Below are 56,589 nucleotides of genomic sequence, written 5' to 3'. Positions count from 1 at the left end.
AATCTCCGTAATGACAAGCAAAATACTTAGACTCAAATTAAACCCTTTTTATTTGTAACTTATAATGGGTGAGGATCATGGTACTTTATTAGTCTTGTGTAGATGCCAGTAAAGAACAATTTTGAAACCTTTAGATGTATAAATCCTCACTCAGCATATGGTAAACTTTAGGGGACCAACCTTTGGTAGACCCTTGTTGACTTTTTTGTAGAAATAATCCAAATTAGGACACATAAAAACAATATACTTAGATAATAAAAGAAAATCATTCTTTCAAAAAAAAAAAAAAACTTTCTTTTGACATGTAATTCATTCATTTGGTGGTTATCCAAAATTTTCATTTTCAGGAAATGTTATAAAATAAAATGAATAGTTTTTTTCAGTATTATCCAATAAAAAAAAATAAAAAATTTTAAACAAAAAAAAAGGTTTTTCTTAAATTCTTTGTTTATTGGCTAAATAAAAATTAATGAAAAAGAGAAAAAATTTTGAATCCTAATTATTCTGTGTGATAAAAAAAATCTTATGCACATCTCATTAGATAATAGATGCATTTCATTTTATTACATATTTAAGGTAGTGTCAATTTAATTAGTTCAACATAGCACAAACATTGCATTTCATGTAAATATATCTCATATACATCATAGGCAGTGCATTTCATGCAAGTATGTTGCATTAGTCATAAGTATACATTTCATTACTCATGTAAATATATCATTGCATTCTATACATATGGATCCATGAATAGTAAGGTTTTATAGAACATGCATTGCACTTTGTATCCCACCATTCTTGTAATAGGGCATTACATTTTCTTGCATACACATTCATAAGTGATAAAATTTTTATCATTTGGGCCCTTGTTTATATGAAAATCCATAGTCTTAGGCATATTTGCATTTCATGACATTTTTACATCCTCATCATATTCATGTATTCATAGACATGCTTTATGTGCCATATAAGTTAGAGATTGTTTTGTAGCATTTATTCAATAAGGGTAATAATATAAATTTTTTGGTTTAAGTCCTAGAATAAAATGTCTGTCTTGGTGAGAATCAAAATGACAAAAATGAGAGATCAATTGAAAATAAGGATTAGTGCGTTGAAATTAAATCAAGAGGAATTTGGACACGAGCTTCGGAGAATAAAATAACAGATTGCTCAATTGATATAAATGGTTAAAAGTGGTGGTGGGGTTAAGTTTGTTACTTTTCAAGTATCGTTGTCACCTCCAATTCAATTAGATCAAGATCAACTGGTTCTTGTTAGGTTCAACACTTTTTTCAAGCATACTAAAGCATTAGGTGATTCGAACAGTGATCAAAGTTTAGGTAAGCTCAAGAAAATAATGGATTAATTGGCCACACAAATAAATGAACTCAAAAGTTTGATTTTCAAGACGGAGTCACCGGGGCTTCAAACAACCCTTACCAACTATCTTAAGTCCAAACTCGTACTTAAATCCTTCTCATGACTGGATTCACCCTTCTTTCCAAGCACCCAAGATTAAGCTCCCAAATTTCATACAACCTCTGAAAATTTTACACCTAAATTCATATCCATCACCTCATATTTCACAATCACTTATTCAGCTTGTTATCCCACCATTTCCTTCATAACCCAATTTTTGACCCACAGTTTTCCAATTCACTCCAACACCAACTATACCACCATTTTTCTAGCAAAGCAACCCAATTATAGAACAAAAAAACTCCCATACCACTAAGACCAAAAAAAGAACTCCAATTGACCAATACCCATATCCTACACAGATTTATACCCATTACTTTTAGAAAAACTCCTCAGCACCTCGATCTCCATTGAATCCTTAAACCATTGTATCTCAAATGGTACGACCTCAATGCCCGATGTGAATATTATTTTAGTGTTGTAGGCCATTCTTTGGAAGACTGCATATCCTTAAAATATAGGGTACAAGAATTGGTAAAAGTCAAATATTTGAATTTTGATAATGAAATGAAGCCAGTTGTTTATAAAATCATTTATTAATCCATGTTGAGATAGCAAGCAGTGCTGTAGGCAATAGCAAAATTGGCCATAATAATGAATAAAAAGTAAAAGTTTTAATGTAAAGGGTTGTCCCCACCAACAATCATAGTCAATTTTTTTTAGATTTCTTAGACAAGGTAAAAAGGAGTATGAGCGAGTCCGACACTTTATGGCCCTAGTACTAAAATGGTTCGTAATGTATAAACTTAAAATTTTTTAAAATGAATGAAAACTTCTCTAGACTTGTTTTTTATAAATTGATGTCTCTATTTACATTTTATTTTTTTAATAATGGTATGCCTAAAAAAGTTCGTAAAAAAAATTATGGTTGTAAATATACATTCACCAAATTTTTAAGGTGAAAAAAAATCTTTAAATAAGTCGATATGAATATAGGATGAAACTTAAGCTCCTTCTTAACAATAAAAGTAAATTTTGACTTGCATATCATCCATCATTTATTTGAATTCATTATTTTTCATGCCAACTAAGGACAAGAAATGAGGATTGTGAGTATACTTTCATCAAACCATCAAAGTAAAAAGATATTTTTAAAAGTTTTACCTAAATGTTAGAAAAATTTTAAATTATCTCTTAAGGTAAATAATAAAATTCATGTCAAGCATTTCTGACTTTTGGTAATTAATAAAAGGCTCAAGGATAATGTATCATAAGAAACAAGATTAGTTAATTCTATGCATTACAACACTCAAGCCTAAAAATACAAGTTGGATAGACAGAATAAAAATGCCCAAAGAAAGATTACGGAAATAGTTATGGGAATGCAAAAGAATATGGACAGATAATTGGTATAATTAAAAAAGATATTAGCAGGTTTGACAAAAGAAAAAAAAATTGTTGAAACACATAAGGCAAGGAAAGAAACAGTTGTTGAAGAACTGTCGTATCTACCTGGCTTCACATGTCCATATGTTCAAAACCTTTATATGCCACAAGCACTCCCAATAACCTATTAACTTTATACTAACACTTTTATCAAGTTACCCCCAGTTTAGATAAATCTCAATCCTAGGCTTACTTCTTATGCCCCATTGTTATGCTTAATTCGGATGATCCTAAAAAATGAGAGAAACTAAAAAAGTTGTTAGATTTATCAGGAGATACAGTAACGAAAGATAAATATGACTTGTTGGAAAAGAGATTGAAGGCAATTAAAGGCCATAATATATATGGGAGTGTTAATGCTAGCGAACTTAGTCTATTGCATGATTTGTCATTTTGTCAAAATTTAAAGCCCTAAATTTTGAAAAGGATGATGGAATGAAATGCATTTCAACACAAAATCACCATATACTACTGAAAGATGATAGGCTATACTCATAATGATAAATTGTTAATCCATTGCTTTCATGATAATCTCATTAGGTCTGCAACAAAGTGGTATGCCTAGCTAGATTAAAATAAGATTTGTTCATGAAATTATTTGACTAGAGCCTTCTAGCATAATACAAGTATGTTGAAAATATGGTGTCAAATAGGTTATCCTTGCAGAACATAGAGAAAAAGGTCAATCAAAATTTTTAAAGAATAGAGACATAAATAGAGAGACATTACAGCCCAAGTACAATCACCATTGTCAAAAGAAGAAATCACCATTCTATTTATCAATTTCCTGAATACTTCCTGTTATGAAAGAATGATTAAAAATATCTCTAAAAACTATATTGACATGGTGATTTCTGAGAAAATGATAGAAAATGTAACTAAAAATGACATGATTAAGTTGAAAGATGCAATTGATGTTGGAAAGGAAAATATATTAGAAAAAAAATGAAAGGGAAGTGTAAGCAATTACACTTGAGAGGCATCTACCCATGAACTTCATCGTGTACAATCTTTATCCTTTTAATCAACCCCACTTCTTTATCATAGACAGTATCTCTCAAAACCTATAGCTTTGTTAACCAAGCCAATATTTGAGCTTTTCAATAGATTCTCATCCTCAAATAACCATTCACGATCTAGTCCCTATACATGAGCCTACCACCCAACCAATAAAGAATAAAAAAAAAACCAAAAAATAACTAAGAAAAACTTCTAATCCCTATTTCTTACCTTTTGTCATTGCTAATAGAAGGTTAGTGCCTTACTCTTATGCTTTCGAAAACAACACCAAATCCATCAACAATAAGCTATGATCTTAATGATAAGTGTGATTATCATATGAGGTAATTGACCACTTAATTGAAAAATACAGACAACTAAAGAAAAATATTGAGAATCTCTTCAAGAACGGTACTTTAACTCGAAAATTGATGGAATAATGGAAGTTGACCTTACCCGATTGCAAAATGTAAGGAGTTGAAATGTGAAAAAAGTTCAAGTTTTGAAATATCAAGATATGATGATTTTTCTTTTGAACCTTTGACCTTTTGTGTATGACATACGTATAGTGTCCATAGTAGTTATTTAAATTAATCTTGCTAGAATTAATTTTAGAAGAAATGAATGCTTTGGATTTTTCTATGAAATTTTGTTTTTATGCATTTCTTTGAATATAATTCCCACATAATTAATTTTCAAAATCATGAATGAAAAGTGCTTTGCAAAAAAAAAAAAAAAAGAAAAAAAAAGAAAGGGAAGAAAAAGAAAGAGAAAAAAAAGTTCTCTTTTGTAATAAAAGATGAAATGAGCCTTGAAAGAATTAACGATTACTATTAGAAATAAACTCATCAAATACTTTCACACTTTTTCAAATACTTTCGTGTCCCAAATCAATCAAAAGATTTTACTTATCAATCATAACCCTTAAGAAGATGTGGGCTTGAATTTGTACTTGATAATATTGTGACACAATGGGGTGATAATATTTTTTTAGGCAATGAATAGCGAGATAGTTAATTTCAAAACAAAAAAAAAATCTTTTTTAGGATTTCTAGAAAACCAAGTAAACAAGCTATTTTTTTTTTTAGAATTTGGATGTGGTAATATGTCATGTCAAGATTATGCTGTATCTTTAAAATTTCCAAGGTTGAAGCCATCCAAGCTTGTTTAAATGACTATAAACATAATAGCCTCCTAATTTTTTACTTAAAAAATTATCCTTATCTGGTATCTTAGGGCATATAAATCAAAAAGAAAGATGTCACTGCCCTTAAGACAACTTAAATTGTGATAAACCCATCCTTTGTTGTAAAGTGACAATAATCCTTGATACCTTAAACTAGTTCATTTCGTATGTTTTTTTTTTTTTTTTTACATTAACTTACATTATGAGTGGTTGTTAAAATAAGATATTTTTCTCGAATAGTGCTTAGGGGCATGTAAAAAAAATTAAAAAAGAAAAAAAGCAAGAAAAGAAAAATGAAAAGAAAAAAAAATCCTTGATTGCGATATCATAGAAATATTTCAATAAATTTGTAAAAAGATTATGAAAAATCAAAGAGTTCAAAGAAAGTTCTAAACAAATAAGAGAAAACCCCAAACAAAAAAAACCTTTTTTAAACTTTGGTTTTTTTAAAAAAATCACTTTTTAAAATTAAGCAACTTTGTTTGAGACGACAAATGGTTATTTCTTATTATCTTTTCACAAATGTAGAAATATATCCTTTGCTACCTTTTTTGAGCTTGATAATATTTCTTTCATAATAAACCCTGATCAAGGATCATCATTTACATTAGGAGTAAAAAAAATGTATCTAAAGGTTAAGTATGGCAAAATCCAAGGAAATGACCTTATATATTGATGGCAAATATCTAATAAAAGTTTTTTAAAGTTTTGAATCCACTCGAAGGAAAAAAAAATGAAAAGAGAAAAAATGAAAAGGGAAAGAAAATAAAAAGAAAAAAATGAGAAAATAAAAAAAAAAACAAAGAGAACAAAAATGAAAAAAAAATAAAAAAGAAGGAGAATAAAGAAAAAAGGAAGAAAGAAAGAAAAAAGAATAAAATGAAAGGAGAAAAATGAAAAAGGGGGAAAGAATAAGAGAAAAGAAAAATGAAAGAAAGAAAAAAATGAATGATTGAGTGAAAAGCAAAAGGATAATGCCCCAAAATGAATTCATCAAAGAATAATCCTTAGTTTAAATTTTCCTTAAACAATTATTTTGGGCTTATATATCCATTTTTTTTAAAGACCTTGAGCCTTAACCTACGTTACGTCCCAATAAAAGTTCATATTAAATTAAACATGGTTGCTTAAAATTAAGGAGCTTCTCTTCATGGGATGACCATAAAACCTAAGAATCTTGTTTGTCTCTGTTATTACCTAATTATCCGTTTAGACCATTACCTCGTTTTGAATGCATTTGAATTTTTTAGTGCATGATATAATAACAAAAAAAAAAAAGAGAGAAAGAAAAGAAAATATAAATATGGCTCTAGACTGAAAACTTTGCAAAAAAGTAGTTTAGAGTAAACTTGAAAGGTCTTTAAGCCACTTTGGATGTTAACCAAATGCAACCCATATCCTTCAAAAAATTTAAAGATATTGATCTTGAAAATTTGAGATTTCTTTCCTTTCATTAAATGATCTTTCAAAAATTTTGAGCTCCTCACAATTAGTCTTATCATCTATCGAAATGCTACAACATGTTGGATTTTCAAGAGATTCATGTTTTAGATAAATTTATCTTTCATTTGTGAGCCTACGTGAAAAAGTATACACTCATTTTTACTTCTTTAAGGTGCTAAAACCTTTTTGATTGAACTGAAATCTCCATGTGAAAAGATTTTTCAATCCATTTGAAAAAAAAATTGTCATCTCTTTCATTTTTAATAAGCAACGCCAACTTCCAAAAAACTCCCAAAATCATAGTTGTTTGGATATTTCATCCTTTTTAACTAAAAATTTTAATTGTGTGTCAAATTATGTTAAACATTTTTGAAAAATTTTTTAATAACCAATCACATTCTTTGTGAAAATTAAGAAAATCATGTTTGAGAAAATTATTGAAATGTAAGAATTTTTAGACCAGTTTGTATTCAGGAAAGAAAAGGTTTTTTTCATATAACAATTGATGTTGTCGAAAAAGAAAAAAGAGAAGAAAGAAAGAAAAATGTTTTTCTAATGGTGGTGTGTCTTCTTGTTAAGTCCAAACACATATGACATGTTAAGTGTTCATGATTGTATGAAAGCTTGTTGAAAATGAAAGAAAAATCAAGAAAAACATGTTGGAAAAAATAAAAAAGGCAAAAATTGGTAAAGAGACCACAAAAAAGATAGGTGGAGGAACAAAGAAAAAGACATGAGAAAATGAAAAAAGTGACCTTTTTAAAAGAAAATTAAAGTGCTAAGAAGAAATCAATAGAAATGGAATCTTAAAAATGAAAAAATTTTGGAATTTGCATCTTTATGTAGACACTTGCATTATGAAAAAAGAATGTGCATTTCCATCATGGCAAGAAGTTTAGCATCTGCATCTTCATATTTATATTATAAAAAAGATCTTTACACATGCTTCATTGCAATAAATCTGTATAATTAAGACAGATATTTGTATTTGTACAGAACATTTGTATCAAGGAAAGGACATTTGCATTTGTATCTGAAGTGAGACATTTGCATTTATATCTAAAATGAGACATTTGCATGTTCGCATAGAGCATTCATCTTCATATTTGCATGAAATAAAGTTTGTATTCACATGATCATAGTTTTTTTCATCATGATTATGTTTGCCAAATTTTGGATAATAAAGCAAGAAAGAGAAGAATTATTTTTTAAAAAATTAAAACACTCAAAAAATGGTGTGGAACACTTCCAAAAGACAAATTTGAAATATGTGGCATTTTTAGATCTAAAAAATAAGATGTGTTGAAACAAAGAATGAAAAACTTTTGAAACGAAAAGTAGAAATTTTGTCGTGAAAAAATCTCAAACTCTAAAGGAAAATGGGTATATGATTTTCAAGAGCTCCAGCAAAATTTTAAATTTTTGAATGATTTCCAAAGACCTTCGAGCAAAACCTCATATTTTTTACATGATTTCCAAGACCTTCTGGCAAAACCTTAAATATTTGAATGATCTCTAAGACCTTCAAGCAAAATTTTAAATTTTTGAATGATTTTCAAAGACCTCCAGGCAAAACTTTAGATTTTTTACATGATTTCCAAGACTTCAGGGTAAAATCTTAAATTTTTGAATGACATCAAAGATCTCCGGGGAAAATTTTAAATTTTTGAAAGATTTTCAAAGACATTCGGGCAAAACCTTAAATTTTTTACATGATTTCCAATACCTTCGAGCAAATATTTGAATTATTCATAAGACTTTCGAGCCATTGTTTAAATTTTAAAGTTTCAATTCCTCTTATTATAGGAGCTATCGTAAATGACAAGATTTATAAAACTTCTAGACAAATATTTAAACAATTCGTAAAACCTTCTGGCAGAATGTTTAAATTTTAAAGTTTCAATGCCTCTGATTAAAGAAGCTTTCGTAAATGGTAAGATTTATAAGATCTCCAGGAAAAGATTCAAATGATTTGTAAATCTTCCTAGCAGAATGTTGTAAATTTTTAAAATTTTAAAACCTTTGATTAAAAGAGCTTTCATATATGTCAAGATTTCCAAAACCTCTATGCATAATCTTTAAGACCTCCAAACATAATTTCTAAGACCTCTAAGCAAAACATTTTAATTGTTTAAAGCTTCAAAGTCTCTGATTAGAAGAACTTTCATACATGTTGAATTTGTAAAACCTTCGAGCATAATCTCTAAGTCCTTTGGATAGGATTCGTAAGTTTTCTAAGCTGAATTTATTTTAGTTTTGAGATTTATAAAACTTCTGGGCATGATCTCTTGTTTTATTTACAAAAGTTGTTAAGTTTTTTTATTTAAGAGAGTTTTCAAGTGGTCAAATTTATTAATTAAAAAAATTAAAAAAATCAAGATAAAAAAAATCAAAAAAATAAAAATAAAAAACTAAAAATAAAGAAAAAAACTTTTGAAAAATTTTGAATTGTTACACAGACAAATTTTTGTTTGTGTTTTCACCATATTCTCGATTCTCAGTAATGTGCAAAGAGGGATAACTATAGGCAACTAATTTTGTTCAAATCAATTTGGTTTTTGTTTGATTTTACGTTTGATTCAAATAATTTGATTTGGATTAATTTAAGCAATCTAATTGGATTAACTCATTTAAGGCTTATCTCGAATTAATTGCTTTTTGATAATTTTGCATAAGAATAAATCTGTATCCAATTCAGTTCAATTATGGATCAAAATTCAGTTATTTGGGCTTAAAGGCCCAATAAAAGTCCAGATTTATTTGAGCCCAAATTAAGTTTTAAAACCCATTTTCATTTGGAATTTATCAAATTAAGTTTTAAGTCTAGATTGTGGTAGTGACTCCTTTTTATTTTTTAAATTCATCTAACAATTTCAAAAACTGTTATGAATCATGTAATCTTATATTCAAATTGGATTCTTCTACCTTCTATCAATTGATTTTAAATTGTAGTGCTAATGAGAAATCAACTGAAATATAGTTAGCCCAATTTCAAGCCACAAAACTAGACTCATGTTTAAACTTGTTTGTCATTGATTTCTCTAAAATTATAGTTTGAATAACACAAAATTTTTGTGTTTAAAGTTTGCTACACACACCGCCATTGTTTATTTCTCTCACTTCCAATTCCAACCATTTGACACAAACAAATCCTATATATAATTTGATTGCATATTCCTATTTATGTATTAATGTTGATTGTGTTATAAATCGCTTTAAACTCAGTTGTATGGTTGGTCTGGAGAAATAACTTATTTAGAACATGCCCTTGTCTGAACTTCAAATGGATGGGACAATTTTGCTGCCTATGTTCACTATCCTCCTTTTGCATTTATAATTTTAGATTCTCAGTTGCAATTTTTCCATTTTTTAAGATGTAGATTATTCTTTTTATTAGAAACTCGAAAGAATATTAAAATTTATTTTAGGAATTGAAAAAGTTTTGATACCAATGGTTAGAGAAAAAAATTTGTTTTCTCTCAATAATAATATCATGATTGTGATATGTCTGCTCTTTCAAGATTTTAACATGACAAACATAAATATAATTAGATTTTTTTAATATACTATATGTGATATTAAATTATATAATAAAATGTACTAATTTATTATCTTATAAATTATTTTCTTTTTTATGTTCAAATTTGTAATCTCCAAATGAAAATCATAGTTTTAACTTTTTATTGAAAACAACTTATTTTATATTATCGAGGCAAGATTTTTATCAGCTTTAATTTTTTTTTTTTTTGTTATCTTTATTAGTATAGGCCTATTATTATATGCTATCGAGTGTTGGACCATTAAAAAATTGTGTGAGAAGAAAATAAATGTATTTAAGATAAAAATATTTAGATGAATATGTAATAAAATTAAAAATGAAGAGATTCAAAAATAAATTTAAAAATATATAGTCCAAATTGAAAAGCAAATAAAAGAGGATCATTTAAGTAAATTTAAATATGTGAAATATAAATCTATCTTAATACTAATTAGAAAAATAAATTTTTAAATTTGAAAAAGTTGAAAACTTATAAAGTTAGATTACAAAAGCCATTAATAAAAAAACTAGAAAATGATAAAAAATAAATAAAACATTATTTTTTATAAAAATGAATGACTGAAAAAGCTTTTCTCTTTTTCTAATCCTCTCAATATCTCCAATCTTAGATAAAAAGTGAAATTGGACATGCATGAGAAAGCTTTGTGATAATACATGGATATCTTGGTATGATTGACTTAGTTTTAAATAGTATTAAAATAATTGAGTAAATTAGACTTTAGATTGAACTAGCTATAACTATATTATTTTTGTTTATGGATTTAATAATTTGGTAATATGATCTGAGGTGAGGTCATGTAGGCTGGCTGGCTGCGGCCTTGCACTCAAAAATCAAATGATTTTTACTCGCATGCTTCACCTTGTTTTTCAAAGTCAGCCAGTATCTCAACCTCAGCGTGCCCGTATAATCTCATCGCTAGCTAACTGGCTGGCATTCTACTTTTTGAGGAGATTTCTTTTTTTTTTTTCTTAGGTTACATCATTTGGTTTAGTTTATTTTTCTTTATTTTTTTTAAAAGAAAGAGAATTTATTATGTACAAAAACACATGTATACCATAAGTTTTACTAGTTCAATAAAAAATAGTAAAAATTATTCCATTTGCAAGAAACATTAACTGAGCATTCAGTTAGTGGCGGATCCTAATGTACGTTTGATGAGCCCTAGCTCCTAGTCCCCCAAAATTTTTAAACTCTTTATTATATTTGTAAATTTTGTTAAATAAATTCAAATTGGTCCTCTCAATAACAACTATTTCTCCTACATTTTCCACTGTTTGATGTATAATGAAAAAAAAATGTTGGTGAAAGAAAAAAGTTATTTAAGAAAGAGCCTCTTAAGTAATTAAAGAACACGAGGAAACGTTTTAATCAGATTCATTTGGTTTCTTAAAGGGTGTATATGAGTATATTTTATTTATCAAAATATTATTATCCAAAACCTAAGTCAGAAAATGTCATTTTGCGGAAATTAGTACTTTTTTCCACACTATTGAAGTTTTTTTTTTTTCAAACAAAAAACCCTAAAATAAATTGATGTCTTACCAACTGAATTTTTGCTTCCTTTCTTTTTTCATAAAAGAGGGTTTTCATCTTGAATTTCCAATGTTAGATTATGCAATGGACCACATTTGATTTTGACCTAACAAGCACATTCAATAATTTTTATAAACCCAAATATCATTATGTATAAAAAAGAGATTTCTAATAGGGCCAAGCTAGCTTATCTAATAACCAGACGAAAGCCAAACCAGAAAACATATTATTATTTACATTGACACGTGATCTTTTTAGCATTTGCAAAAAAAAAGTCAAGCAATGGACCAACCGGAAAGCAAATCATAGTTTTATAACTTCATTTCTAGGATGCAATGGATTGGAAAAAAAGGCAAAGGGCGATGGGTTTGGTTTGTGGTCTAGAGCCAATAAGGCAATAAAGCACGTCATCCGCCAATTCAGCCCCCCTTTACTTTGGGATATGGGTGTGGGAGGAGTAGTACCATTTTGGGGGACCAGAGATTTTCCCTTTTATTTATTTATTTATTTATTTTTCTAACTTGATGGCTATTCCTCTTTCTTTTCATAAAAGAAGAGTGAACCGTTCATGGTGGTGTTGGTCTCAATCAATAGGGTTGGAAAGACAAAAGTGGAATTCGCTACGAAGCCATTATGGATGTATATTGAACTTCCATCAATTCACATTTCCCATGCTTCTTCCTCAGTAGAATTTTCTCCTTTTTTTTTGTAATTTTCATAATAATATCGATAATATATAAAATTTTTAATATATATACATGAGATAACAAAATGAACTCGAAATAATTGATACGGTTGTGATTTTAAAATAGTTTAAAAAGGAAATTAAATTTAGATAAAGCTTAAAAATACTTTTGATTATATTAAAAAATTTTAAAATAATAAATTTATTGAAAAAACTCAAATGTTAAATTATCTAAATTTAAGATAGCTTGAATTTAAAATAATCCGAATTTGAAATTTATTGACTCAAACATATAATAACTCAAAATTTATCCCAAAATTTAAAATTAGTTAATTTTTATTTAAAAATTTAATTATCAATTTTATTTTAATTTGAATTTGAGATAATTCAATCTAATTCAAAAATAATTAAAACCAAAATGACCCAATTTAAACCTATTTATTTGCCACCTCTAAATATAAATATAGCAATATATATATATATAATATAAGAGAAACTATATGATATTAAAGACAAATGAAAATTTCAGCATCGAATCTTTAACATTCTTTGTAATAATAACTAAACTAAAATTGTATTGTTAGATTTGGAAAAAAAAAAAAAGAAGAAAGAAAGTGCATTGTTAGATAAATTAAATGCTAATTAATATTGTTGGACTTTATTATTAGTATTTAAAATATGAAATCCATCCTTTGAAAACGAAAAGCGTTTAAATAAGGAAAATATTGATAAAAAAATTTATCAAAAATTCAGAATCATTAAAATTCGTATAGTTGATATTTTTATTCTGTTTCTTTTATTTTCATTCATTTATCAAAGGAATTTGACTTGTTTTATGTGTTTTCAAATAGAGGAAGAATTTCTTGAATTTTGGACAAGGAATATATACGGGCATTCTCATCGTTACGTCAATGTCCAAAGATGATAAAGAAGCCAAACAATTGCAAAAATTTTTTTTTTTTAACGAATGTCTCCAGGGTCAGGAAAATCCAAGTAGGGTTCGCAGCCCGATTTGGTTTCGAAGAATTTCGTTCTGATTCGATATTATATGATTAATTTTTTTTTAAAATTAAATTTTAAATCGAATTAGATATTGTTAAAAAAAAAAGATCGGATCATATTTGAATTTTAAGTAAATTCGACTTGATCTAATATTATATAAAAATTATAATTTTTTAATTTTTATTTATATATAATTATATTTTTATATTTTAAAAAAATATTTTATATTTTAAAAAATAATATTTTATTAATTTCAGGTCGGATCGAGGGTTGTATACGATTTATACAATATCAGATCAAATTAGATTCAGATATAAAAAATAAAAAAAAAATCGAATCTAATTGGATTTGAGTTTTTTGACTATAAAAATTGGGTTGGGTTTGGGGTAAGCAAAAATTCGCTTTGACCCGATTCGTTGTCAACCTTAATTACAAGATGATAAAATTATTTTTTATTTACTTTTTAATTTAATGACCAAATTATTATTATTATTTTGTATTTGAGATTATTAATAATTAAATTAAATTATTTAAATTAAATTTTTAATATTTTATTAATAAATAATGTAATTATTAATAATTTTTTTGTTTATGATTTTAGAGAATATAATTTTTGAATTAATTTTTTAAACTAAAGATATTTACATAATACATTTATCATTGAATTAAGAAAAATTATAATCAAATTCAATTCTTGATTTGAAAAAAACTATTAAAAAACTTATCTAGATCAAACTAGCTCAGGTAATAAGAGACAAAGTAAAGGATAAAAAATTTGAAGAATAGAATTAAAAAAAAAACTAAAGCTAAAATAAATATCATCAAACCTTCAAAGCTTTTACAACCTTCATATCAATTTCCATCAAAATATTTTCATTAAAGTTTTCAATAGGTAACTCAAGTAGACGAATCCAAATAGTAATGGAACCTAAGAAAATCTTAAAAGGTAAAAAAAAAAAATTTTTGACTTTCATAAATTAATAGTTAAATAATGATTCATAATTTTTCTTGAAATATTTCTCAAAATCTCAATAAAATTAAATTTTTATTTAAAATTCATTGCATAATAACTTCAACTGTGATAGATCATATCAACCTCTATTTAGAAAAACTACAACTTGAGCACTAAAAGTTGTAAAATTCAGAATTTTATCCAAAAATTTAATAATAAAAATAAACATATAAAAATCACGTAATTTATTAATAAAATATTAAAATTTTAATTTAATAATTTTAAATATAAAAAAGCAAACATATGAGGGCACCTCAATTCCAGGCCAAAAGCAACTTTGTCTATGCTAATAATTAGCAAATTTAGAATTTTTGCAAAACGTTGTGGAAATTTTTAATTTTATTGATAGCGCGTGAAAATTAACAGGAGTACTAGAAAAGAGAAAAAAAGAAAACGCAAAAGAAAATGAATAAATCATTTTTTATCGTATTGACTATTCAAAGCAAATTAAAAAAAAAAAAAAAAAAAAACTCGCAAAGGGAAAACTCAACTCGGCCGAGTCAAACAAATTCAATCAAATTTGACTAATATTTTAGTGTTCAGTTTCTGTAACATCATTTCACTGTCTTTTCTTTCTTTTTACAACTTTCTCAGTCACCAAAGAGAGGAACCCAAAAATTAAAATAAATTATAAAATTTTTATTACAAAGCAAATACTTCTATCAAAGCAGTAACAAGTTCAGATTAAAAATATTTTTGGTATTTAGCATTATCCTATTTGTTTTTTCTCTTTAACCCTTTTCTCCTTTTTTTTTTTTTTTTTTTTTCCTCTCTTATTTCTTTTTTTTCCCTTCTCTCTTCTGCAACACCTAATCTGATCATATATTACATTTTCCCAACTATCCCCCTTTTTTTTCCTTTCACTTTCCTCCCAGTTTTTCTCTCTTCCCAAACACCTCCCTGCTTTCACTTCCAACCTCGTTCTCAATTGATTCTTTTCCTCTCACTCTTTATTCGGCTACTTTCGCTATGTAAAGCTTTATTTTTTCCGTATCTGTTTTAGATTACAATTTCAAAAGAGGTGTGGAAAAGTGAAGTGAGATTGGAGTTAGTGAAATTCTCGTAATGTTAGAATCCCAGTTTCTCGGAAATTGGGTGGAATTTGAGGGGTTGAAGCTAGGGTTCAGCTGTGGAGAGAAGGAAAAAGTAAAGGGTTATTTGGATGGAAGGGTTTGGATTTGAAAACGGATGAGTTTATTTCAAACATTTCTTAAGTGGGTCAGTTTTTTTTTTTTTTTTTGGATCCCTTAATATTTTGTAGGATTTAGGGGGTCGTTCTTTTGGTTTAGTAAAGTGTAGTTTCGGTTATGTCTAGAACGGATAGGTTGGCTTCCGATCTTAGCAGAACCGGCCCCGTCGAAAGAGACATCGAGCAGGTTTTTTTTTTTTTTTTTTTACCGATTTTCTTTGTTCTTTAATTAGTGAGTTTGATTTCTTTGTTTGGTGGATTATTATTATTATTATTTTTAGTTTTTTCTTCTGATTTTTGTTTGAAATTGCTGATTCGAATTTTGGTGCCTTATATTTGGCGAGGTTTTTAGGAGCAATTGAGCTGTTTAATGATTTTTGAGTGATGTGTATGAGTAAATTATGCTTAGTTGTAGGATCAAATAGAAAAAATAGTGGCATTCTAGTTGTAACTTGAGTAGCGTCAAGCTCCCTTAGTAATACTCAGCTTATTTTAACTGTAATTTGCTCTTGCAAAGCTTTTAGTATTGGACTTTTGGAGTTTGAGTAAAGAGGGGAAGCCATCTGATCTTAGTATTGCATTGATTGAATGATCTTAGAATTTGCTATTTCAAGTCACCTAAAGCCAATCTTGTGACAAGTGAATGGAAATACCAGGCACCATATGCTCTGGGAGTGGTAAAATTGTAGGCATTTTATAATGCTGCTACTTAACTTGCTGCACTCAAATTAACGGCCCAGATATGCTACTTGAGTAACGACACTTCTTGGCTGATTAGCATTTCTGTTGCACTATTCATAAGTGATGAAGCGGGGAGTGATAGATACATTGAGCAGCCTCTATCCTTACCATTTTAAATACTTAACCTATTAATGACGCTATGTATGACACATATTGTTACATGCGGCTGCATTTAAGATATGCTAACAACTCATGACATGTCTTTTTATTTAACAAGTCAATGACAGATACAGTGATATGTCACGTGCTACTGCAGATGAAAGAGTGTGTGGCAGACCAGAAATAATTTTGTCTACTATGAGTAATTCAAATACTTCTTATTCTTGGGTAGATTTAACTACAAAGTATGCTAAGTAATTTGATATCTAACACTAGATCAATAAATGGGTACTGTCATATTTTCTATGGCACATCCATATCCGCAAACCTTCCTTAATGGGAATCCTTCATTTGTCTTTGAATCCTTGGAGTTCCTGATTTAAGCCCTCTGAAGTGTAGGCTGGAGGCAAATGTAAATGTATATGTGTCTGGTTCAAGATAAGTTGGAAACTAGATAGCTTAGATGTTGAGAGTTAGTGTGTTGGTGCTTCAGTCAAGGTGGGATGTAATCTGAAGTTATTTTTTGTCTAGGGGAACTGCCCCTGCTCTTGCTGGGAATCTTGTTAGTGGCTTCTATCATGCATTGATTGTTTTAGTTTATTATTACAACCTTTTCCTTTTCTGAAATCTCTAAAAATTCTTCCCATAATTCCTTTTGCCCTTCTGTTATAATGAGTATTTTTTCTGAATAATTTGATGAATGCCGTGGATATTTTTCCTAATTTGTCATTCTGCTACTTGTAAATTCATCTTGGAGCTATAATTATGTTTCCCACCTACAAATTTGCTAAATATGCCCAAGTGAGGTTATTGGATACTCTTTATAACAGGCCATTACTGCTCTGAAGAAGGGGGCATGCCTGCTGAAGTATGGAAGAAGAGGGAAACCAAAATTTTGTCCCTTCCGCCTTTCAAATGTAAGTTTTCCCATTTTCCAGTCACATGCTTGAACTTTTTAACATGTTTCCTTAAAAGTATGTATCTGTTCTAGTGCATAATTTTCTTCATTATCAATCAGCCTCAATAGAAAATGAGTAATGTTATACACATGATGTTCAAGCCATGGACAAGCTTGTGAAAACTAGTTTTTAGCCATCCAAAATAATTTTATTTGAATAGAAATGAGTCTTATTCTGCATGATAACCCTTTACTTTGTCTAAAACTATTTGGTGCTGTTCCTTTGTCTTTGGCACTTTAGCTCAAATACCTGTATTAGATAGAGGGAGTCAGGCTCAAAACAGCTGGTAAGAAGACTATTCTTATTTCCAACTGCCAACTTGGGAATTCCAAACTATTTGTACTTGAACAAGAAGTAACCATTTCTGCATGATAACACATTACATTTGTTTTGCTCTAATTATTTAATTATATTTTTTGTACTAAAAGTCCTAAATTGTTGGTTGTTATTCTGCTTACAGGATGAGTCTGTTTTAATATGGTTCTCAGGGAAGGAGGAGAAACATCTTAAACTAAGTCATGTGTCCAGAATCATATCTGGGCAGCGCACTGTAAGTGGTTTTCTATAGAGATGGTGTATTATCTGTGCCTACTTTGGCATGATTGAGAGATGGTTTCATGCCTGTTACATGTGATTAAAACATAAAGGGAACTCTCTTTTTTTTTCTGATATTTTAAATTATTTTCTTTATCTTTTCTATGGCTCTACTATGTGTATCAAATTATTTTTAGTATTCATCATTCATGTATTATACATTGACATTTATTTCCTTAAAGAAACTTGAAAAACAATTGTCTAAATTTTATACAAGCTGATGTGGAATTGACTACATTTGCATGAAATCTACAATCTTCTATTCTGGGTTGAAATTAAGCAATATTGCGGCTGAAGTGGGGTCCTGGGAGGCAACCGTTAGTGCATTTTATTCACGTGGTCATTTTACAGGCTCAACTCGAACGTACATATGTTTGGTGAGCAGAGGGTTTTCTCACTGCACGCAAGATTAATCCTTGTTCACCAATTTTAGGCAAAGTTGCAAGTTTAGTTGGTTAATATAAATTTGTTCTTTTTACTCCAATTTTTTGCTATCTCATTGCATTACAACTGCACTTGGTTCACTATAGCAGCATTACAATGATCCTTAACTTCAAATTATGATGATAAGGATGTGCATCTTCCTTTTTTTTTTTTTTTTTTTTTTAATGCTTGATCATTGCATTGCCCATCAATCATGTTACTTCTGCACTTGGGTCAGCATATTGGAATGCAGACAATTCCAACCTTGAAATTGGGTGCTATAGTGGGGTCATGTGTTTTTATTGGTCTCTTTTGTGTCTATTATTTTGACCGCATTGGCTTCTGTTTATTTTTTTGTGGTAGTCTAATGTCCATCATTCATGTCTTGTCTTGGTGACGCTGTGATGACTTTATATTCATTTAAATTTTTTTTTTCTGCTAGTACTGATTAAAAATGGTCTATGATCTCCCAGCCTATCTTTCAAAGGTATCCTCGGCCTGAGAAAGAGTATCAGTCATTTTCACTTAGATATAATGACAGATCGTTGGATTTGGTAAGAATGTGCCTCTTTGTGACCTTGGCTTCTCGTTTATCTGATTATTGTTGCATACTTGCATGCCTCCTCCTGTGCCATATACAAAGGGCTAAATTTTTTTTTTTTTAATTCTCTGAATAAAATCATTTACTAGATCTGCAAAGATAAAGAGGAAGCTGAAGTCTGGTTTAGTGGTTTAAAAGCATTAATCTCTCGTAGCCACCAAAGAAAATGGAGAACAGAATCAAGAAGTGATGGCATTCCTTCTGAAGCAAATAGTCCGAGAACATACACACGAAGAAGTTCACCTTTGAATTCTCCATTTGGTAGTAATGATAGCTTGCAGAAGGTATGGTTTCAATTTTTATCTACAGAATCTGCTGTCTAACACTGCTAGATTGTAAATTTAATATGCTTTTTGTCTACTTAAATTCAGGATGGTGGGGACCACCTTCGCCTTCATAGTCCGTATGAAAGTCCTCCAAAGAATGGTCTGGATAAGGCATTTTCAGATGTAATGTTATATGCTGTTCCCCCCAAGGGTTTCTTCCTTCCAGATTCTGCTAGTGCTTCGGTTCATTCTTTGTCTTCAGGAGGATCGGATACTGTACATGGTCACATGAAAACAATGGCAATGGATGCTTTTAGGGTTAGTCTTTCAAGTGCAGTTAGTTCATCAAGCCAAGGGTCTGGTCATGATGATGGTGATGCCTTGGGTGATGTTTTCATTTGGGGTGAAGGCACTGGGGATGGTGTTTTGGGTGGTGGACTTCCTAAAGTTGGCAGTTGTGGTATAAAAATGGATTCTTTACTGCCCAAAGCTTTAGAATCTGCTGTTGTACTTGATGTCCAGAATGTTGCATGTGGTGGTCGACATGCTGCCTTGGTAACCAAGCAGGGGGAGGTTTTCTCCTGGGGAGAGGAATCTGGAGGCCGGCTTGGGCATGGTGTAGACTCTGATGTTTTGCATCCAAAGCTTATTGATGCCCTCAGTAATACTAACATTGAGCTTGTAGCGTGTGGTGAGTACCATACTTGTGCTGTAACACTTTCTGGTGATTTATACACGTGGGGTAATGGCACATATAATTTTGGTCTTCTTGGTCATGGAAATGAAGTAAGTCACTGGGTGCCAAAACGAGTGAATGGGCCCTTGGAGGGCATACATGTGTCATCAATCTCTTGTGGTCCCTGGCATACAGCTGTAGTAACCTCTGCAGGTCAATTGTTTACCTTTGGTGATGGCACATTTGGTGTCTTGGGTCATGGAGATCGGAATAGTGTCTCAATACCAAGGGAAGTGGAATCCCTAAAGGGTCTCCGCACTGTGCGAGCAGCTTGTGGAGTGTGGCACACTGCTGCAGTTGTTGAAGTCATGGTTGGAAATTCAAGTTCTAGCAACTGTTCCTCAGGGAAACTGTTTACGTGGGGAGATGGGGATAAAGGCAGGCTTGGGCATGGGGATAAGGAAGTAAAACTTGTTCCTACTTGTGTTGCTCTTGTTGAACCAAACTTTTGTCAAGTTGCTTGTGGACACAGTCTGACAGTTGCCCTTACAACATCAGGGCATGTCTACACTATGGGAAGTCCTGTTTATGGCCAGCTAGGAAACCCACAAGCTGATGGAAAAGTTCCTACTCGTGTCGAAGGAAAGCTTTCTAAGAGTTTTGTTGAGGAGATTTCTTGTGGTGCTTATCATGTTGCAGCTTTGACTTCCAGAACTGAAGTTTATACTTGGGGGAAGGGAGCAAACGGTCGATTAGGTCATGGGGATGCTGATGATAGGAACTCCCCAACTTTGGTAGAAGCTCTGAAAGACAAGCAAGTCAAAAGTATTGCTTGTGGCACTAACTTCACTGCAGCAATCTGTCTCCATAAATGGGTTTCGGGCGTTGATCAGTCCATGTGTTCTGGCTGTCGCCTCCCGTTTAATTTCAAAAGAAAACGTCACAATTGTTATAATTGTGGACTGGCCTTTTGTCATGCATGCAGCAGTAAGAAGTGTCTTAAGGCTTCCATGGCTCCAAATCCCAACAAACCTTATCGTGTATGTGATAATTGTTTCAATAAACTGAGGAAAGCTATTGAAACTGAGGCATCATCTCAATCTTCTGTAAGTAGAAGAGGAAGCATAAACCATGGTACTAGTGAATTTGTTGATAAAGATGATAAGTTGGATTCCAGATCTCGTGCACAACTTGCTAGATTTTCATCAATGGAATCGTTGAAGCAAGGTGAAAGCCGATCAAAGAGAAACAAGAAGCTAGAATTTAATAGTAGTCGAGTCTCTCCAGTTCCAAATGGAGGCTCCCAATGGGGAGCACTTAATATTTCTAAATCTTTTAATCCAGTATTTGGATCATCTAAGAAGTTTTTCTCAGCTTCTGTTCCTGGATCAAGAATTGTTTCTCGTGCAACGTCACCAATATCAAGACGGCCTAGCCCTCCTCGTTCAACAACACCAACCCCAACTCTTGGAGGCCTCACCTCCCCTAAAATAGTGGTGGATGATGCTAAGAGGACCAATGATAGCCTTAGTCAAGAGGTTGTGAGACTAAGAGCACAGGTATTTTGTCTCTTCTACTTCTCAAGACTGTTGTGGAGATTTGTTTATTTATTTTGACTAAGGTTCCCTTTGATTGTTGTTCTTGCTCCTTGTATTTTCCTATTTATATCCTGCTTCCTAAGAATTGCTAAAATCATCATTGATTAAAAATGAACAAGTAATTAAAATGCAGCAGCAATTCTAACATAATTATTCCAAATAAAATAAGAAATTTAGATCAAAATTTTGTTATCCAAAATAGTTAACAGTTTTAATTTGTAATTCTTCAAGAAAAATTTTCTTTTATATTCAGACATTCTTTTTTTAGCAAAAAGCAATTAGCAAAATTACAGACAATAAAATACCTAAATAAATTGCATTGTCTTTTTGTTTTACATGTTAATGTGTCTGTAGCTAAGATGAAGGAAGCTTTTCTCAAAATTTGAATGCATCCTATTTTGTTAAGTGTAACCATGAGAGTGGTTAGATCTTGAAAACCCATTTCTCTTGGTCTTTTTCTTGGTGTGACTGATATGCTTGTTTGATATTATTGTTAATTCATGATGCCTAGATAACAAATGAGCATGCATTATAGATTTCTGTCTGAAGTGAGTGTGATGAATGCATTAAAACTGGTGCGCTTGCAAAGTGATGTAATAAATTCTGAGTTCTTTCAAATCAATGGTCAAAATATGGCTTCCTATTTTACAGTAAATTCTTCCAGTAGTAAGATTTCTCTCAGCCAATATGTTAATAGATGAGGAAGGAGAAAAATCAAAGAGCTAAAAATGGGCTGGCAAAGTAGATGCTAAGCTTTGATTTCAGCAGGATATTTTTCAGTTTTAGGAGATTTACTCTTGTACCCTTTTTTCATCAAGCTTGTTTAACTTTCTTGATAGGTTATTCAGTGTTTATTCAGTATGCCTTACCAATCTTTATCTCTCAGGTGGAGAATCTTACACGTAAAGCACAGCTTCAAGAAGTTGAGCTGGAAAGAACAACCAAACAGCTGAAGGAGGCAATAGCAATTGCAGAGGAGGAGACTGCAAAATGCAAAGCAGCAAAGGAAGTCATCAAGTCACTTACTGCCCAAGTAAGATAGATTAATGTTTGTTTACGGTCCATGGATATCTATTTTAATAAAACTTTAGTTTTAAATCTCTACCTTGCAATTTGTTTATGAGTGATCGATGCTTTTAACTATAACTTTTTGTCTTTTGTTTGTTGTCTTAGCTATATTAAATCATTTTTCTGGTTTTTTATATTCTGGTTTCCTCTTATTTATTCTAAAGCTCTTTGCTTACTTTAGGTAACAAACTGAGCATGTGACAAGATCATAAGAATGCTCAAGCTCAATTATACTCCACTTTTTGTGGATGCTTTTTCCTTCTTTTCTGGTTAAACAGATAGCTGGCCTGTTCTGCCCTTTAAAATCAATGCAAAATTAACTGAATATTTAGTTTCTGAATCCCTTCTTGTTCCTCTCATCATGTCTGTCAGTTGTTTTTCTTTTAAGAAGTTGGAATCACACAGGTTTTCACTGGATAGCATGTGGAAGCTATCCATACCTCAAAATTAATGCTAAACTACTATTCAGTGCTCATATAGATTCTAGATGTATTTTTCTTCTAATTGCATATTAAATGCTTTTGTAACAAGAGTATTATCCATGATGCATAATGTTACGAGTGCATTATATTTTTCTTTCTGCTTATTATTTAGATAATTGCTCAATTTACCACAAAAGCCAGTTTAATAGTTAGTTGGACTTCCAACACTTTCATCGTCTTTCTACTGATGTAGATGGTATTTGATATGCTGAACAGTTAAAGGATATGGCTGAAAGACTGCCTGTGGGGGCTGCAAGGAACATCAAATCACCTTCATTTTCTTCGTTTGGCTCCAGCCCTGCTTCCAATGATGTCTCTAGTGTTTCAATTGAAAGATTGAATGGTCAAATAGCGTGCCAAGAACCAGATTCAAATTTATCAAGCAGCCAGTTGCTTTCTAATGGGTCCAACACTGCTAGTAATCGTAGTTTGGGCCATAACAAACAAGGCCATATTGAAACAGGAACTAAAAGTGGAGGCAGAACAAAAGAAGGTGAATCTCGAAATGAGAATGAATGGGTTGAGCAAGATGAACCTGGTGTGTATATAACACTTACCTCACTACCAGGAGGTGCCAAGGATCTCAAGCGAGTTCGCTTCAGGTATGTTATGCTTTACTCTCGATGACAATTTTAAATTATTAGACAATCTATCTGGAATAATGAGGAATTGAGAGGGATTTGGTGGAGTGGACATTTCTGTTTGTAATAAGCAAAATCAGTAAGATGACAATAATATGGGAATAAAGAAAGTGTAGATAAACAGCTCAACTAAGCCTGATGTTAGCTTGGGTTTGGCATTGGCTTTGACAGAAAGCTAAATGAACATAAGCTTTGAATTGCACTCCTAAATGCATCCCAAACTGCTAAGTTTGTAACCAGTGTTTTTGTCTCTGCACTAAGTGCATGGGAACGAAATTAGGTGAAGAATCATGTTCACTCTATTTTGAATATGATTTTAGTTCAAACTGTATCGCTCCCACTCCCACTTCCACAACCACACACAAACACACACAAACACAAACACATACTTGATGTCCTTGATGTAACCATGTTCTTTAGACTTTAGATCACCCTTGATTGGTGTCACTATCCTATATTATATCTTAATTGACTCTTAGAAATGGTTATAATGAAGAGAAATTAAATGGTTTTTGAAAATTTGAATGCAGTCGGAAGCGGTTTAGTGAGAAACAGGCTGAAGAATGGTGGGCAGAGAACAGGGCAAGAGTGTATGAGCAATACAATGTCCGCATGATTGACAAGTCTAATGTTGGTGTTGGGAGTGAGGACATAGCTCATTAACACAGTGAAATAACCATGTGTACATGTAATATTGTCGTTTCAAGATTTTGATCCCAATTATTGGGATCTCAATTATGTTCATCAAGAGTTGAGGGAAGCAGAAATGGTATTAAGTGAGATAACTAGAGAGGTTGGATTGGGTTTTCTTTTATTTTTGCCCCCTTTGATATTTTTTTTCCACTTGATTCTACTTCATTTTTTCCCTATATGTACCTTGTGTGGGAGGGTGGGGGATTGAGGGGTGACAAATGTAAATTCATAGTAGGTTGCTGGCTCACGATGAAAGTAGCTGCCATGTAAATTCATAAGCAAATGAAATCTGCAGGAACCATTTTTCTTTTGATTTATATAATTTCAGTTTAGGCTTGTTAAAAGCTGATGCCATGTGCATTTATGGGCTAGTGTTTTCAGATTTGTATTCTCCCGTTCTGTCTCATCGTTAAATTTGTACTCCAAACTTCATCTCTCCTTTTTTCTTCTCTAACGTTCACGTATATTTTTATTTAGATCAGAAATTTGTGTATATATCTACTTATTTTGTATTTAATATATAAAAATAATGTTATAATTTGTATTCACACATTAAATATAATATTTCTTTTTATCAAATTTATATACAATTTTAATAAAAAATAAAAATGTCGATAATTCCATGAAAATATTTTTCAGAAGCAAACAACGGATTAGAAATAAAAATCGAAGGCACTAAAACAAGGGATAGAAAATACAAATGTGGATCGCCTCCATGTTGAAGTTTATCTGACCTGCAAGTACCTCCTGTCAAAATCAAGCACATTGTCATTGAAATTGCATAGAGAAGGTGTGAACCAAAAAAAACTAATAATAATATAGGGTCAAATTGAGCTAAAAATTTTAAGCCATCGCCGGAATCTTTTTTCCCTGTGGCAGCCACTGGTGATTCAGATTTTATGTTGCCTTGTCATAAGTTCCTTTGAATAGATGCAGTTTTCTACATTGTGACATATCAGAAGTTAAAATAGAGACCGAGTATTCGTTGAGCAAAACCAAGAAACAACCATCTAATCTCTTTACCCGAACCATATGTTCACTACTAAAAACCCCTCTACTCAACCATTGCATTTTCTGGCAAAAAGAAAAAAAAAAAAAAACAAAAACCATGGTTATGAAAATATGTTACTCCTTCTGTCTTTGTCTCCTAATAATTTACACAAACTTTAAAAAGATATATTTTAATATTTTTTTATTCAAAACCTAAAGACTTAAGTTCAGTTTTACCCTTTTCATTAGCATTTGACGTCAATTACTTTTAAACAAATTTTATATTTTGCAAAATATTTGGCACTGACATCATTGGTGCGTTATAGTTGTTTTATTAGACTTTGTGTAATGATATTAATTGATAATAAAAAAAGTGAGGATAAATTTAAAATTTTAAATATAATTATTATTTAATTTGAATAAAGGATTGAGATTTAAAAAAAAAAAAAAAGATAGAATAAATATAAATTTATGAAAATGTAATCTTGAATAATTTAATTATATTTGATAAAATTTGATTTGATGTAAATAATAATTTATTTTAAATTCAATTTGATTTAATTTAAAAATCTATAATTTAAACTCAATGTAATTCAAATTCAAATCACTTAACTCTAAAATGATTCAAATCAATGGAACTTAAAACAAAGGAAATTCGAGTAGACTCTAATTAAAAAGCCGACTCAAACCCAATCCCACGTGCTCAGCCACCTCTAATGATGTCATGTCCTTCGCTCAGCCTATTATTTGTTTATATATTATATAAATAGTCGATTGAGTATTTTTAAAATATTTTGAGGACGTTGTCTCTCTCTTCTTTTCTATTTGATTATCGCAACGAAACGCTGTCGTGTGCTTAACCCTTTTCTTTCAGAAAAACTCTTTCTCCGTCAAGCAGCGTCTCCCTTGTTCCACTCTCTCGCTCTCCTGTAAAGAAAGCAAAAATCTTTCCAAGTATTGTTTTATTTTATCAAAAATTCGTTTTTGTGGTGTAGTTTTAAGCAGCGGCGGAAGTCCACTTCGCGAGTTAACATTGTATCCTGTGATAGTCCATAAGGTAATGAAAACTACTCTTTATGGCTTCGAAACTCATTCGAATCGCATCCTACGAAGCTGAAAATCAGCTAGAACTCTCTCTAAGACAAGCTTTTGACCTTCTCGAATCGAATCTAAGACCCCCTTTTCCGTTAACTATCCCAAACCCCCAAGAATACACTCTGCTTAATCAAGCTATTCTTTATGGTGTTTTAATCGAACCCCATTTCGCCAAAATCCATATCAAGCACTTACATGCTATTGTCATTGATGGGTACAAGCTGTTTTCAAATTTACTTGTTGGAATTGTTAACGAATTGTATGGAAAGCTTGTTGATTCAGTTAAAGATCAGTTAATTTGGGTTACTAAAGAAATGATTGATGTTTCCGCTGTAGGGATTGATAGTTTGTTAGTGTGTTTATTGAGGCAAATTGTTGGTGGTGATTTTAGTGATGGGAATCTTTGGTTATGTTTCGAGTTAGTGAGTCTTTGTTTAAGTAAATGGGATTGTTTGTTACAAGAAGAGCCTATAGTTTTGACTAGTGCATTGTATACATTTCTTCGGTTATTAGCTGATCATTGTAGGGTGTTGAGTAATCCGAAGCTAGAGATGTTGAGGCAATTGGAGATTGAGTTTTGTGTCAAAATGTTGAGGGAGCAGTTTTGTCTTTGTTTGAAGATAGGGAGGGACCTTGTTCGATTATTACAAGATTTGGTTCATATACCTGAGTTTAAATCAATATGGAAGGATTTGGTTTTGAATCCAACTGAGTTTAGAACTTCTGAGTATTCGGATATTTCACAGTTGTATTGCATAAGGACTTCGAGTCGTTACTTTTTACTCCGGATCACTCCTGAAATGGAAACACAATTGCGGTTTTTACTCTCACATGTGATGCTTGGGAGCCAGAAGCGATATCAGACATGGTTTGCAAAGAAATTTCTTTTAGGGCCAGAGAGAGAGAGTCTTGTTGTTGATATTGTCCGGTTCATTTGCTGTGCACACCACCCGCCTAATGAAATTATTCAGTCAAATGTTATTCCCAGATGGGCTGTTATTGGTTGGCTACTAAAATGTTGTAGGAAGAATTATATTGAAGCTAATGGGAAGCTAGCATTGTTTTATGATTGGCTCTTTTTCAATGAAAAAATGGACAATGTTATGAATATTGAACCTGCAGTGCTATTGATGGTATGCTCCTTGCCTAAATATATTGACTTCACTCACTCCCTTCTTGAGTTTCTGCTTCTTCTTGTGGACAACTATGATTTGGACCACAAAAACATTATAGTTAGGGGTGTATCATCAGCTTTTAATACACTTGTTCTGAAAGGAGTGGTACATTCGTTGGATGTTTTGATCCATTGTGATGCACTTTCTTCTTCTATAAGAGAAAGCCTTCAGAATTTATTGTTGAGTTCTCAAGCTAAAGTTCCTAGTGATTTGCTTCTAGTTGATCTTCCTGATCACTCTACACCATCCTTGAGTTTGCCTGATGTGTCATGTCTGGGAACCCCTACCCCATCCCTGAAGGAGCAATTTACTTGTGAAAGGAAAGATGGATTAAGCACCAGAGCTGCGGTTGCTTCTGTTCCAGCTTTAGATAATTCAGTTACTACATCTACTTTGCATGTTGTTGCTAATGACAATGAAGTAGATGCTACTGAGAGATTAGATGAAAGGCTTCAAACTTTGGAGGGAATTCTTTTGTCATTTGTGAATCAATGTAATCAGAGATCAACTGGTAATTTGATATGCCGTGAGGATCTATCATCTAAGATAGCAAAGGAATTTGAGTCAAATGGATACCAACTCTTTACTTCTCTTGGCAGTCTTTGTGATATTGCTGACTGTGATGATGAAATTGGTTCTGCCACAGCATTAATTATTCGTACTTTCATCTTTTCTCAGAATAAAAGGGTAGAGGAAATGCTTGTGCTCTGGGCAAGGAATGCTCTTCCAGTTGGTGCACGTTTATTATCTTATGCATCGAGACTAGCATATGAGGCAAATGCAACAGGTTGTTTGGGAAATGCAGTTTCTGTGGATAAAGTAAGTGAGTCAGGGATGCCATTGTTGGCATATCATTTTGATGGATATTTTAATTTTCTTAACAGAAGAAAAGGAGATTCCTCTGATGGCTTCCTTTCTTCTTCTGAAATGGGTGAGAAGTCCATTGCTGATTTGGTCAGTAGTGCTTTTACTGCTTACAAGTGTTTTCTTTTGTCCTCGAGAACCATCTTAGACAAAGAAACAGATACCATTCCATCAAAGCTCCTCTCTTCTGACTTAAAGGAATGTTCTGATTGGAAAAGGATAAAAGCAAAATATTTATTGTCCAGCGTCTTTTGTTATCTTTCAGATTTAGCCATTGGTGAGGAAGACATTATCAGATTGCTCATAGAAAAATTAGATTATGCAGATCTTACGGAAATGCAGTTTGAAATTGGCTTGAAGAAGTTCTCTTTATTTGGAGGCAATCCTAAGCCTGTTTTCCATTTAATTAAGAACTCTCTCAATTGGAACTGTCTTGAGCAGCATAAATTCTGGGGCTTGGTTAGATCAGAGCTTTCGGTTTCTGAGGTTCGGGTTGAGAAGATCATTTTAGAATTTTTCTGCTCCAGTGAAATAGATGCAAACCTTTGTGCTATAGCAGTCGGAGGCCTTCTGACTCTCTGCAGTTCTTGTGCACCTAAACCAGAACTTGTCGGTGCCATCATGTCTTTGCCTAATAATTTGTTCCAGGACTTTGCTGCAGCTGCTTTGGCTACATGGGCTGTGTCTAACACCTCAATGCTATTTGACAGCTTAACTGTGTTTGCAGAGAAACTTAGAAATAAAAGCACAGATTCCACTTTCTTGAATTCAACTGAGATTATGATCAACCAATCTGCCATTTTATGGCTGTTGAACTACTTTAATGCACAAGGGATGAATGGGTCCAACATGTTGAGCAACTTTTGCCCCAACATTTAAGGAAGTCAAGAGGGTGGGTTTGAGCCAGGAATGCACCTTGTCCCTGCCTCCAGTTTCTAAATTAGAGGTGGCAATCAGTCTGGTCAGGGTGGGTTCTGATAAGGTCATTTTGGATTCTAGCTGCTTCTGGGTACGGGTCTTTTTGAGTTTGGGTCAGTTTGGGTTCAGGCTACTCAAGTTATTTTTTAAGATTTTAAGAGATAATCATTTAGCATGCTTTTTGAGACTGGTTCGAGTTCGGGTTCGGGTCCTTTCAGATTTGGGTTTTTTCAGGTTCTGGCTGTTTTGTTTTCTCATTTTCTCGGGTTTGGGTCTTTGACTTTTTTGATCAAACCAATGCCGAACGAGTTCAGACTTTTTGGGCAGGTTTTTGGATTCGGGTTATGCCACCTGTACCCAAAATATTGGCAATATTTTGGACTGAAAAGCCATCATGATGGAAGCAGAATATGTAAGCCATATAGGTTGCGGCCTATCTGGAAGGTAAATCCTATAATGTGAAATTAATGCCAGCTTCATTGGTGATTCTGTGTGTGTGTTTTGTGGAAAATTTGTATTTTGTTTGCGATTGGGAAGAAGATGAAAAAAAATTGATTGCTAATCAAGCTCCTCTAGCTTATAACTTGTTAGTCTTTTTCCCTTGTACTAGTATACATCTCCCTTGATCAATGCCCAAAACATGTCTTATACTATTTTTGATATCTATAATAAGCCACTGTAAATGAGACTTGTGAATAGCACTCATGCAAGACAATGTTGCCTTGTCTAGGTGCTTTAGACTTTGGAGGAATGCTTCAATAAATGTTCATACAAAGATTAATGTAAAACTGGTACTTTATAGACTCTTGTAGATTAAACCTTTGGTTAATCCTTGTCCAGAATTTTTGACGAGGTTGCAATTTTATATTGTTCTTTTTACTCCAATATTTTGCTAGCTTATTGCATTACAATTACATTTGGATAACTAGAAAAGCACCTTAATTTAAAACCATGTTCTTTTTTCTTTTTTTATTCCAGTTTTCTTTCTGTTGGATCATTTCATTGCCAATCTGAAATTGTGATGCCATAGTGGTCATGTGTTTTTCAGGTCTCTTTCGTGTGTATTTTTATGAACATAGTAGCTTCGTTTTATCTGTTGTGGTGATCTAGTCTCTGTCATTCATGTCATGTTTTGGTGATGCTGTGACGACTTTATACTCAAAAAATATTTATATTTTTCTGCTAGTACTGATTAAAATTGGCCTATATTATCTTCCAGCCTATCTGCCACAGATATCCTCTGCCCGAGGAAAAGTATCAGTCCTCATCACTTATAGATAATGACAGATCACTGGATTTGGTAAGAATATGCTTCGTTGTTACCATGGCTTCTAGTTTACCTGATTATTGTTGCAACCTCTGTTGCATATACAAACAGCTAAAGTTTAGTTTAGTTTTTTTTTTTTTTTTTTTTAATTTTCTTAATAAAATCATTCAGGTCATCCTTGATTGGTGTAGCTAACTAATATTACCTCTTATTGACTCTTAGAGATGAACTTTGAAGAGAAATTAAATGGTTTTCGAAACTATGAATGCAGTTGAAGCAGTTTAGTGAGAAACAAGCTGAACAATGGTGGGCAGAGAACACTCAGAGCGAGAGTATATGAGCAATACTTTGTTTTTATGATTGTCGAGTCTAGTGTTGGTGTTGGGACTGAGAACTTGGCTCATTAACACAATGAAATAACCACTTGGCTCTGGTCTTTTCACGATTTTGATCCCAATTATTGGGATCCCAATTGATCACTTATATTCATCAAAAGATGAGGGAAGCAGAAATTGTACTAGTGAGACAACTTTGATAGGTTTAATAGGATTTTCTTTTTGGCTAAAATATTAAATGAATCTATGAACTTTTTCATTTCTTTTAATAAGCTATTATATTTTTATTCTATTCAAATAAGTTTTTAACTTTTAATTTCGTGTTGGATGGTTTTCTTGGCTCTGGTCTTGTTGAAATGTATGGAAAATGCGGGTTGTATAGAGATAGCTTGGGAAGTCTTTGAGCAAATACCAGAAAAGAGTGTGGTTACAGTTCGTCATGCAATAGCCAATTATCCTTTGAACTCCTTAAGAGGATGTATATGGAAGGGATTAAACCTTCTGTCTGCTTTAAGCAGCATATTAGTGGCTTGTTCAAGATCTGCCCAACGTCAGTATGGAAAATTTATACATGGTTATATGATGAGAAAACATGATAGAAAATGATATCTTTGTTAACAACTCCCTTATTGATCTATACTACAAATGTGGAAATGTTCATTCAGCTGAAATATCTTTAGGATGATGCCAAAGACAGATGTAGTCTCTTGGACTGCTGTGATTTCTGGTTACGTCTCCGATGGAAAATGTTTCGATGCACTTGGCATCTATGAAAACATGATAAAAGCTGGTGTAAATCCAGATGCAGTAACATTTACTTGTGTATTACCAGCTTGTTGGCAGTTGGCAGCCTTAGAAAAAGGGAAGGAGATTCATAATTCTACAACTGAGAGCAAGTTGGAAAGAAATGAAGTAAAGGGGGCTCTCCTAGACATGTACGCAAAATGTGGTGCTGTGGATGAGGCATTTAGAAATTTCTCAGTTACCGGAAAGGGATTTTGTGTCTTGGACTTCTATGACCACTGCTTATGGATCTCATGGTCAAGCTCTATATGCTTTGAAGCTTTTGGTAAAATGCAGCAATCAAATGCAAAACCAGATGGAGTTACTTTTCTTGCAGTTTTATCTGGTTATAGTCATGGAGGACCGGATGACGAAGGTTGCTATTATTTCAAACAAATGACCAGCAAGCAAAGTATTAAGCCTCAACTTGAACCATATTTGTGCTTGATCGATCTTCTGGAACGTGCTTGACGATTACATGAAGCATATGAGATTCTCCAAAGCACCCCGGAAACTAGAGAGGATGTTGGGTTGCTAAGCACACTATTTTCTGCATGCCGTTTACACAGGCGCTTAAAGATGAGGGAGAAACTTGCAGAACTGCTTATTGAGAAAGATCCTGCTGATTCATCATCCTAAATTATTTTGTATGCTTCTGCCAAGAAATGGAACAAGGTAAGCAAAGTGTGATTAAAGATGAAAGAAGTAGGTTTGAAAAAGAAACCTGATTATAGTTGCATTGAGGTTGACAAGAGGATCCATTCTTTCTCTGTACCAGACAATTCACACCCATAAGCAAAGATCATGTATGATTGTCTATCAAGTCTTAACAATTACATGGTGAAGGATGATATGATGGCAGCTCTCGAATCAACATAGTCGACTAAGGTATTATTTGATAAAACTAAATTAGAATTATGAAAAAAAAAAAAAATCAGGGGCTGTTAACATTATATCTCACTAATTATCATTTTTATTATATTTAATTAAATATAAGAAAACATGTAATGGCTATATAAGTATTACTACTTTGTATTATTTATGATAACAAAATAAGATATAATCTGATTAAAAAAAATTATATATAACAGGTACCATAGAATGGTAATATTACTTTCTATTTGTTTGTAACAAAAAACTAAAATATGATTCCATAAATTAATTTGATAAAGGTGACTTTCTTTAATTAAAAATTATTTAAATCATAATTTTTATACAAAATAAATTTTAATAATTAATTTATAAAATTTAAAAATAAATAAAATTTTTTTTATGATGAAATTATAAAAGGAACACGAAAGTGATTTTTTTAAAAATTCCTAAAAGAGAAAACTTTCTAAATTAATTCTACCAAGTAGGAAAATTTTTTGAAAAATTTCCAATAAAAAAGAATGATCATTTACTTGCTAACAAAATAAGTAATTTTAAAGCAACTTTATGAAAATATTAACATAAAATTGTAATGCAACTTTTAGATTATCTAAAATAACAAAATATATAATTGGATAACTAAAAATTATGAGTAATGGTACAATGTCATTTCTTTTAAATATTTTAATCATAATAATCATAATTTCATAAGCATAATGCAATTATAATAAACACAAATTGTAGTATCTCTGCATTACACATAATGATAAATTAGGTTTTTTTAATCATCTATGTAACTTAATTACCAAGAAGAATTTATTATTATTATTATTACAAATTTGATGCTGATAAATTCAAGAATCTAAACATTCAGTTCAGACATTTCAACCTTCTCAAATTGTTTTATTTTTAAGAATCAAAAAAATTTTTGCAAAAATAATAAATGCCAAAAAGAACAAAAGGCCTTTGAAACATATAGTATCTTACTATTTTTTTCAATTAAATCATTTAAACATTAAATATATTTAATAATTTTTGTGCCAAAAAAATATATTTAATAATTTATATTATATTAAATGTTCTAATTTTTTAAAGTAAAAAATTATTTAAATAAAATCTTAATGCATTATTTTATATTTGACAATTAACGTGCGAGATCGTATTATTAATTTTTGTTTTCCAATTAATTAATTGGAGTAGACAATTTCAATATTATTTAATCACCAGACACGGTCTTATCCACACACTCTTATCTTTTCTGCAACCAATTGAAGTGTTGGAAGACGAAGAAGCAAAGAAACTCAACAATGGTTGACCTCCTAAACGTTGAAAATCCCCTTCTTTCCTTCCTTGTCTGCTGCTTGTTCTTCTTCTTCTTGTTCTCCAATTTTTATCGTCAACAACAAGCTCCAACCAAAACCCCATCTCCACAATCCTACCCTATCATTGGAAACCTCATTGGCTTCCTCCGCAACCGCCACCGCTTCCATGATTGGGTCTCCGACATGCTCTCTCAAACCCCTTCATCAACTCTCCAAGTCAACTCCTTCCTTAACCTCTCACATGGCGTTTGCACAGCCAATCCCATCAACCTCCAGCACCTCCTCCACTCCAACTTCCCTAACTACATCAAAGGCTCTCGCTACCATGATGTCCTCCATGATCTCCTTGGCTACGGCATCTTCAGTGTCGACGCCCATCTCTGGACCTTGCAACGTAAGATCTCTAGCCACGAATTCAACACCAAATCGCTTAAACACTTTATCTCCGATGTGGTAACTTCACAACTCTCGGACACCCTCGTACCTTGTCTCTCAAATGCTTGTAAGGACAACCAAATCATTGATCTTCAAGAAACTCTCCAAAAATTTACTTTCAGTAACATTTGTAAGGTTGCATTTGGGGTGGACATTACATCCATGGAAAATTCAGGATTTGTTAAAGCTTTTGATGATGCTGTTGAAATCTGTTCATCAAGATTCTTGTCTCCAGTTCCCACCATTTGGAAAATAAAAAGATTACTCAATCTTGGGTCAGAGAAAAGATTCAAACAAGCAATCAAGGTAGTCAACGACTTTGCATTGGAAATCATCAAATCTAAAGAAAAGCAAGAACTGCAGAATTATAAAGAAAACACAGGGAGAAACCAAGATTTGCTGTCGAGATTTACGTCAGAAACAAGATTGGAAATGGAGTTTGAAGATGAAGAAAAGAGAAGGAAGTTCCTGAGAGACATAGTCATAAGCTTCATTCTTGCGGGTAAAGACTCAACATCAACAGCATTGACTTGGTTTTTCTGGTTGATCAACGGCCATCCACGTTGCGTGCGTTTGATTCTTGATGAAGTGGTAGCACTGGAGGGTTTTAACTATGATGAGTTCAAGAAATTGAATTATTTGCACGCAGCTTTATCAGAGTCACTGCGGTTGTTCCCGCCTGTGCCTATCAACTCAAGATTAACGGTGGATGATGATGTTTGGCCTGATGGGACCTACGTGGGGAAAGGTTGGTTTGCTGATTATTCTGCTTACGCGATGGGAAGGATGGAGAAAGTATGGGGTCCTGACTGTAGAGAATTTAAGCCTGAGAGATGGTTGGATGATGATGGAGTTTATAAGCCGTCCGATCAGTTTAAATTTCCAGTGTTTCATTGTGGGCCCAGGATGTGTTTGGGGAAAGATATGGCTTATGTACAGATGAAGACGATTGTGGTCGCTATGATGCGTGAGTTTGAGATCATAGCCGTTGACGGTGGTGCAAGTGCGGAGAAGATGATGGACCCACCTTACACGTTATCACTTCTTTTGAAGATGAGAGGTGGTTTCCATGTTAGGTTGCAGAAAAGGAGGGATTGGCAAATGACATTGAAGCAAACTAGTCCTAGGAAAACAGGCAAAATCAATGGTGTTTGTTGATTGTTGAACTTATTTATAACACTATAAATAAAGGCCTAATTTAGCTTTCATGTCGCCGTCGGCAAAAGCTCGATAAGTTTGAAAAGTACTGTAAAAATTTATTGTGATAAAAAATGGTTTTTTTTTTTTTTTAGTCTTTAGTATAAGATGTTGGAAAAAAATAAATAATTGAATGAATATTTAAAATTCTGTCTTCAAATTATAAATTCTAAACAACAATAGCATCTTCTCTTCCAATAAGCTTTTGCGATTGATTTATTTTTACCAATAGAAAAATTCACAAATTATAATATTTGTCAAAATTGTTTTTGCATTCAAAATTGCATTTTAAAACCCGAAGGTAATTAATGCTAAACGAGATCAAAGTGAACTTTTCTAAATCTTACTAATTGTCAAAAGCTCGTGCTCATGTAAGCCAAACCCTAGACCTAAAACAAGGGTTGACTCATTGTTAGATATATCTAAATTTGATAATTTTAAATATGATATAAAATAATATAAAAAATATAAAATTGATAAGATTTAAAATTATAAAAATATCATATATGGATTTAGTAAATATTAAAATATGTGTTTTATATTTCAGGTACCAACATGAATTATGATATAATAATTTTCATATTTTACACGTATTAAATGTTAGACCTAAAGTGACAAATATAACAACATAAAAATAATATATCACAATAAACTTACAGTAACAGACAACAATCAATAATCCAAAATACATGAAAAATAAAACACATCAAAATTTACGTAAAAAACTCAGTGTAGAGAAAAAAATTATGAACTATCAGAAAAATCTTTACTATCAAATAATGGATAAACAAAGTTCTGTTCTAACTAAAGTTAGAGCTAATCAACAATTAGAAAGATAATTGGAGAAATCTTACCAAATAAGTAACTCAACAAATATATCATGAATTTGTTCATAAAGAGTTTTAAACTCGATCTTCACCGTTCAGAATATAAAACACTGAATCATAAATTTATTGACAAATTTCAGCTTTATTGGATCATGGATAGACTTCTGTTCAACCAACTCTCCCTTCTCCCTTTTCTCTCTATCTTTTCTGGCTTTTTTTTTTTTTCAGCGCCACACCACCTTTCACACCTAACAACCCTCACATTTTTTTAATATGTAAGGTTTTTATTTCTTGGTAAAAAACAAAAGGCTTTAAACCTTTTAATTGATGGATACAATGGGGCTGGACCCCATATATTCCTAATAATCTCCCCATCTAGCCTCATTAAAAAGAGATTTATCATCATAGTAATTTCATTTGGAACTTACTTTGGCTAAGTAACCCATCTGGCTAAGTTATTACAAAGCTCAAACTTTTCTCTGGAAAATATTTTAGTCAACATATCCGCTGCATTCTCATTAAAATGGCATTTCTTCATTTGCATTTGCTATTCTTTAATCATCGAACGTAACCAGTGATATCTAACATTAAAGTGCTTTGTTCTAGCATGATACATGGTATTCTTACTCAAATCTAAAGTACTCTGACTATCACAAAATATCACATACTTTTTCTGATGCAACCCCACTTCAAGAAGAAAATATTCATCCAAAGCATTTCTTTACCTACTTTGATTGTTGGAATATACTTAGCCTCTGTAGTTGACAAGGCAACACATTTCTGTAACTTAGACTACTAAGATATAACTTTTCCTGCAAAAATAAATAAATACTTTGAAGTAGATTTTCTACCATCAAGATCATCTGTTATATTAGCATCAGTAAACCCCTTTAAAACTAGTTGTGAAACTTCATAACTTAAGCACATTTTTTAAATGCCCTTCAAATATCTAAAAATTCATTTCACTACTTCTCTGTTAGCTCAAAAACTTGAAATAAACTAAGAGGGGGGTGAATTGGTTATAATAAAATTTTTAAAATGAATACTTAATAATCACAAATTTTGCAAAATAATTTATCTAAGTAAATAAACACAATAAATGAGAGTAAACAAGAGATAGAGATAGAGAATTAGACACCAAGATTTATAGAGGTTCAGTCCTTTTTTTAGGCACCTACATTCTCTCTCTTAGCCTCTTTTGCCAAGAAATTCAATCCACTATGTGTTGAAAGATACAACCTAACTTCTCAAAGCTTTACACAATCAACACCATAAACTTTTAAGAGTTATCCTTTCCCTTAAGCTCATAATCTCACAATACAAAGTTTCTGAAGTGTTTTGCAAACTTAAAAATCTTATTTAAGGTTGGATGTTTGCTAACTTGAAGTACACAACAGTATTGACAAAAAATTTTAGAGAAAAACTGATATAAGTAGGTCTTTTACACTTTTCTCTATTTAAACTGCTTTGAATACTTGAACAAGATGGTTGGTAAATGGCAATAAGTTCTCTTAGCTCTTCTTACTCTTATTTTACAGTGAAAGGCTTCATTTATAGGTAGAAAGAAGTTGAGAGTCGTTGCCTTGCATTTAATACTTCAAACCTATAAAAATATCAGATAAAAATATAGCTGTTGGGGCTTTTTGGTATCAGGGGATCGATTGGGTTAGTTACGAAAAAGCCTAAATTCGTGCTTAAATAGCCTTACCCAATCGATCAGGTAATGCACCTGATCAATCTATTTTTGGGTGATCGATCTCCTATGAGGGGGGATCGATCCATTTTGTTCATTTTCAAACCAAGATTATATTCTGCTAAGAAAACAGATCAATCCATTTTATGAAGGGATCGATCCCATGCTTAGGCAATCGATCCCCTACGTGGTGGGATCGATAATTTTTCTAAAAATTTTCAACTAGATAACATTCTGTATAAAAAAGTGATTGATCCTTTTGATGGAGGGATCGATCGGGTAGACTTGAAACCTCAATCAATCGATCTCTACAAGGAGAGAATCAATTGATTCTTGCTAAAATTTCATAAATTTTACTTCTAGAAGAAAACTGGATCGATCTCTTTGGTTATGGGATCGATCTGGTAAGGGAAGGGATCGATCCCTTCCCTCAGAGGATTGATCCCTTTTATCAAAATATGCCTTAATCTATTTTGTTTCGAGAAATTATCTTGTTTTAGTTCCTAAATAAATTTTGGCAAGATAAAAGGCTAGAAAATTGTTCAATTTAAGATTACGAGAGATTGATTCAAGTTAGGCAAATTTTTATTTTGTCAAATCAAAACTTTTAATCAATTTAAGGCTAACAATTTCTTTCTTTTTGATATGATAAAACCAAGTGAAACATTTCCTTAAAAATATTTTTTCTTTTGAAAAATAAGCTCCCCTTGAATTTATGAAAAAACAAGATCCTCCTGAATTTAGGCATAAATTTTAAAGCAACTAAGAACAAAACCAATGTCAATATCATCAAGTAAAAATTTGTTCATACCATCAAGATCATCAAAAAAAATTTTCATATCATTATCTCTCCTTTTTTGTCATAGCAAAAATGATGAAGTTAATCAATTCAAGGCCATACCAACTCAATATGATAACTTAAGTTCATACAAATCTCAATGTCAAGCAATATACTAATTATCAAACAATATATCAATTTCACAAGCCACAATGTCATAAGCCATATCATAATGAAGATAAAAGATAGATTTCATTAATATAAACATCAAGTATCAAAGTTTGATAACAAACCATTATGCAAAGTATTTTTAAAGATAAATTTACAACATAAAAAAAAATGTGGGAAAACATATGAGGAATGGAACTAGGAAGGATCATTGGTGAAGAGATGGAGAATGAGGAGATTGATGATGATGAGGAGAATTAGAGAAATGCTACCCCATGTGCTATTGTGCAACCCACATTTGTTCAATGTTAGCTCTCACTTAGCGAACTTAAGAAACTATCTCATTTTGAGTTTCTTTCATATTTTCCAATCGAGTGTTCATAATCTAAACCATCGAATGCAGACTATTTATTTGAAGCATAAGCATTTCTAAGACTCCTTAGGTATCAAATGGTGGGGTAAAAAGTTCTCTTTAAGATTTAAAAATATCTAAAATTTCATACTCTTTCTCTTCTTCTTGTACAGTCTCAACATCAGTTTTTCTAACCTATAAACTTGCTGCATTTTGAACATATCCCATACTATGCAAAGTAGGAGCACCAAGAATACTAAATGGATCATTGAACACCATCTTTTTATCTCCTATAGTATTAACATTCAATTTTCTCAAAAGATTACTAATGACAAACTTATAGACTAAGATGTAGTCTCTATTTTGCACTACCCTTATCATATCATTGAAAATAAAATGCACTAAATTGGATTTTTGTTTATGCTTGATCTTATACATCCAACAGTAATCTTGCTTCCTAATGGTTGAGTCTTGAGTGCCAAAAAGTGCCAACACATGAGTGACAATAAGATGTAACAATCTATCATGCATTAACAATCTAAAAGCTGAATAGGAGCAACTTGTAAATTGTTATTTCTAAAAATATCTTAAGCTAGTTTCAACATGTCACACCTAGTATTGGTTTCTTCCTTGTCATTTAGCATGAATGCTTCAGCTAACAATTGCTTGGTAACTATAATTTTTTCCCCATCACATATGTTCTAAATCTATCAAGATAGTATTTATGTGACCCTTCAATTTGAATATAACTAGCATTGCTATAAAATACCTTCACTAGATTCTTAAATAAAAGTTCATCCATGCACAAGTAATTGATCCATCCAAATCTCTTAAAGACATGTAAATAAGAGAATTCTATAGATTGTAAGAATTTAAGTGAAATTACCCTTCCATGCTTGACTTCTCAATGAGCAAAATATATCTCATATATTTGGAGCCATGAAAATGATGGGATAATAGAGATAGGTAGGTTTATGTGAAATTGATGAGAGAATTGGTAATTGTAGATGATAAGGAGTAAAATATGTTTGAGAGGGACAAAAAGGATGAGTGAATGTGGTAGCTTAAAAAGGGGATCAATTTTTTAGAGTAAGAAGAAGGAATTGAAATTTTTGAGTGATTTGATGAATTTTAAGTAAGATTTTTTCAAGAAATCATGTAGAAATGAAGTAATCTGTAAAATATTTTGTTAAGAGGGATTAATTTTGAGTGAAAAATAAGTGAGTTTTTAAAGTTTGAGGAGAGTATGTTTGGAAGAAAAGAAGAACAGGTGAAGGGGTTAAAATGATTGGCCAAAGGAAAAGGGATCCGATTTTATCAAGCCAAAATGGTGCGCATAATGCCAATTATTCATGACTCAATTGATCGGTTATGAAGAGGGATCGATCGGTTTTTCATAGTTTCAACTTAGTTTAGCTACTAGATGGAGACTCGATCGATCTTGTCCAAAAGGGATCGATCGGTTCCTTAATGTTTTTCATCAATTTGGCTACGAAAAGAATAACCAATCGATCTAGTCCAAAGGGGATCGATTGGTTTTTGCTATAGCATTTTTTTTAAAAGATTTAAAAACTATGCAACATGAACATTTAAACATGCATCATACAATCATACACAAGCTTTAAAAAATATATTTAGATAAACATCCATTTGATCAATCAAGATTGTAATATTCATCATAACATCAAGAAATTCATTTCAAGGAGCATTCATCATACCAAGTTCACCTCTAATTGCATAAAATCTATCCTTTTTCAAGAGGTTTTGTGAAAATATCAGTTAATTGATACAATGTATCAACATATTCAAGCATAATATCATCTTTTTGAACATGATCTCTAATAAAGTGATGCCTAATTTCAATATGTTTGGTTCTAGAATGTTGAATTGGATTTTTGGTGAGATTGATGGCACTAGTATTATCACATTTAATGGGAATATGATCCATGGTAATTCTAAAATCTTCTAATTGTTGCTTAATCCACAAAACTTGAGCACAACAATTATCGACCGCTACATATTCGACTTCAATTGTGGATTAAGCAACACTATTTTATTTCTTGGAGAACCATGATATGAGCATATTTCCAAACAATTGACAAGTATCAAAAGTGTTATTTCTATCAATTTTACAACCACCAAAATTCGTATTGAAATAGGCATGTAAAGCAAAAGATGAACCTTTTGGATACCATAATCCTAAATTACGGGTGTCCTTAAGGTATCTAAAAATTCTTTTAATAGTAGATAAATATGATTTTCTAGGTGATGATTGAAATCTAGCACACAAACATACACTAAACATTATATTTAGTCAACACATTTACCTCCTTCATCTTTGTCAAGTTTTGTTAAAGTGCTCATAAGTGTTGTGCAAGGCTTTGATTCTTTCAATCCAAACCTTATCAACAAATCCTTGATGTATTTGGCTTGATTGATGAAGGTGCCATCTTTTGTTTGCTTTACTTGTAATACCAAGAAGAATGTAAGTTCTCCCATCATGCTCATTTCAAATTCACCTTGTATGGTCTTAGTAAATTCTTGACAAAGAACTTCATTAGTAACACTAAATATGATATCATCAATATAAACTTGTATTATAAGAATGTCTTTTCCTTTTGTTTTAATAAAAAATGTAATATCAACCTTCCCTCTATTAAAATCATTTTCAAATAAAAATTTTGATAATCTTTCATACCCAGCTCTAAGAGCTTGTTTTAAATCATATAAAACTTTTATCAATTTATAAACATGATTTAAAAATTTTTTATTTTCAAGTTGCTCTACATACACTTCTTTATTTATAAAACCATTTAGAAATGCACTCTTGACATCCATTTGAAAAAGCTTAAAATTTTTGAAACATGCAAATGCAAGCAACATTTAATGGCTTCTAACCCTGCAACCGAGGCATAGGTTTCATCATAATCAATTCTTTTTTCTTGACTATAACTTTAAGCTACCAATCTAGCTTTGTTTCTAACAATATTCCCATGCTCATCCATTTTATATCTAAAAACTCATTTGGTGCCTATAGTAGGATGATCGTTAGGCCTAGGTACAAGATTTCACACTTGACTTTTTTTAAATTGGTTCAATTCCTCTTGTATGGCCAATATCTAATGATCATCTCCTAAGGCTTTCATCTATAATTTATGGTTCAATATAAGATACGAAAGTAACATAATTATACAAATTACAAGAAGATCTAGTTCTTACCTCTTGAGTTAATCACCAATAATTTCATTATCTTTGACATATCTCCTTTTTCTATGGTGATTTGGCTCTTTCTTTGTTCTCTTCAATGTCAAGGATGCATTATTGATAATTTCTTGAAGTATACCTACATCATCATCATCATCAAGAGGCACCTTTCTCGGAGGTGAATTAGACTCATCAAAGATAACATGTATAGACTCTTCAACAACTAATATTCTTTTATTAAAGACTCTATATGCTTTTGAATTTGAAGAATATCCTAGGAAAATCCCTTCATCACTTTTTGCATCAAATTTTCAAAGATCATTTTTTTCATTATCCAAAACAAAACATTTGCAACGAAAAGGATGACAATAACTTATGTTAGGCCTTTTTCCTTTAAAAAGTTCATAGGGAGTTTTTTTTTAAATTAACCTAATCATAGCTTTATTTTCACAAAGCATGGTTCTAACCATTTCTTCTAAAATTCTATTTCTCTTTTCTACTACCCCATTTTGTTGAGGAATTCTAAGAGCAGGAAAATTGTTGCTAATACCATTTTCACTACAAAACACATTATAGCCAAGATTTTCAAATTCTTTTTCATAATCACTTCTAATACTAGAAATTGAATAGCCTTTTTCATTTTGTGTTTGCTTGCTAAAAGTAATGAATTTTTCTAAAGCTGCATTCTTTGAATGCAAAAAAAGAACCCATGTGAATCTAGTAAAGTCATCAACAATAACAAACCCATATTATTTTTCACCAAGACTCATTATCCTATTAGGACTAAAAAAATCAATATAAAGTAATTGAAAAGGTCTAGTAGTTGAAATGTAATTCTTAGGTTTGAAAGAGATTTTTCTATGTTTACCTTGAGCACATGCATCATAAACCTTGTCATTTTCATATTTCAATTTTGGCAAACCAACAACCAATCATTTTGAGAAAGTTTTAAAATTACATGCATACTTGCATGTCCAAGTCTTCTATGCCAAATTCAACTTTCATTTTCTTTTTGAGCCATAAAAAAAATATTTTTAGAGAAAAGATCATCTAGATGCACTACATAAATATTTTTTTGACAATGTCTAACAAAAACAAGCTTGTTAGTTTTGATATCAATAACTTGATAGTACATGGATTCAAACATAACTTTAAGTTCTTTATCACATAACTGACTAATACTCAGTAAGCTATGCTTGAGTCTTTTTACAAGTAAAACATTTTTAATAATAGTAGAAGAATAATTACCAATGGAGTCAATCCCTTTAATTTGGCCTTTAGAGTTGTCACCAAATGTAACATCTCCTCCACTTTTATCTTTTAAATCTTTAAAAAAAGTTTTATCTTCGATCATGTGTTTTGAGCATCCAATATCAAGGTACCATGGATTGTTCTTGCTTGAATTGGCTTTGTAGCAATGGTCATCCACCTACAAAAACATAATTAAATTTTTATTTTGGGTACCCAAACTTTCTTGGATCATTGAGTGTTAGTACTAACAATTTTTGTGTCTTTTGGAATCGACTTCATTTTAGTAATCTCATCTTGAGATGTGTTAACTCCTTTTGAAATCCACACTCTCCTAATGAACTTACCTCTATAAGTTACTTTCTTTAAGGAACAATATTATATAAAATGACTCAATTTATAACAATATGCATATATGCTAGATGAATCATTTAGCTTAACAAGGAAATTCTTTAAATGAGTCTCTTTGTTGCCACCATTATAGCCTAATCCATCTTTATCAAAGAATGCTCTTTGTGTTTTAAGCATGTCATTGAGCTTTTAATGTTCCATATAAAATCTAGAAAATGAATTATGCAAATTTTTATTTTTTTTAGTCAAATCTTTGACATTCAACTTTAAAAGCTCAATTTTCTTTTCTAAATCATCCTTTGTTTTAGTTAAGAGTTCATTTTCTAATTTCAACTTAGAAATCATTTTCCTATATTTCATGTTTATGTTCTCAAATTTTATGGTTAATTCATCATAGGCATCTTGTAGTTCATCAAATGTGTATGAATTTAAATCATATAGATTAAAAGTTACTTTGGATTCATCAAGAGTCATGAGACATAAATTCGTTACTTCTTTCTCATTTGATTCATCTTCGGAGAAGTCACTATCACTCCATGTTGCTACCATTACTTTTTTCTTTGGCTTTGTCATGTTTTGCTTCTTTCATAAAGGACAACTAAACTTAATATGACCTAGTTTGTTACATTCATAGCAAATAATTTGATCTTTTTCTCTTCTACTTGATTCTCTTTTAGTCATTTCCCTTTGTGGTCTTTTTTCACTTGAAAACTTATTCATCCTCATGAACTTCTTGAATCTTTTTACAAACATGGTCATTTCTTTATCTTTATCATCCTCTTCTTATTCAAGATTTTTTTCATCTTCTTGAAAGGTAGATTTGAAAGCAATGCCACCTTTTTTGATTGGTTATTGTCCTCTTTTGAACTTCATTTCATAGGTAAGGAAAGAACCTATTAGTTCATCCAAAGAGAGTGTGTGAAGATCTTTGGACTTTTCAATAGCTATCACTTTAGCTTCTCAACTCTTTAGTAAACTATTAAGAATTTTCTTTACCATCTCCACATTTGAGTAAGTCTTTCCAAGATCCTTTAAACCATTAATGATGTTAGTGAAACACTTTGACATTTCACTAATGGTTTCATCTGGTTTCATCTTGAATAACTTATAATCATAAGTGAGCATGCTAATTTTTATCTCTTTCACTTGATTTGTACCTTTATGAGTGACAGCTAACTTATTTCAAATTTTTTTTTTACATTTTCACACAAAAAAACTCTATTATACTTATTAGGCTTTAATGCACAAAATAGTGTATGCATTGCTTTGGCATTGAGTTGAACCATCTTCATATCATTGACATCCCATTCACTCTCTTACTTGATCACCTTTCTACTATCCACCGTCTTCATTGAAATTTGATGACCATTTACAATGATTTTCCAAACTTTATAATCATTGGCTTGAATGAACAACCTCATCCTAGTCTTCTAATATGAATAGTTGTCACCAACAAAAAGAATGGATCATACAATTAAATGGCCTTCACTTCCAAAAGATGTAGCAACTATTTCATTTGTCATGAGACACACTTCTTATTACCCACTATATTTATTGTAGCTTGAGGATGGTTGTTTCATATTGATCATTATATTTCTTTGAGTTATTTTCAAGATCACTTTTTGGTTGTTAAACCTACAAAAAAAAATACTAACTCTAATACCAATTGTTAGCTCAAAGACTTGAAATAAACTAAGAGAATGGTGAATTGGTTATAATAAAATTTTTAAAATCAATACTTAATAATCAAAAATTTAATAAAATAATTTATCTAAGCAAATAAACACAATAAATGAGAGTAAACAAGAGATAGAGATAGAGAATTAGACACCAAGATTTATAGAATTCAGTCTTTTTTTTAGACACTTATGTCTTCTCCCTTGGCCTTTTTTACCAAAAAGTTTAATCTACTATGTGTTGAAAGATACAACTTAGCTTCTCAAAGCTTTACACAATTAACATCATAAACTTTTAAGGGTTATCTTTCCCTTTAAGCTCACAATTTTACAATACAAAGTTTCTGAAGTGCTTTGCAAACTTAAAGAACTTTTCTTAGGTTAGGTGTTTGGTAACTTGAAGTACACAATAATATTGACAAGAAAATTTAAAGAAAAATTGATATAAGTAGAATTTTTTACACTTTTCTCTTTAAACTGCTTTGAATGCTTGAACAAGATAATTGGTGGATGGTAATAAGTTCTTTTAGCTTTTTTTACTCTTGTTCTGTAGTGAAAGATTTTATTTATAGGTAAAAAGAAGTTGAGAGCCATTACCTTGCATTTAATGCTTCAAACCTACAAAAATATCAGACAAAATATAGCCATTGGGGTTTTTTAGGCATCAAGGGATCAATCCCCTCCTTTAGGGGACCGATTGGGTCAATTAAGAGAAAGCCCAAATTCATGCCTAAGAAGTCTTACTCAATCGATCAGGTAATGCACTTGATCGATCCATTCTTGGATGATCGATCCCCTATAAGGGGGATCGATCTCTTTTGTTCATTTTCAAACTAAGATTATATTCTACCAAGAAAACAAATCTATCATTTTTATGAAGAGATCGATTCCATGCTTAGGTGATTGATCCCTGATCGATCCCCTATGTGGGGAATCAATCCATTTTCTAAAATTTTTCAATGAGATAGCATTCTGTATAAAAAAGTGATCGATCCCTTTTGATGGATGGATTGATCAGGTAGACTTGAAACTCCAACCAATCGATCCTTACAATGAGGGGATCGATTGATTCTTGTCAAAACTTTAAAATTTTACTTCTAAAAAAAAATTGGATCTATCTTTTTGGCTAGGAGATCGATCTGGTAAAGGAAGGGATCAATCCCTTCTCTTAGGGGATTAATCCCTTCTATCAAAATATGCCTTAATCCATTTTGTTTTGAGAAATTATTTTGTTTTAGTTCCTAAATAAATTTTAGTAAGATAGAAGACTTGAAAAATGTTCAATTTAAGATTAGAAGAGATTGATTCAAGTTAGACAGATTTTTGTTTTGTTAAATCAAAACTTTTAATCAATTCAAGGCCAACATTCTCAATAAACTTTCCCTGGATTAAAAAAAAATCTGCTCACTACACTAATTGTATAAGTAATATCAAATTGTGTGCAACCTATAAAATATATCAAGGAACCAACTACAGAAGAATAAATAATACTAGATATAACTAGTTGCTCTTTCTTAGTCATCGGATAATATTTCTTACTCAAATGAAAATGATTGGCAAGTGGAGTGCTAAATGATTTAGCATGCTGCATGTTGAATCTACTAAGTACCCATTCAACATACTTTTCTTGTAATAACCATAATTTTTTAACTCTTCTATTCCAAATAATATCCATAACAAGAATCTATTTTGCTGGACTTAAATCTTTCATGTCAAAAGACTTAGACAATTATTTTTTTAACTTACAAACCATACCAGCATCTTAACCTACAATCAACAGATTATCAACATATAATAAGATAATAATGAAGTTACCATCAAAAATTTTTTTGACATACACACAAGGATCCGATACCATTCTTTTAGGGATATGGCTCACCATAAAAGAATTAAACTTTTTATACCATTATTATAGAGCTTGGTTCAAGCTATACAAGCTTTTCTTCAGTTTGCAAACTAAATGTTCTTTCCCTTCCACTTTAAAATCCTCAAGTTGATCCATATTAGTGTCCTCTTGCAAGTCACCATGCAAGAATGCAGCTTAACATCAAGTTTCTCAAGGTCAAGATTCGAACTAGCTACTAACCCTAATTCTACTCAAATGGAACTCATATTCATAACTGGAGATAAGATCTTATCAAAATCGATGTCGAGTTTTTAAAAAACCTTTATCAGTAATTGAGTGTTGTACCTCATTAGCTTATCACCATATTTTTTCACCTTGAACACTCATTTATTATTCAATGGCCTCATTTATTTTAAAAGTTTAACAAAATCATGTGTACCTTTTTTTACAATGATTTTATTTTATTTTATTTTTACTTTTAACTAGTGCTATTTCTTTAGAATAGTCTGCACATCTTGAAAACTCTTTAGTTCCCATTCACTGATAACTAGAATAAAATTTAAATTTAGATACTTGGTGGATGATCGATGTTTTATGGTAGATCTACTAGGCTGAGACTCTATACTACCTGATTCCGAAGGTAGCTTCCATTGTTTAACACTTTCTAGTAGATGATTGCTCATGTTGTTCAACATTTTTAGGTAGAAAGGATTGTTTTTCCTACTCAAAACTAATTGCATCTGGCTCATTACTAACTGTGGCTAGCTCGTTTATATCCCTAAATTTTGTCTCTTACTCATTTGTACCATCTATGGCTCTCTTCAATGAAATCCCTATTAATGTTGAAACATTACACTCAATATTAACTTGTGTAGTATTCTCATTTTTCTCAAAGTCTACTATGATTTATTTTCTATAAAAGACAACATCTTTACTTTTGACTGTCTTTCTCTTCACTAAATCCCATACCCTATAGTCAAATTTCTCATCACCATATCTTACAAACACATACTATGTGACTTTACTGTCAAGCTTTGACTTAAGTTCTTTTGACACACGCATGAATATTTTACACCTAAAAACTTTCAAATAAGAGTATGAAACATCTTTCTCTATTCACATTCTTTCTGAAATGTCAAAACTCAAAGGAACTTATGGTGATCTATTCATTATTTCAGCTACACCATTATGCTACGATGTTTCAAATTTTATCATTTTATGCCTAATTTCATGTTTTAAACAATATTCTTCAAAGTTTTTGGATGTGTATTCTTGATCATTATCAGTTCAAATATACTTCAAGGGCAACCTTGTCATCTTTTCCACCATGGTATGAAATTTTTGAAAATACTACAATAGTATCTGGCTTTTGTTTTTCAAAACATACACTCAAGTCTTACATAAAGCATCATCAATAAAAGTAACAATATACCTGCTACCACCCAATGACTCAACCTCAATAGGACCATATATATCAAAATGAATTTATTTTAATCTATTTTCTTTTATTTGAGAATGCTTACAAAAAAAATTTTACGATACTTACCATACAAATAATGATCACATGAATCGAGAGATATACATTTGGTTAAGGAAATGAGAGATTGCCTTACTAAAACCTATAAGCCCTTCTCACTCATGTATGCCAGACTTTTATGCCACATATTTGTTGAAGCATCATCCTCAATAGCATTTATCTAATTGCCGTTTAATTGCACTTATGTCTTGTACATTGTGAAGCATATTTTTCTTCTTGCAACTACTATAGATCTTTTGAGAATCTTTCACTGTCCATTCTTTTATCGACTCTCATATCCTTCCTTATTAAAGATATTAATAGCAAGTAAGTTCATTCTCATATTTGGAATATGTCTGACATCCCTCAAAGTCAATATGTAATCCGTACTAGTTTGCATAACAATATCACCAATCCTAATAATCTACGACATGCTTTTGTTTTTCATCTTGGTGTAACCAAAGGCTCATGCTTTGTAAGTTGTAAACAACTCCCCCATAGAAAAATAATGATATGATGCTCTTATGTCAACTATCAACTTAATGCTGAGATCACCAATATGATTATAATCATTATGTGCACAAATCAAAGTAACTAAATCACTATCCGAATTCATTGCTGCAATATTGCCATCATTTGAACTCTTGCCTTTATCATCTTTTCACTTTTACTTCAAGATTTTGCAATATTGCTTTATATAATCTGGTTTACCATAATGAAAATACTTCACTTTATCTTTAGACTTAGATATATGTTTAGAATTATTACGACATTTTAAGTTCTGACGTCTGTCGATATTTTTACCCATGTTCCCTATAACAAGAGCTTGATTCATAGGGTTTAAATCTTTTGCCTTACTTTTTCATTAAATATACTGTCATTTACCATCTCCAACGTCACATTGTAATCAAAAGTTGAATTAAGAACAGTCACAAATAGAGTATTCCTGCTGACAATGAACCCAAAAGAAACATCTTCATTTCATTGTTATAGTAGTCATCAGATTAAATATATCTTAAAAGTCATTCAAGTGCTCTATAATCAATCGTTCATCCCTATATTGTAAAGTTGCAAACTATTTAGCAGGCATAACTTTATTTATGCCTATTTTTTTTAATACAATGCTGTCAGTTTTTCTTAAACAATGTGGGCATATATTTCCTACGCTACATGATGGAACACATTAATATCAACCCATTTTCTAATTGTAACAAACGTCTTTCTGTCTAGCTTCTTCCAGTTTTTATTTTTCATAACTGTTGGATAGCTAAACAACTAATACCGGCTCATATAAATCTTTGCAATATAAATGATCCTCCATCTTAGGCTTTCAAATTGAATAATTTGATGTTATCAATTTTATCATGAAACATATATTACATTTTATGATCTTAAACAAAATTTACTTATATCATCGATTATTTCTGTATTGATGCATCAAAATAATCAGTGTTTTAATACCATTTGTTGTGCTTGAAGCGACAAATAAAATAGCGTAGAAGCTATATATCATAAAAAACCCACAACAATAAACAATAATTAACTATCCAAAACGTAAAAAAAATAAAACATACCAAGATTTATATAAAAACCCTCCAGTGTAGATGAAAAAAATCATGAACCATAAAAAAATCTCCATTATCAAATAATAGATATACAAAGTTCTTTTCTAGTTAAAACTAAAGCTAATCAATAACTAGAGAGACAATCAGAGAAATCTTACCAAACACGTGACTCAATAAATATATCATGAATTTGTTCTTAGAGAGTTTCAAACCAAATCTTCATCGTTCAGAATATAAAACATTGAATCATAAACTTATTGACAAAATTTTAACTCAATCAGACCACGGATCGACTTCTGTTCAACTAACTCTCATTTTTTTTCTTTTCTCTCTGTATTTTTTTGCTTCTTTTCTTTCTTTTTTTTTCGACGCCACACCACTTTTCTCACCTAACAACCCCCGCACTCTTTTAATATGTAGGGCTTTTATTCCTTGGCCAAAGACAAAAGACTTTGGGCCTTTTAATTGGTAGATACAATGGAGCTAGACCCCCACACATTCCTAACATTAAATATGAAATAAATCCGAATACATGAATTACCAAATTTAGCTATAATTATATAATGAAATATAGAAGATTTCATTTGTGCCATGTTTCAAACATTTTGTCAAATTATCTGTAATATTTTCTAATTTTACTTTAAAAAATAAAATAAAAAAAATCAATAGTTAGATAGTCTATTAATAGAGTGATAGATTCTCAATTCCATTGATTAGGCATCAAATATTGGCAGCTTCAAATAGTAAAAAAAAATAAAATAAAATAGCTTAATTAAATGCAATAAAAATTTGACGGATAATTTGTAAATTTAACTAAAATTTGAGAACCAAAATGACCCAAGTGAAAATTGACTATGATTTTAATTTGCAATTGCTCAATATTTATTAAAAAAAAATTTTTTGAAGGATTAACACATATTGTAAATGATAAATGCAGGCAATCTTATGGATGGACACCATAAAACTGTTGTTCCTTTTGAAAACCTGCATTAGTTCTAAGTCATTGGTAAAGGGTAAAGCTTATTCACCAGAAAATTAATTATTACTTTAGGCTTACATTAGTTCTAACTCTCAGAATGAAATTGCTACAGATGCTCACTATTCACAATGCAAAAATCTTGAATTTAGCAATGGAGGGAGAGGAAATTTTTTCTGGTGAAAATAGTGAAGAGTGCTGTCTCCGTTTTTTGGAGGGAAGAAATCTTTTACTTTTTTAAGCAACTTAGTTTTTATTGGCTATTGATAGTTACTTATCCTAGTGAAGACTCCAAAATCTTCTTATTATCTCTTCAGATTTAGATAATAAACAGGATTTAATTAATAAATAAAATCACCAGCTAAGTTTTTATCCTCGAGATTGACTATCATGGGTGTATTATATCAAAGAATTCAACATTGAAGCACTTATGCGACTTGGTATCATGAGGAATTATATTTGTTTCTGATTCCAAAAGTTCAGGATACGACTGGAAACACTTTCGGTCTGTTATTGAGTTGTTCAATGACGTAAAACTTGAGCAGTAGAGGTAGAGCATGCATCAAACTCATATGAACATGATTGGAGTTAACAACAACAATAACACATTAAATTTTATAATTCATATTCTGAGGTCATTTGTATGAAAAATCAAATAAAAGCATTAAATTATATTAAAATTTGAATTTTTTTGCACCACTAATTTCTATCAATAACTACTATTTTATTTAATTTTAGGCTGTAGGACTAGAGTCAGTACTGGAGTAATAATTGCCCAATTTTAGAATCCTGACCGTAATACACATCCATTTCGGCTTTATGAGAATGCAAAGATAGCTTCCTACTTTAAGCCTTAATTATTTCAAAACCTATATATGATCAAAGAAAGGTTTGAAGTTAGATGAACAAGGTACGAATAATCAACAGAGAACTGATGATGTTCTTCAATAATTAGGCCTTTTCTACTTGGATAACCATTTGATATATATGACTTTGTATATTGGAAACATTTAAACATTCTCCACAGATAGCTTTATATAAGTGATAAAAAAGCATAGCGGACTAAAAGCCAAAAAAATCAATGGATAAAATATATAAATAAAAAACCATTTTTGATAACAATTCATTAAAACCTAATGCAAGGAGTAGAATAGAAAGTATGAAAAGTTGCTATATGAAAAAAAAAAAAAAACTATTGTTAAAACCTGATGCATTAAATTTAAACCAAATTCATGAATCCTGATAAAAATTAAATATAATAAATACAAATAAATTGTTCAAAGAAAACCTTTATAAACACAAATGCAGTTCACCAATTGTTCAAATAAAGCCTTCATTATGGATATATTGCCAACGTTTTTGGTTAGGAAGTGAAAATGGAAGAAAATGACAATTTGGTCATATTCTTTTACCAACTACATATTTAAAATAAAATGTTACTGAAATAAGGAAAATTCTGTGTGAATATAGTATTAAAAATAATTATATTTTTTTGAAGTATAAAAAAAGAATTATATTAATAGAGGAATCATTCTCCTTGAAACATTCCCCTCTTTTTGGAGAAATACATGTACCCCTCCAAATTCTTCTCAATTAATATATAATTAAAAACAAGAGATATTAGGAGATTAATGGGATATATATCAGAATACCACTGTTTAAACTTTTATGATCTATAGAGATGAGATATATACAGTTTTGGTTTTTATTTTTTATATTAATTTTCTCGAAATTATCCATTTCAAATTCATTGTATTGTACTCATGCAATTGAACATATTGCTCGATGGTAACTGGTAAGTGCATATGTATCTCCCTATTCGAGGAGTCTCAAAATCCTACTTCTGTTTAAAAAAAAAAATTTGTACATTTGTACTCACACTTAATAAGCAACAAGATTAATTGTTTCAAGTATTTAGAAAATTCTTTTGGCATATGATCAAGTTAATGATAAATTTATTTTTATTTAAAAAAAACATTTATGATATAAGTATTTCATTCGGATTTGCTGTTTAATTTATTTAATGATAATCTTGAGTTTACAATTCCAAAATAAAGATTTAGGTGGACTTTATCATTCCTTAATATTTCATTTTTTTAGGATTGGCAATAAAAATAAAAGTTAAACGATTATCTTTAAGGATACTCTCTGACAGCTTCACAATCTTCAATTTGAAGTTGGTAAATCAAAATTTCCAAGAAAGCTTTCGAATTTATATAGGTCATCGGCTTTGGGAAGAAAGAGAAAAAATAACACACACAAGGAAAGATAATTTTTTTCTTATATCATAAATTTCATTGTCTATTTCAATATGATATTGTTTCTATTTCAATATTAGAATTCCAAATCTCCAAGATAGACTTGAAACTCTAAGTCTCTAACCTCTCATGGAGAGCTACTAAACTATTATACTACGAGGCCATTAAAAAAAAAAAAAAAAGCTGTTGTACTATATTTATTGTTATTTTGGTGTTTTTTTTTTTTAATTTCGGCAATAATGAAATGGCTTTTTATATGTATGAAAAATGAATGAAAAAAGATAACCCGAAATCTTACAATTAAATGAGTCATTGAAGATTCAAACTGACTGTTTGAAATCTGTTATGAAATTCAATGAAGACCAGTCATTATTGTACATAGTATTATGTGAGAGATTTTTGGAATTTGGCATGTCAGTCCAAGATCCTACAAAATAAAGTCTTTTATTTTTCCATTTTTTTCCCAATTTTTTAGCTCTCTACCCAATTTATCTTCCTTTTCTTTGCCCTAATATTTTGATTAACACCATCACTTACTCCTTATCTCTCGTCATAATTTCTCTCTCAGTCTTCTTTGGTTTTTTTAATAGCGTTCTTTTCATCTTCCCTAAAACCAAATATATCTTTGCTTTTTCATCTTTCCTGAAACCAAATAAATCTTTACTTTTTTGTTGTTTTCTTTTGCTTTCTGTTTGATGGATGATCAAGCTGTTGATAAAGTGATTGAAAACATGGAAAAAGATCAGTCTGTTTCGATTGAAACATCAGATTTAGCACTTTCAAAACCAAACAAACTCTTTCTCAAGCTCAAGATCTCCAAGAAGCATATCTGCCCCGTTTGTAGCAAAGAGTTTACCTCAGGGAAGGCGTTGGGAGGTCATATAAGGATCCATATGAAGGGTAGCAAGAATGGTCGCCATAGAAAGATTTCCCAGCTTCAGCCGAGAAATATTCATCGTGCCAAGGCTAAGAAACGGATCTCCCAGAATATGGTCTTGCCAAAAGCTACGGATGGAGCTGTTGATGCTGTTGATGTGCCCTTGAATGATCAAGAAGTGAACGAGCAAGTCAGTTGCTGCATATGTAACAAGGGTTTCAGGTCAATGAAATCTTTGTTTGGGCACATGAGGAACCATCCCGAGAGGGGTTGGAGAGGGATCAGGCCACCTCCTTCTGACAAAAACAGCTGTTGTTCCAGTGTATCCGAAAACGATGAAGCTGTGGAAGTTGATCAGATTAATTGTGCAACAGAAAAAGGCTTAGCCTCAGGTTCTGATCTGTTAAAGTCTCTTCCGAAATGGACTAACACTGCCAAGCGATGCGGGAAACTCACCTTTGATGAGAATGAGGTTCCTGAGGCTGCCTATTGCCTTATGAAGCTAGCTCGAGGAGATTCCTTTGATTTGGGTCAGTCAAGCGTTGGATTCCAAAGAAAATATTCACCAACAGATAACCCGAAGACTATAGATAAAACTCGATCTTGGGGCTTGGCAAATAAAACTTCATCAGAGGACAAAAAACGGAGCAATATTGTTCTAGGTAAGAAAATGGGTGAGGGCAAAGGAAAGGCCAGGTTGAAAACTGAGTGGGATCAAGAGAAAGTTGCTTCGGAGTGTAAACAGGGAGATATATACTCTCCTGATAAAAAGAAAAAGAAGGGAAAGGTATTAGCGAAAGAGCTCAATTGCGATAAATTTATTGAAAGGAAAATGATGGTAGGGGAAAATAAGATGAAGCTGACTTGTGCAGATGATAGAATCATCGAAAATAATAGTTGGTTTGATCACTTTCAGAAGTTCCCGATGAAGCCTAATGAAGAAGAGGGTGATCCATTGACCATTGAAGCTGGTAGATACAGAGGCAGGATCTCCTACAGTAGCCAAACACCTTGTTTTTACCCTAAAAACCCAAGTGGAGGACTATTTGAAGCTCCGCTGAATGAAACAGAATCACCGGCGGAGGGCAAACACCTATATTCCAAAACACTATTCCCAAAAACAGCTAATCAGGCAGCTGAAGGCAGTCAGGTTTGTTCCCCCAAGATACTAGATTTTGATCTCAATGAACCTTATGCGGGTCTAGACGATGATGAAGCTACAGGAACTTAGATCAACTCAATCTGATTATGTAGCTCGTTAAGAACTACTAATTTCGGGGTTTCAGCTAGCGTTTGCTTTTTATAATTTTAGATCAGCTGTTGATGTGCTTATACTTATTTCCATCGAATCCTTTAGTTTTATGTACTGAAATTTCTGTGTGAAACCCTTTGTCTATTGTTCTTGTTTGCATCATGTTATGGTTATCAACTAGGTGTTGCCATTTAACTTTATAGTCTGTTTCCTTTCAAGAGTGAAATAAAGTACTGAAATAATCTGTCTATACACTCTTGATGAAACTGTGATCATTGCTGCGAAACTTTGGCTTAAGTGAAATAATCTGTTCATATATTCTGTCGTAGTACTGATTGGAAGAATGTTCAATGATAACTAACTGAAAATAATTGATGAAACTGTGATCAGTATTGCTAAACTTTGGCATAATATATGCATTATTGGTGTCCTTCAATGG

General features: G+C 31.4%; 3 protein-coding genes and 2 pseudogenes across 10 annotated transcripts; all 5 read left to right on the top strand.

Annotated features, from left to right (window-relative positions):
* The first annotated feature begins 15,089 nt into the window (after nt 1-15,089).
* On the top strand, nt 15,090-24,672 carry LOC111284201 (PH, RCC1 and FYVE domains-containing protein 1-like). Of its 4 annotated transcripts, XM_089762039.1 has the most exons (10): nt 15,090-15,500; nt 15,598-15,658; nt 17,142-17,228; nt 17,731-18,241; nt 18,761-18,841; nt 18,978-19,172; nt 19,260-21,389; nt 22,315-22,461; nt 23,195-23,580; nt 24,150-24,672. In XM_089762039.1, the coding sequence occupies exons 4-10, from the start codon at nt 18,107-18,109 to the stop codon at nt 24,280-24,282; spliced, it is 3,207 nt and encodes a 1,068-aa protein (XP_089618165.1). In that variant the 5' UTR covers nt 15,090-15,500; nt 15,598-15,658; nt 17,142-17,228; nt 17,731-18,106; the 3' UTR covers nt 24,283-24,672. The 4 variants fall into 4 exon arrangements, with proteins under 4 accessions (XP_089618165.1, XP_089618163.1, XP_089618164.1 ...); XM_089762037.1 differs by having other exon boundaries at nt 15,090-15,658; nt 17,731-17,820; XM_089762038.1 differs by having other exon boundaries at nt 15,090-15,658.
* Nucleotides 24,673-26,092: 1,420 nt separating this feature from the next.
* On the top strand, nt 26,093-31,639 carry EMB2739 (embryo defective 2739). Of its 4 annotated transcripts, XM_022875228.2 has the most exons (4): nt 26,093-29,588; nt 29,682-29,798; nt 30,574-30,654; nt 30,893-31,297. In XM_022875228.2, the coding sequence occupies exon 1, from the start codon at nt 26,379-26,381 to the stop codon at nt 29,313-29,315; it is 2,937 nt and encodes a 978-aa protein (XP_022730963.1). In that variant the 5' UTR covers nt 26,093-26,378; the 3' UTR covers nt 29,316-29,588; nt 29,682-29,798; nt 30,574-30,654; nt 30,893-31,297. The 4 variants fall into 4 exon arrangements, with proteins under 4 accessions (XP_022730963.1, XP_089618162.1, XP_022730960.1 ...); XM_089762036.1 differs by lacking the exon at nt 30,893-31,297 and adding an exon at nt 31,339-31,639 and having other exon boundaries at nt 26,093-29,798; XM_022875225.2 differs by having other exon boundaries at nt 26,093-29,798.
* LOC111285671 (pentatricopeptide repeat-containing protein At5g27110 pseudogene) lies at nt 31,317-32,534 on the top strand (annotated as a pseudogene).
* Nucleotides 32,535-33,756: 1,222 nt separating this feature from the next.
* Nucleotides 33,757-35,650, top strand: LOC111285074 (cytochrome P450 94A1 pseudogene; annotated as a pseudogene). The gene has a single exon (XR_016342783.1). The product of XR_016342783.1 is annotated as a cytochrome P450 94A1 pseudogene (transcript).
* An 18,797-nt stretch (nt 35,651-54,447) lies between these two features.
* Nucleotides 54,448-56,129, top strand: LOC111284288 (uncharacterized). Its single transcript, XM_022873002.2, has one exon. It carries the CDS (start codon nt 54,717-54,719, stop codon nt 56,127-56,129), a length of 1,413 nt encoding a protein of 470 aa, XP_022728737.2. The 5' UTR covers nt 54,448-54,716.
* The last annotated feature ends 460 nt before the right edge of the window (nt 56,130-56,589 follow it).

Source organism: Durio zibethinus, chromosome 6 (assembly GCF_047325235.1).
Source record: "Durio zibethinus cultivar Kanyao isolate XHJ-2024 chromosome 6, ASM4732523v1, whole genome shotgun sequence".
Classification (NCBI taxonomy): domain Eukaryota; kingdom Viridiplantae; phylum Streptophyta; class Magnoliopsida; order Malvales; family Malvaceae; genus Durio; species Durio zibethinus.
The sequence above is the reverse complement of the archived record's forward strand: the minus strand, read 5'-3'. Positions and strand labels throughout refer to the sequence as shown.

What these genes read in the sequence shown, in the direction of transcription:
- LOC111284201 (XM_089762037.1), top strand. Translation starts at nt 15,590, where the DNA reads ATGTCTAGAACGGATAGGTTGGCTTCCGATCTTAGCAGAACCGGCCCC. An exon ending in ATGACAGATCGTTGGATTTG is followed by an intron (nt 18,842 to 18,977) that starts GTAAGAATGTGC and finishes ATCATTTACTAG; the next exon opens with ATCTGCAAAGATAAAGAGGA. An exon ending in TTGTGAGACTAAGAGCACAG is followed by an intron (nt 21,390 to 22,314) that starts GTATTTTGTCTC and finishes TTTATCTCTCAG; the next exon opens with GTGGAGAATCTTACACGTAA.
- EMB2739 (XM_089762036.1), top strand. Translation starts at nt 26,379, where the DNA reads ATGGCTTCGAAACTCATTCGAATCGCATCCTACGAAGCTGAAAATCAG.
- LOC111284288 (XM_022873002.2), top strand. Translation starts at nt 54,717, where the DNA reads ATGGATGATCAAGCTGTTGATAAAGTGATTGAAAACATGGAAAAAGAT.